Genomic DNA, 72,089 nt, shown 5'->3' with positions numbered 1-72,089 from the left:
CGGAAAAGCGTACGTGGGTACACGGAGAAATTGTCGCAGCTTCGTTTTGCAGTGGCGCAAAATTCTCTCCTTTCGATCAGTCGCACATCGAGTTTTATTTCTCCCGACTTTATAAAACCAACGTTCACCATCCGTCGGATGGCGCTTCCTAATTATAGAATCCAGCAAAAGCTCGAGAAGCGCTCAACCCCCTATAAATACCTATTTGTAGGGGTTGCGCAAGATGCAGGTCAATTATCTCGCACACGTGAGTCTTCGAGGGGTAGGTGTACACGCCCGACATGCACACGTATGTGTATCCCTATATATACTTGTGTGCACGGGAGGGCTTCCTCCGTCGCATATTAATCCACGGCCGTACGGCTATAGTTGAGCGTCAAACTGACGCGTTTACGGCAGGGCGCGATTTCTCGCTTGGATGCGTCAGCCCTTTCTCCGCGTATCAACCGTATCGATATCGTGTGCGCAATACTACGTCTCTCTGTTTTTCTCGTCGGGTGGAAGGAAAACATGGAACTGCCGATAAATACCCTTTGGGAAGTTTCATCCCGTGCGCACAACTTCACCTGCTCTGCCCATACGTGACGGGGTTTGTCTTTTATTATATTTCCCGATGATCGGTACTTCACCTATACGTGTGTCAAGTGTTTTATACGCAAAATGAAAATAGTTGGGGATGACGACTGGGGGAGTAATTTAACGGAACGAGTCGCAAGTACCCCATTACAAGTAATACTTACCAGATGCGTCTCCTGAAGAACAGAAAATAGGCGAGATGTGTCAGCACCTCCAGTCGCGTGTAGTATAACTATATGTGCTCGGTTGATCGGAGGGGAGTCTGTTATTTTTAATTATCGATCGTTACCCTCGGACCTCCGCTAACAACGGGGCCATCGAGGTCGTTGGTATTAATTATAAAAGTCATCAGTGCAGGTACGCACTTGCTGATGGACTGTAAGACAGTAGGATTACGTTTTTAATCTCCATGGCATTCTTCGGCGTCACGGGATTTTGGGCTTAGGTATTGCTTCAAAGAATCATGAAATGGCACACTTGCCTAATGAATCGTAAAACGTATTCCAAAAATATATAATGTTGTTGCAACAACGAAACTTCACAACTCGAGCTTATATTATATAATGCTCGTGAACAATTAGAATTGACTTCCGGCAAGCTATGAGGTATAACATTGCCGGATTAATATTCATCAAAGCGCATCACGAGAATGCGTATTTTACGTGAAATTAGATTACTCGTGTACCGTCGGATTCATCTTTCACTCATCTGAAAATGAGGCACACACTTTTTACGACACACTGGAAAACTAATAAACTGTAAATCGTTAAAAGCCACCACACGCGCAAGCTCCGTTACGTGAATAAAACAAAAAAAAAAAAAAAATAAAAAAAAATTCAGTTGCGTAAAAGGCCAGCGATATTGTAAATGGGCAGAAATTAATGACGCGAGCGGCGATTTGGTTCGGCACCGTCAGCCGCGAGGCCGTTAAGCGCGACTTCATGACGAATGGAATCGAGCTTTTTTTTACGACCACCATCAATACACCTCGAACTCTACAGAGGGGGGGGGGGTGTGAGAGTCGATGTTTTATAAACATATACGAGAGATTCAAACGAGAAATTAAAAGTTGTATTTCACTGCGAGCGACGCGCGAGGAAATAACGGGAGAAACGTCGCGCTTCGCGTGCTTCCACCTGGATAATCTAATTATAAACTTAATTGCTCTTTAATCATGTCAATAGAGCGCGAGAGGGAGGGAGGGATGGCCTATAGATTGGAAAACGCTCGAGACCAACAACGTTGCTCCAATAATTACTTCTGGCTGCTATTAGCTGTTCTACTTTTTGTTTTCTTTTATACCCGAGGGATGTGGGAGCAGCGGTATCGTACGATCGAGTAAGCAATTACATCTGGCGAGGGGAGAAAAAAAAAACACACCCCGAAAATGTCTCTTTCCGTGTAAAAATTAATTTTGCTCATGATACTCTACGAGTCTCTCAGCATCCTCCAGCTCAACGAGAGAACACCAGCTCGTGTATCGCCAACGCGATCTTTGCTCGTATCACCCGAGCGCAGTTTATTTGTTGAAAATAACTCACCCTCGCGTCGACAGCCCAAGGGGTGCTTTCAAGGGCGGTGCACACATTTGACGGACACGCACTTTCGTCGTGTGCGCACATGGGGTTAGTACCAGCAAATGGACCACTCGACGTTGAAAACGTTTACGCGGCAACAACAACAACAACAACAACAACGACACGTCACGCGGAAGGCACACGGAAGGTAAACTCGGCGTTGGCGTAATTCCCAGCCACTAGGAGAGATGCCGTAAGAGCAGGTCCCTCTGTTTCATAAAATGGCGTTCGAGGGGCGTTGTCGTAGTAGTCGACTAATCGTCGGTTATTGTGTACGTATAGCTCTCGGTAAGCTCGTGCGTTCAGATAATCGAGGACTCGCGTGCGCGTTATACCAGCACCGAGGGTCGCTCGTAACGCACAATACTTCGTTAGGGTGAATCTAACGTTAATAGACCTCACGCTTCGCACGATAACGTCATTTCCCCCCGGGCTGCGGTCAAACATGATGTGTCCGCGCTCGATCGGCTCCGAGTGCGCCCACACGAGATGTGGATGCAGCGAGGGTCGATGGATAACGACGTCGTCGTCGCGAGCGGATGGAAAAAAATTTGCATCGTCGCACGCTTAGCGAGACATCCTCTCGCTTGGGGCGATGAATATTCACGAGCTTATTACTTTTTTTTTTCGCCAATAGCGTTTGGGACTGGTTTTTGGTGTTCAGCCCCTCCTGGCGGGTCCATCATCTTTCGTTTCTGGGTTACCGGGCCGAGCAGTCTGGAGACCTGGAAACTCAAAGCCGGTCGATCCTGTTTGCAACGGTGCTCGGTTCATTAGCTTCTGGAAAAAAACTCGCAAAGAGGGGCTCGCGTTGGAAATTTTTTATTTCATCCCAAAGCTCTGTACCGAACCAAACATTCAGCAGTAGCTTCCGGACTGGACCTCCCTTGAAACGAATGCTTCCAACATTATAATTTAGCCAAAAATCTCTGCGGTTGCGTGCAGCTTTTACATTCAATAAAGCCCATCAAAAGTACGGAGCAAACATCAGTTGATGCGCAAAGTCCAAACGAAAGAGAAAAGCATCCGCTCATCCGCTTCCACCTGGAAGCGATTAAAATTTCTACTCGCTCGTGGTACCGTCTACTACGGAAGGTTCAAAGTGAGGGATGAAAATAAAACAAGAGGTTATTAAAAAGCGCATCCTTATTCGGCTCTGACGAAACGACCAAGTAGTTAGAAAGTACAACATCTTCAACCAACGACAAGAAAAACGATGTATATATAATATATGGGGTGGGTAAAAAAACATTTGGGGACCTCATAAAAGACTCAAGTAAAGGGAGGGTGTGCCTTTTTTTAGGGAGAAAAAGAGGGGGGTGGCTGATCTTGTTGGTGGTAATGATAATGATGTATATTTACGACGTCGTATACGGCCTTTATATTACTTATTCTCCTGCAGTTGTCTCCAAATAAGCTCAGAGTAATGGGAATCGAGCTATTTTATTCTCTTCTCCCCTATTCTCTACAACAGCTCGTCCTTCATCTTCACCAATTACGTGTTTACGTTGAAGAGGACACGGGGGCGAACTTTAACTCCATGAAATTTATCAATATCCGACTAATCGGATAAAACAATCACTCGAGTATACATGAATCGTCAACACCTTGCTGTTGCTCTGATGATTCGATGAAAACATACGGGGGGTAAGAAATCACCAACCACATCGACCCCAAAAGCGATGATAAACATAACCCCGGCAAAAGCAAGTAGTTGCGACCCCCAAGGAATACGGTAATTAAAACTTTCCCAACACGCCTCGACGTCTCCCCTTTTACGTAAGAAAACAAGGGCAACAACCACAGTCGAAGTTTCGGTGATCCCAAGCTCGAGCATATATTCGTTTAATCAGAGAAACAGAGCGTCGTCGCTGCCACTCCGATCGGGGTACATCGATAACCTTAAGCCCCATCGGGCTCAACGTTTCCCGCGGCTGTAAGCTCTTGCCCCGTCTTGGCGGGGCATGTACAGGCACACACAAGGGGCGCTCCCTCGGACACGGGTGCTAATCTCCCACGACTTAAGTAATGGATACCTGGCGCGATAAAGTCGCGGGCCAGCGCACGCCCGTCGCTCCGCTTTCTTTACCCCATCGGCTTTAATTTGCGGAGGAAGGTGCTGCACGTGTGTATACACGTATATACAACCCGTGCACTGCCCTCGGTCAAATTATACACGGCTAAATGATGGATGGATTACCCTCTGAAGCCCCCCTCTCTCTCTCTCTCTCTCCGTGTAAGTGCCCACATATATATGTGTGTGTGTGTGTGTAGTAGTAGTAGTAGTAGAAACTGCCAAGTGAGCAGGGAAAAGGGGGATGATGTGCGGTCAGAGCCCGGGATCATATCGGTGGTACACGTGTGTGTAAGTACGTGTGGTTATGGGTAAGTGGGTGTATATATATATGGTATAGGGCAGGGGTGGGCAATTCAATTTCTCATTTCAGGTCGGTCTGGCGAGAAGGCGCGAGATGGACGTATTATTGCTCGTCCGGCTTTTCCGCCGCTCGCTTGGCTTCCATCGCCCTTGGCCCGTGCTCGAGACGTTGACGAGGACACGAGGGAGCTCCCCACCTTCCGCGACCTTATACCTTCTTGCTCGAGGAAGCAAATGGAACTTTGCTCCTCCTAATGCACGGGGCAATCAATTTCTTCGTACCAGCGCTGGCCCCTTTTCCGTGGTGATCGGTAGAAAAGTACCACGTTTTCATTTTCGCTTTTTTTTTTCTCTCTCTCTCTCTCTCCTTTCCCTGAGCGCCCCTTCCCATACCCGAGGCTGGAAGGAGCAGGAGTCGTCGGCCAGAGAAAGGGAGAAAATTGAAAATCGCTCGAAACGTCGTAGTTTCCGTAATTACGGGGGATATATTATATCCTCTGACCTTGAGCTGACAGTCAGATTGCTTTTATCTTAACAACTTGCTGTTTTTAAGGAGGGGCTGTGGAATAAGAAGGTCGCTTTGTGCCGATGAAATGTGCGTGTCCCCTTTTGAAGCGTAAGGGAAAGTTGAAACGCAATGACATTAGTATAGGCATATATCCATGGCACTTTTTCAACACCTACAGGCTACAGTCCTATATGGAGTACCTATACACCACAAGGAAACTTATACAAAATAATTACGTTAAAAATGTGGACTGAGCGAGCGGACCCGTTGAAAAAACGTTCATTCGATATGCAAGAGTACGGGGACATAAAGGCAATCAATTTCACGAAAACAATATGCAATCCAACACATCTTCACCCAAGAGACAGTCCCTTGGGGAGCAACGCTTACACTCATTTTCAAAACTCACGAGACAAGACACCAGTGAAGCGTCAAGTCGCAAAACACATCTCCGAGTCTGTCGTACACACACGTTGCAACGAAACGAAAGGGCAAACGACAGAGAGAGAGGATAGGAAGTATAGAGGTCTGGTACCCTGCCAAGTGTATCCGCAGCAATGTTATTAAGCCGAGTGCAACACAGTGGTACACTGCGCGTGTGCGTCACCTCCTCTCGGGCGAAACCGGGTATAAAATCCTTAAGCTGCACGCGGACGCGAGGCACACTCGGTGCATTTACGCATCGCCGCCGCCGACTGTTTTCCCGAAATTTCTGGGGCTGCCCCCGAGAATGCCCTAACCGTTTGCACCACAATAGGATTAATTCCAGAGGTTTGGCCGAAGTTTCCGAACGAAAGTGTCTAGACCAGACTTTCGCGAAGTTAGTGTGTATAGCCCCCGTCACCACCGGGCTGGAATGACCAAGTTCGATAATGGGACGGGGAGGGAGGAGGCTGATTGAAAATCGTGCACCTTTTTTGGACTTTTCCAAAGAGTCATTTTTGTTTTTTTTTATAAAATCGCAAAGAGAAAGAGATTCTAAATTGGCGTTTGTCTGTATGGGAAAAATTACAAGAATGCGGGACTAGTACAATAAATTCAGCACAATAGTCTAAGAGAAAGGTAAAAAAGAGAGAGAAAGAGAGAGAGAAAAAACAACGAGACTCGAGCTAATTTGTAACGTAAAGTTAGACAAGTTCGCATTGAATCAGCGAGCGCGGAGAGGTGATGCTGTTATTGTGGCGGGGGCGGTGTCGAGATGTTGATTTATCGAAATAAATTCCACTCCTGGCGTAAATTGCACTTGTAAATCAAGTTAATAGAAGTTTAAAAGTAACTACCACTGGCTCCCTTCCTGCAACATTCGTGGATAGTCGAAGTAATGGTAGAGACACGAAGGAAAACAATAGTAAGACGAATGAAATGCAGAATATATCCATGATGATGATGATAATACATTTTTTCATCGGTGAAATATACAGTAAAGTACAGTGATAAAAAATATTTTTCAGAGCTCAGAGTACGTGTACGGGATAAATCCGGGATAAGATCGGATGCGTCCTTTTTACGCGTTAACCGATAATGGATGTGGTTTATCTGGCATCTTGGAGGCGCGAGATCTCGCCCGCGCGTGCTCAACTGCTTAATGGATTCATAATTCAGGCCACGCGATGATTTAGATCCTTCTCCTCCACGTATACTGTAGCGAAGGAGATAAAGGCAAGTAGGGGAGAGGAAAAAAGGGTTTCCCCAGTATAATCTGGTAAAAAGCCAGGAAAAAAAGCGAGAGGACGAATACACACAGAGAGAGAGAGGGGGGGAGGGTGGAGCTCGCAGAAAGCAATATCTCAAAGTTCTTTCGGGGAGAATATTTGCTGGAAAGTTACGCACTCGGTGAGATAGAAATCCACGTGCCTACGGGCCCACGTCGACTTGCATCTTGTTAAGTAAAAAGAGTGTAAGGAATAAGGGATAAGGATGCGACGGAGTCGAGATGAGGAGTTTCGGATGTTGTAACGTAAACGTGTATTTTATATACTCACCAACCGATTCTTGAGTCCTCGTAAGTTCAAAAGTAATTTCTGATGTGCTCTTTTCACAAGAAATTTAACAAATTGCCTTTTAATTAATCAAGAACCACTTAGATGATTCTATGAATTCGCACGCGCAAATGAAATTTTTAATTATAGTTGTCCTTCTAAACTGTGTGTACGTACTATTCTCACGCAAAAAAAGTCTCGTCAAACTTTCAGTCGGATTGTTCACTCAAGATGTTAATTCGCAAAGTTCTAATGAGAAAATAAGTGTATTTCAGTTTCGAAAGTATGGGATAAAGGTACGTAAGACTGGCTTAGAACGTGTCACGCGCAGTGGAGGGTAAATAAGTTTCTCTATGGCAAAAGGGTGCGTGATTCAGTGTTGCCAGTCAATGAGCCGAGACACGCATTTCTACTGCAAGATCCGTGCTCTTTTGATCCTCCAACTTTATTCACGTAAAAATACACGCGACAGGTAAGCCACTTTTCCAGCCAAGGGGAAGTCCATACGATCTAGCGCTTTGCCGAGTACATTGGCTGGTCAAAGGATTTACCACCCAGTGTTTGGAATATTGGTTATACTGATCTTATTAGTGTCCCGGAGTAACGTTTGAAAAACAAAACAATCCAATTGAGGAAAAATGAGGTAATGTGGTTAAATGCAACTGTGACTCTATATTGATGGACACTTTTAACTTTATTTTGGACATTTTACTTAAAATCAATTTAATACAGAGATGGCCATGAATCAGTGCTCCTCACTCCCCCACAAATAACAGATAGCAAACACATACGTTCGCACGTTGGAAGTAAATCGAGCGTGTCGCGGTTATCCACACCAGCTCGTCCCTTTTGCGCGTCGCGTCACGCCTTTCGGTAGCCAAAGGGAGAGAAAGACTGGCAACTCTTTTTCAACGAAACGAGACAGTGCGGGGTGTGCCACCCCTTACGGAATGGAGTTTCCTAATCTCTTTTTATTGTCCGTAACTGGCTGTGACTCCGAGCCGTGCTCCGCAAGCCAAACACCGGCATTGTTTCTCTCTCCTGCATCAGCTTTGCCGTCGATATGTAATGGCGCAAGGAAAGGGATAGGAAGTTGGGAGGGGGTGTGGGGGTAGTTTTCGACTTTTCACGCCTTGGCTGATATCTGCAGGGACTGGTTAACCGGGGACGCTGATGATTCCGAGCGAAATATCGTTTGCCGGCCTTTTTTCCAATGCGAAAACGTGTTTCACTTAGATAGAGGGGGGCCAACTTCCCTTCTGATCCTCGACCGCACCCGCTGCTGGCCAAGGGAGAGCTTAACCTCGTTCTCGGGCACGGCAGCGTGCTGTTAAAAAGTTTCATCTCGCGCCTGGGGACCCCACCCCCCGCTGCTTATACTCGGTTGCTCGAACGAGCGAGGGGGAAAAAAAAGCTTATGGATTACCAGAAGGGGATGCTTTCCCGCTCGCCTGTGTGTTTTTTCAGCCCCGCTGATCGTCGCGTGAACCGTACTTTTTCCTCCGTTTAAGGGAAACAACGCGAGCTTGTTTTATTCATGGATTATGATACGGTGCACCGTGTACGGAATGCCCGTAGGAAAAAATAAACAAACAAACATCTACGTGTACCTTGTAAACGGGGGGGAGGGGGGAATTATGGTACTTTATCCTCTTGAATAACTGCTTAGTGTATGAACACGGATGATGTTTGCGGAAAATGTTGAAAAAATTGCAGCTTACGTTTCGAGCATGTAAAATTCCAGTTGAGATTACGAGTGCACGTGCAAATCGACTTTTTCTGCGAAAATCAGCGAGTCAACGTTGTTTGTGAGTTTAAATCCTTCCTTATTCCATGCATGAGAAGTAGTCGTGTTTCGTATATACGCCCTACGTCATTGCACTACAAAATTTTATGCAAATCTTCGAGTCAATCTCCTTAACAACGCGACTTATGAATTTTAATCATTAAAACAAATGTTTTTTGAAAAAATACTGCTATCGAGAGAGAAATTTTTTTTTCTAGAGTACCGGAAACAAGATCGTAAAAAGAAGAAGCTAGCATATTTCTGCTGACACGTAAAAAAGCCGGGCACGCTCGAGCTCAATTTTAACTAACCCTCGAAGGATTTTACAACAATCTTTTACGCAGTTGGCAGTTTCGGAAATGTTACATCAGCCCATATAACAGCCATGAAAAAGTTGTTTGCTGTCTGCCTGTACACTCACGAGCTCACGAAATATCCTATTTAAAAGTTTCTCAGCTGTATAACCATAATAGGTGTTTCAGACGTTTATCTATTTGCACCTTTCCCTTTGACAATGGCACTCGTCATGATAAATACAATTATTCCAAGGGAAGAAGAGCAGGTGGATATATAATTAATGTAAATGTCCCTGCATCGCTAGAAATTCAATCGAAAATTCAACACGCAAAGGGGGATGATGATTTATCGAGGAAAAACACGTACAGCTCCAATGTTACTTCAATCACTCGATTTATTTTTCAAAAGACCCTGTTTAACCATCGCACACATACGCCTGATCATGAGCAAAACAGACGAGTGAGAGAGAGAGAGAGCGTAGCCGAAATTTAATCACACGTACAAGTCTTGAACGCTCATTCGACAAGTTTGCCATTAGTGTCATTAGCCCCATTGGTTGATAAACTTCCGGCGATACCTCTCTTGCTTTAATTAAATTCCACGCTCACCGAGAATTTCATTAATGTTTCCATTAGAGCTCTTCCCCCGCTTGTCCCCTCCTCTCTCTCTCTCTCTCTCTTTGCCAATGTCCGCTGGCAGTAATATAATAGAAGCAGTGGTTACAAGTCGACTGCCAACACACCGCGTTTGGATACGTACGCTCGCTCTCTTTGGAAAAAGGACCGATCGGGTGTGCCGCGTAAACGAGAGTCGTCCAAACAACGTTGCAATTGTTGGCGTCAGAGATTACCTTTGGTTCGATACATCCACAACAGGGTTACAATTGCGCATGGGGTTGGACGTCTCGTCAGGTCTAATTTGCCGGAGCCATCGTCTTTGGTCTTCCCCTGGAACTTGGTGCGGCTTTTTTCTTCCTTCCTTCCTTCCTTTCTTTCTTTTCATTTCAACTTTATCGGCAAGTTCAGTTTAATTGGCTGTGCATTTATAGTTATAATGAGAAAAGTTTGACGCGGAGCACTTGAAAGGCTCACCTCTGCCCCTCTCCTCTCCCCGGCGATTCCGTGGAGAGGAAATTTATACTGGCGTCTTATTGTATATTCACGAGACCCGTTGTGCCCCCGCTATACTACTACTGCTTCTTCTCCGCGACCCATTGTTGGTTTCCGGAATCTTGATAATGATCCAGTCGCACCTTGGAGTACATAATGTGTATAACTTGCAGAGAGGCGGCAAATATTTATTATCGTTCGATATTTTTCATTGTTCGCGGACGACAAAAGGCGGTGGAGGAGAAGCAGTAAAAGCCATTTCATTACTCGGATCTGTCGGCACTGGAAAATCAATCGTTGGCGATCGACTCGCGGCTGCGAGCAGCCACTGTAGCTTTGATCCCGCTTGAACGCCTATATATCGGTGAATTGTTACGAACTTGAAAAAATTACGGGGAATATTATGAACATTGTTTTTATCTTTGAAAATTTGTAAACATCAAGTTTTAGGGTGAAGCCTGAGACGTAGAGAGTAGAGGGTGGAGCCAATACTATGGGAATCCAACGCTTAATTACGCGAATCGCTTGGTCGAGCTTTGCGCTCAACACCAGACAGACCGAATTAAATCGCGATTATTTTGCTCTCACACGACTTCTGGTTATTCATTTACTTTGGGTAGAATTGAAACGATTTTTCATCCGGGCCAAATGGAACTCTCTATTGTTTTATTTTTAATTGGACACGACTGGAATAACCACCCGAGGACGTAATACAATTTCGTAAATTCAGTTTTTCAAAACTTGTAATCAGACAGCTATTGACTTTTAATAACTGAGTTACGTATAAAAATATCAGGATGAAAATGTGGACTTTTAAATCAAATTTAAAAAATTTCTTTTCCCTCAATTCAATTACTCAACCAAACGAAGTTTATAATTACATCTGCCTCTTCAAATTTTATTCAATGAACTTTTGTCCCGTTTACCTTGGCTCCATTATCTTCCCTTTGACCGATTTTCTTTCTCAAAACTTCAGAGTTAGACAACGGGTGTCGGAATATTATTTTACACAGCGACGCTATCCTTCAATCAATTTTTACTGATCAGAGACGATATTATTGTTAACGTAAGTACAAATATAGTCGACTATAATAAAAACATCAGCTCAAACTGTGCTCATTTCTCTTCTTTTCATCAAAATTGGACTCCCAAGTATACGTATAATCTACTCGGCAAAATAGTTTCCAATGAATCGACACTCAAACAGCCAGCTCAGACGACGGAGCTGTCAAGCTCTTCGTCTATTTCACCCACTCCCTTCCACATTCCGCCTCACCGTTTTTCCGTTTGCTCTACTTCTCGCTGGCCATTCTAGCGTGAATCAAAGATATCAGTTGAAAGCTCTCCCTTGCTCTGCGTGCCCCCGCTTTACTGCCGGTATTTTCGCGTTGATTTAACTCGCTATCCTCTAAAAAATGGTTACAGATTTTTCAGTTTACTTTCGACCATCGAAATGATTCACATTTTTTAATCTCGTCCAACACTTTTATTTGAAATTCGATTTTCACTTTGCGTTAAAAGCGAGTAAAATGATTCACTTATCCACGAAAAATTCAATCACATTTACAACGAGTTACAATAATTGAACTGTAATTTCATTGCGATGCTTTTTAATCAATGGCAATTCACAGCATGCAAAACTCGGTCAAAGTAATCGCGATGGATAATAAAAACCCATTAACGTTTAATCGCATTGAAATTTCAATGAAAACCCCGTTGTCGATAAAAGCAAGGATATAGATAGTTCAATTTTCGGAAAAAGAATTCAGCTTCGTGGCAAAAGTACGCAACTTTATTTATAATCGCAATAAAGACAAGATTTTGGGAAAAAAGGCAAAAAAAACATTCTCTGAATAAGCAGGTCTCGCTGCAATGGCCCTCGATCATTTTTACGAACTGAAACGAAATAAACCAACCAAAAGGGAAGGAAGAAAAAAAAAATCATGCCCCCCAATGACGGAGGGCAGCAGAAAAAGAGAAACAGGGCATATATATATGCCCCAGTGAAGGGAATAAAAAAGGCCGAGGCCATAATTTAACGTGATACGAGCGCGGCGAATAAAAGAAATGATAAATCGCGCTACCTTCACGGCGGCTGGCCGATCTGGGCATTTTCTCTCTCTCTTGTCGCCCAGTGCCGAAACAATGCCAAAACAGGGAGGGAGCAAAAAAAATCTCGTCCGTGCGATTTCATAATAGCCAGTTTCTCTTTATTTTTTCCTCCCGCCTATTTCCCTCTCTCTCTCTGTCTCTTTCGGCACTTTACGCACGAACGGAGGACGGAAAGCCGTTTTGTTTTCAATTTTCCGGCTTTTAATGCACGCGCGCCACTCGTTTTCGCGCTCTAGCGCTCCGCCAGCCAACACCCTCCTATCCGCCTCTCTTTCTACCGGTACATATTATACAGGTAGTGGTGATTGCTGGTCTCTCGGAATTAACAATGCGCATCGCGACCCACACACGTGTGCGTGCACGCGTGAATTTTTATTACCATAATGACCGAGTGCAATTGGGTTTGGGCTACTGGACTGTGTCCTTGTCCTGCCTCGCTGGCGTGTTTTTTTTCCTCTTTCATCCTTTTTTATCCGGCTGCGTGAAAAAATGTAGCGGGTAATGCGGTTACGAGGCAGGGGAACGAAAATATCTATCGAAGTAAGAGCTTTTGGGTGACGAGGGGAATATTGGAAAGCATAATTTACACGTCGCGCCCACGTGTGCACTGGGCGTTGAATTAATTGTCTATATGTACTTGCACAGCGCCTAGATCGTTGGGGAAAATATGAGTAGTACAGCGTTGGTACCTCTACCAGGTGTTTCTGAAATGGAAAAATTTGGATGGCTCGATTGCTGGATCGAAAATCTTTTGAAATTGGTTTGGAGTAATTGGTGGATTCTTTTGGCATGCACAGTTAAAAAATTTCTTTTTTTTTGTCTAGTCACATTTGTCTAGCTATCTCAGATCATCAGATGAATAAACAATAAAAATAATTCAATTCTATAATTTTAGATGAAATTACACAAAACTTGTACGGGGTTGGGTAATCGGTACAGCATCGATAACAAAAGACTCCAGTATAAAAAAAAAAAAAAAAAAAAAAAAAAAATGCTACGAGCAGTTCCTAAAAGCTTTTAACCATCTCACTGCCAAAATCTTGAAAAGTTGACTCACCATACACGATCAAAGTTACAGCTTTCGAAAGATATATTTTCTAAACGATCGCCCACTCGCACCGGCAGCTTAAAACCAAGGAAGCGAAAAATACTGTCGTCATTCTCGTACCTTGGCTTCGTAACCCATCCCCTCGAACGTAAAAGGGGGAGGTAAGAAAAGTTGGGTGTATACAGTTGGAGGAGCGCGCGGACAAGTTCTGCGGCATCAAAACTGCGACTCCCTTATCTCCCGAGGGGGACCCTATCGTTGAAGTTCAACCGGCTCGAAACTAGGCTTGGCGAAGCGCGAAAACCGAGGACGCCACCGCGACGCCGAAAACCACGGATTACGCGCTTGTCAACCGTTAGGCTCCGTACGTTTCTCAACTTTCGGTATATCTGAGTTTACGGAGTGTACGTATAGTAATTTTCTCCTCCTCCGTTTTATCTTCCGTTTGCAAGGACGGAAGTGCCAAACCCTGGGGGAGGAAGGGACTCCGGAAGGAGGAGGACAGAGTCGGTGAGACGGGCCGAAGATTTGGAAGAGGGATGAGTCGTGGTGCTGTGTGTATGCTCGAAAGCTTCTTTTCGCTGCCTACTTTTCTCGCTTTTATACCCAAAGGAAAAAAAAAAAAGAACAGAGAGGAAAGGGCTCGACAATGCTCGTAAGCTGATTCACCACAAAGTCACAAGCCCCTTTTCCTTTAACGCGCGCGGGCTCCAAGTATCCGAGGCTTTCGCGCGTTCAAGTATACGTCACGGGCTCTTCTGTGCCTTTGCTCTTGCTCTTCCTTTGTGGCTGCCTCCAGAGAGGACTGTTTTAACGAAGCCTCCCGGAAAACGGGTCGCGTAATTGATTTTTAATTTTTTTTTTTTTTTTTTTTTTTTTTTTTTTTTTTTTTTTTTTTTTTTTATCTACGCGTGCAGAATCAAGGTGCCCCGGTGATTACCCACTGTAAGAAATGGTACGTCTCGTCACAAAAGTGTCATTACCCCCAGGACTATTTGGAGCCCGGAGGACCTGCGAAGTAAGGCCCGAGAGTCCGTAAGGTATAGTCCTGGTTGGATGGCACTTGTGTGGCGATACCTACGTACATTTAGTAATAAAAAAAAAAGGCAATTGGAAACAAAAACAAAAAAAAGTATACGTATTGCAGAGAAAAGAGCCGCTTGTTAACTTATCCATGTACAAAGAGATGGATATACACAAACACGTGCTCGCTGCCGGGAAAATCACGTAAAGCATTATCAAACGCGCGCTCGTAATAGTTTCCGTAAATCCACCGCAGGTGTATAATCTCTGCAGCATCAATGTGTATGTGGGGGAGGAAAGAGCGAAAATCGCAAACGCGCGCTCACGCGGCGGCGGCTTAATTAAGGCGAAGTTTAACAATGTCTCCAACTGAGGCTTATACGTGTAGACTATATGCACGTGCATCTTCCCCCCCCCACCCATTGGCACACACGTACAACTCTGCACGGGGATGACGTATGTATATCCGCTCGGAACAAGAGTGAGGCTCAAGGGGGGGGGGCGAAACAATGTCTCGCTATCTCTTCGCGGATTTGGTGGGCCCCCGCGTTCCTCGCTCGTACACGTAGATTCCCGCGGCGCTCGAGCGCCCCTAATCCAATCGCTGCCTCGTATTCACGCGCCGAGATACGGGATATAACTGCTCTAGGCTGGTTATACGACCCACTGCTGTACTACCAAACTCTCATCCACTCGTCCTGCTCGTGCAGCCTTTGGGGCTGCTTATTGCCGTCCCGACTGTATACTCATTCAACAACGCGTACGAAGTGAAACTCATTTCTCCCCTATACGTATTTATATCTACGTGTTCCTTTGATATAATAACCCAGCGTTTACTCACATTTTTTTATTCTAGGTACCTCGGATGAGACTCGCGATTCCGAGAGATATTAACAACAAAGACAATTACTTTCACTGATTAATCAATGCGGCGCCTTGATTCTTTGATCAGAACCTGGTATCTGGTTTCTTCTCCTTTCTTTTGTTTTTACAGGCCAACAAGCATATGAGAACAAACGCTTGAAAAACCAGCTTCTGATTCGCTTGAATTTTATTTTATTTATCATGTACCCGCGAATTTTAAATCCATTCGATTAATGGTTGGAGCATCAGTTAGCCACGTTCATGTGCACCTACCTTTCATTGGAGAAAAGTCGAGTTGAATTCTTGGAAATATCTGCGGCAAAAGATTATACATTAAAGGCCAGTTTGCGTATAGTCGTGCATCAGAGTTTAAAGTCGTGTGTTTGATGTGGCAGGACGATGGATGAGGGAGAAAAAAAAGGAACCTACTCTTGAATAGCTTGAATCGCAAGAGTTGACGAGGATGACCATTGAAGGGGGTACAGCACCCATCAACTTTGGTTTGAGAAAAAGTAGGTCAATCGGGATGATCAATTCTTGCGATCGTTACGGACATTTCTTTTTTCCCCTGGAAGTATAGAAATACCTCGAATCGAAGGTTTTCGAGTAGTTTTTAACGAGCGGGGATTACTCGCCCTGTTTCTGTTTGTACACGTCATTTACCCAAAAAGTCGGTATACCCCGTTCATTTGGATTAAAAAAAAAAAAAAAAAAAAAAACAATCTGCTGTAGCGTACGTACACGTATGAATGGATGATCAATTATCACCACGCACTCAATCGATCGGAAAATAAACAAGTTGATTTAACTTTTTTTTTTTTTTTTAACACTCGATAAAACGTCGAATTTCTCGTAATCCAGAGTCAATTGCTTTTTTTTCCCGACCAATTAGGGGGATGGTGCATGAATGGGGAGATCAGCGGGGTACGATTGAATGAACAAAAGGTCAAAACTCGTTTTTGATCCCCTCGATGAACCACACGCGTTTCTAACAGTTGTGTAGAAGAAAAAAGTTGTTTCGAACATCACAGCACCGAGTACATTGTGGTGATAAAAATTTTGTAAGAATTGGATGACTTTTTGAACTTGATATACATCAATACTCGAAAATCATGATTTATTTTGAAGAACATAATCGATGATTTGGAGAGAAGTTCCATCTATGAAAAAACGCGAAATTGAAAAAATGGGTGATACAGATGAGAGGAGCCGAGTGGGGGGTGGGTAAGAGGGAAGAGCACGGGGACTCGGTATCTTAATGCCCATAACGACCCTTAGCCCTCTAAAGTGGGTTATACAACACATCGTTTCGAGAGTGATAGCGTGCTCGGCAATACTTATACTCCATCGAATCCATTTTCCCTCCGCACTTGTGTGTGCGAGTGTGTATCACCGTACGTTTATATACGCCACGTGCATGCGTTGGTGCTTTTACATTTCGAATGTTTATAGCCTCTGTTTCAAAAGGATTGAAAGCCTCCCCCCCCTCCCCCCCTACAATTTAAGTACGTGTACAAATAACGCCAGCGAGCTTTTTTGTTTGCATTATCTCTAAAAGAGAGTGTAGCGCAACGCCTGTGTTTTACAAGAACCGAGCAAACAACATGTACATGCTTCCCACCCCCGTCCCTCTCTGTGTGGGCGAGCATTAAAAGCTCCCTCTCGATTGCCGGGCTCTGTTTTTGTTTTTGCGTTTCCATTGTTTTCGCTCGTTCCAAGCGAAGGTAGATCCGCCGTCCCAAGTCATTGCGAATACTTTAATTGGCCATTACGCTTATCGCGGGGTGAACAAAAAGTCCCCCACAAGAGCTTGTGTAAGTTTTTTTTTTTTTTTTTTTTTTTTTTTTTTTCATGTCATCTCGTGGGCTGCTTTTCCCGGGTACGAAGCGCTGTAATTACGAGCTGGTGGACCTTTTCTTTTCACCCGAACGAGCTTTCATGCAAAGATGCTCTGTAAGCTCTTGCAGGGGATTAAAAGATTCGTAATGGAGTAACGGAGTGAATTGATTTGCCGGTGGTGGGCTGAAAGGGACCTGCACTACTTTTATGTCATCACAATTTTCCTTTCCGTGGCTCAAGAAAAGCTCTTCATCTCATCAAGTGCGGTATACGGCTACATCTCAAAAAAAGTCGTGTAATAATTTGTTTTAAAAAACGCCAACTCCAATGGTTAGTGAATAATGTTGATGACTTTATTTTTTGCGTCGCGAATGCTTTATTTATAATTCGGAAAAAAAAAAATATATTCATCAAACACTTACAACAGGAAGGTGCATTTTATTTATTTTTTATTTTTTATTTTTTTTTCCACCCTGGCCCGAACACTCCACGTTTTATCGATTCAAACTGCTTTTTTCCGGCCTCGCTTGGGCCACTCTTCATTTAAAATTTAAATTTTCAGCGTAAATAGTGGCCGAAAGATAAAATTCGTGCGCTTACCGGGACTCTGGGATGGCAGGAGCGACGCCTAGTGCTGAATTGTAATCCAGTGGTACTACTTTTTTTTTTTTTTTTTTTTTTTTTTTTCGTCTTCCATAAACATCAAATGATCATAATTCGCGTGGCAAAAGGGGCTCTGGCTGTACACTTAAAATTCAATCGCGTATCGCTGACCCGAAAAAGCAAAAATCACACGGTCCCGCGGAAATGCAAAAATCCCAAACCCCCTCGAAGACCCCGAAAAATAAATACGTAGCAACTGCTCTCGCGGACACGCGAAAAAAGTTTCAACGAATTATATTCATGCCACGGAAAAATAAAAATCGACCCTATAAATTATCTGTACCAATGTACGGAAAGACGTACGTATATATACATATATATATATACACATCCAAACACTACGGCGCCAGTATGTTTGGAAACTTTCCACCGAAAAAAGTTAGCCATCCTGCAGAGCTCACACACCAAAGGGGATGAAGCGGGGGATCTCATGTGGGTGTGCTTCTTAGCCGACTGGAGAAAACAATGATCGATCGAGCAGCTATCCGAGGCTAATAATTTAACTTTGAAATATCACAGGGGAGGCTACCCTCGCAGCAGCCCCCTTCCACCCCCCACCTTTATCTCTCGCTCGTTCCCCTTTCTCCATCCGTTTCGCCGACCCGTATACCTGCCGCTTCCTTCCTCCCCTTTTTCTCCGTTCTCACTCTCGTTTCCCTCCCATCGCTTTTTCCTGTCCCGGACTTACCACCCGGTCGAGCGAAAAGCCAGCCCAGTAGGTCGAGGGACGAGAAAATCACGGGGTCGAGGCTCCCTTGTGGGACCGCTTGGCCTCCCCCCACCCACCATCGATACAATCACCACCCACCCTCTCTCTTTTCAGCTGCACGCCAGCCGTAGACACACCGGTATGAATTTCGAGAGGTGCTATTGGAAAAGAAAGCCGGAAATTTGCGAGGCAGACAGAGAGACGGTAAAACTGCGCGCGCGCGTTGCCACGACAGGTGAACGGGACATAAAGACGAGGAATGAACAGAGTATATATAGTTCGTACGGATTAAATAATCATTCGGAATCAAAAACAGCCGGTACGTTTTTACGTACACCCTCGAAATTTTCCAGCTGCTGTACTTTGCAATAAAAGTGTGCACACGCGGGGACACGGAAAAATTAGTGTCACGATCAACAACAGTAGCAGTAGAGTAGTAGTAGTACGTGCCCCCCTTGCTATGTACACGGGTATAGCTGAACTTTTGCCTCCCGTTTCCTCGTTTTTGGATTCGTGTCTGGGCTGCTGTTGCACGGCCGCTATGCAACATGCACGTAGCTAGAGAGCACCTGTACAGAGCAGTGTTGGCTATACGTATACGCTCTGTATGTACATACCTATATTTATAAATGTGCACGGACGACTTTATCTCGGGGCTTAAATGAATCGCGCATCAGAGAGGAGGGGGCTTAGCTGTATTTGCAAAGTTTTGTCTTTTTCCCCGACGATGGGGATTATAACCGAGCGTGGTATTGTAGGTATGCACGCACGTGCTCGCGTAGTGGTAATGATTTATTTTTCGCGCTCTCACGCGCGTACACGCGACAAAAAAAAAAAGGTCCTTTTTACTAGAAAAATGTAAAAATGACGCGTGTTGCATCGTTATAGGGAAGAAATCCGTGCATGCGCGTCACGCGTCTGAACTTTACTCTAATGATCGCGACGGGGCATTAAGAAACAGGGGTGCCCGTAAAGTACAGAGCGCCGGGCATAAACACAAAGGGGGAGGCTCGCGCTGTGTATGGCAAGCGCGAGCTCTCCAAAGACATTAAACTCGACGCGGTTGGAGCTCTCGGGTTGAGGAGGAGCCCGACACGGTGGCGTCGTCTCTCGCTAAATTGCTCCTTACAGCGGTGGCAACGGTAACAGCTGCGCGTGAATCATCTGTATTTTCTCTCCCCTCGCCGGGGCGAGGCTTGGCTCCTCGTGACGCGAGGAATGCATTGGACAGATGCGTAAATTGCTAAAAGCTTTTATACCGGTGTATGTACAACAATAGAGTTTTGGTTCGGTTGGGAGTCACGTCTTGGCTCTCCCGCGGATGGGTACGAAACTTTGATTGGCAGAACTCCAGTTCTCCCCCTCTCTCCCTCTCTCTTTGCCGATGCTTTCTGTACTTGCACTTGCTGTATACAGGTATTGTTGTAAAGGTGAACTTTGGGCTCGCCATTGTGTATACGTTGGTGTACTGATCAGGACGGTCGCATCGTAAAAGAAATTAGGTCGAGCCAATGGGTGGCGATCAACTATAAACTTTCACTACGAAAACACGTAAAAAGCTCATAAAATAAACAGCAGCATAGGCTACATAGAGAGTTACAAAGGAGAAATAAAAAAAAAAAAAGGGAGGATAGCCGCGTGAATTCTTGATAATCGCGGCAGTCGTGTACGATCGAAAGGTCGGGGGAGAGGTTTACCAAGCGAAGCGAACGAGTTGGGCGAAAATTCCGATATTGTGCTATTACCCTCGTACGCGCGGCCGTAAGCTCGGCGTTGCAGCCAACCATTATTATGTGTGCCTCGACCGCGCGCGTCCGAGTCCGTGTGTGGGTGTACATATATATATACATACCTGCGTGGCAAAGGGAATATCGATCTCGCTTATCGGGTGAATTCGCCCTCCCGACGCGAGTCTGGCAGCAGTGGCAGTAATAGTAGAGTAAAAGTGGTGGCTTTACGCGGTGATGGTCGCAACAGCGTCGAGAAAAAAAAAAAAAATCAAAAAAAGGGGCGAACGAGCGGAACGAAAAAGAAAAGGCGAGTATCGGCACGTTTTACCTACATTACTTATACACGCACAACGCGTCAGAGTGCTTTTGCGAAATGTGGCGTTGGATGCAGGAGAATGGGGGGGCTCATCTCGAGTGGCAAAAGGCAGTGCGGTACAACGCAAGCTCAAAGTGGCAAACAATGAACGAGCGAGCGTTGTCGCCTCAAGAAACAGGGTGCACGGAGGTATGATACTTACCTAGGTATATGCAGGATCCACGTGGGACGTGTCGTTCGCGGAAAAAGGTGTTTCAAAGAAGTACTCTTTGTCAAAATTATCAATCGATTAGTGCAAAAGTGGAAAAGCTTTGTTCCTGTACTTGTTTCCAATTAGCCTCGTGAGCTTTTTCACCGCTGGTCGAATTTGTGTTTTACTACGCCACGTTTGGTAGATTTGGATCTCGGGTCCATTGCAGCTGTACCTTTTTGTTCCCCGAAGCGCGCTCGCGTCCGTTGTTTCGTGCGAGTAAAAAATAACGGGCCAAGGGGTCTTTGGTGCGTGACGATAAAAAAAAAAAAAAAAAAAAAAAAAAACGATCCCCAACGATTACGAGCACGAAACGCGGAGATAAGAGAGATCTTAGCCGGATGCCGGGGAACGCGCGGAGCTTTTCCAACGGAGCGCCGTAAGCTTGCGATATTACTGCGGCTGAACAATAACGAATGAGAATCCAGAGGGATCCGCGTTACAGTAGTAACGCGTTCGACGTTCATGGAGCGCAAACAGTGGGTAAAGTCGAGCGGGCAATTTGTACGTATACGATATCGCTCGGGGGAATTTACGGGTAGGATTTCACGAGGAGAAAAAAGCCACCGTCTTTTGAAAATGGTACCTACCTTCTCTCTCGAGATCATACCGGTTTGTATACCTACATCGGTACCTACTTCTCTGATCTGGCATTTATTACTGCTACTTATACTACTTGGTCAGCTGTTTTTCGTGCGTTTGCTCCTAGAGCAGTTCTTCAGTAGATACAGGACGTTGTGGTAAGACACGCGGGAGATGGACGGGGATCAGTCGCCGGACGAACAACGGATTTTTTTTATCTTTGTATACAAATTTTAAAATAGACGACAGACATATTTTTTGAAAGGAAGCAATAAAGGGCGAAAACGTTATTAAAGTCGGTGGCAAGAATAATTAATCGCTCGCTCCGAGGAGCCGATTTTTCTTTCAATTTTCCTTCTCTTCGGCTTTAGTCGCATTTCATAACTTTCCGAACAAGTATAGGTACCTTCGACGAAAAAAAAAAAAACTTTACTTTCCAATAGAGGATTAATCAGTGGAAAATCGACGTCTCGATGATGAGTCACGTCGTCGTCTGACGCTACCTAGGGGTATACTACTTGCACATCTTGGGGAAGAGAAAAAACTTTGCTTGAATGAAGTAATTCCAAGTTAGTACTGTAATTTAAAAAAAAAATGAAGAATAGAGGAAAATGGTGTCCTTGACGAATGCCGAGGAAGGCTTGATTTTCGCTTTTCGTTCTCTTTCAATTACTCCGTGATTACGTCAAAGTAACTTTTTAACGAGATGCTGGATTATTTTAATTACAAAAGCCTTGTGTTGCCGTTGTCGCTTCCACTGTCATTAAAGTTAAGGAAACAGACATAATACATACTCGTATTAGATAATAATAAAAAAAAAAGAAAAATGCATAATGTTATTCTTTATTCCATCATAAACGCCAACCGATTCGCAGCTGCAGTAAAGTGTATGGATATTTAAAGCGACAGTTATCCCCGTCAAATATTTGCCCTCACCTCAGCTCCTCGAAAGTATATCATCAAGTCCGTTGAGCTCCCCGTCCTTAGGAGGAATGAAAAAATAAAATAAAAAAGCTAAGATAAACATCAAGAGAAGGAGATGGGAAGCGAAATACCAACCTACGTGGAAGAAACAAAATCCAGGGAGCGTGTGCCAGTGCACGCGTCGCTATGTGTATACATGTACCTACGGGTATACTTACACTTGCGGTCGCGCAATATAAGGCGTGTTTCTCTAGGACAAAGTAGGAGTGTTGTACGTTATTTATATATAATACGTTCATGAGCGGTGACCACTACCACGTGTGGTCTAGGACGCGCGTAAACTCCTAGGTTGAGATGGAGGGAGCAGGTACACAGTGGAAAACTATTTTGCGGCACGCGAGAATGTGGCACTGTGCAGGTGGCTCCTTTGCTTTCTTATCGAGCGTCCTCGGGGCTATACATGTGTACAAGTGAGTGTGTGTGTGTGTGTGTGTGTGTTCTGCGGTTCGTCACGTGAAGTCACGCCTGGGCTACAATTGAAATTTTCTCCTGCACTATTTAAACGATGCTCTGGATTATTTGGCGTTTTTGCTTGTACCAATGTATTTTTTCTAATACTAATGGGTGAGCTTTTCAGAAAAAGCTTTTTCATATGCACGTGGGAAGCTCGAGTGACGTATGCGAGTCGGAGAGCAATTTTATACTTCGGGGGAGAAAGAAACCCCATGTTTTACTTGAAAAGTCACGTAGGAATATTTCATTACAGCAATGATACAAGTTTATTCGGTTAAATGAGGCTCGAGAAATGTCACGGAAATTAATGCGAACGCTGAGTGAGGCGAATCACCTATACGTATGAACAGCCTATTATTGTCGTTTACAGTTGGAAAGGTAGCAAAGGATAATGTATGCTGATTAAAAAAGTAATTACTGAGCCGAAAGTGATAGGGATCTTTTAACGCGTTAACGGACGATTGTGGGCATGCAAAACGCACATTTTTGGTTGTTGATCGTGAGTGTTTGGGAGCTTTAATTATAATAAAACAAGCGTTGCCGTTTAAGCGGATTATAGGTTGATTTGCGTCTAGATTCAGAGTCGATTTAATTTTAAATGGACTTGTGTATTTTCATGCTGAAATGAATCTGATACTATACTGTTAAACCGAAACCAATTTATTATTTCGTTAATTGAATTCGTGTTGTTTTCGAACGAAGGATATGTATATTCCAGTCACTTAAGTAAAAAAGATTCAAAGTGTAATTTACTCATACTTTTATTTTCGATAGTACTTATCTTTAAAACCTTTTTTCCGTTTTCAATCATCAAGGGATTTAATACAAATATATTCTGTTGTTAGATTTTTTTTTTAATTTTTGTTTATTTACATCGAATAATACTTGTAGTACTTGAATATAATGGTGCAATATTCTCACAATATTTCAATTAACATAACTATGCTATCTACCCCTGTTTAGTGTAATTTTCGTCATGACTTAACCATAATCTTGATAAATTTTCAATTGTCGTTGCATATTTTAAGTACCACTGGGCAGTACAAAAAAAAACTTACGTAATTTTTATACATCTACAGTTTAAGGGTGAAAATTTCCATCTTGTCAAGTTATTTTAAAAGGATTTATTCGTCTTATTGAGAACAAAGTGTCATTAGAGATGTCCTAATAATTTTGCAAGGCACTCAACTTGCAAAGGGGAAATACAATTTTACAAAATAATGTTTCACGTTGTAAAAAGCACTTTGTTCTTTTAGTATCATTTTAAGTGTCCTTCACCCTTAAAAATATGAAAATATTGTAGGAAAGAAAAGAAGAGAGTAGCGGTGGCGGTGAGGACAAAGAATAACCCGCAGCAGAGGGTGAAATAAAATTCCAAGAAGCTTTTATTCCTTAAATGCCAACGCAATGTCGCGCCTTATTAGCCGAGTCTCGTGGCTAGCTTCAGTCATTCCACTTTTCCTCTTTTTTCCCACCCTCATTCCATTGCAGGCGTTTTTCTTTCTTTTTTTTTTTCTCTTACCACACGACCAACTTTTCTCTTCCTCGGCGAGGCATTTTGGCGAATTTTCTTCTTCACCGTCCCTTGGTTTCCCGTCCATTTTAAGGAAATCTTTATGGGATGGAATGCTCGTATGCGGTCGAGACCACACTGGTCCCGGTATCCTTCCATATATACGTACACTTTGCTGTAAAACTGTAATATTTTAAATCCTAAACAAAACTATAACACTTAATTATTTGGGACCACAAAAAAAAAAGGAAAAATGTTAAAAAACGCCCAACATGTATATGTGAGTGTTTTTGGGGTCACTGAACTAAATTTAAAACCGAAATTGCTCCATTGTGTTCGTTATTTTTTTCTATTGTTTACATGGAAACTCACTGTGTAATAGCTAAATAACAGTAAAAGTACCGTCCATTTTGCTATTAAAAAAAAAAAACTGAGTTTCTGATTTGTGTTCAGCAGCCCCACATGTTCATTTTTTTAAAGACACCGTCTAATGAAATATCTAGAATTTATCAATCAATCCATGCTAGACGACTTTTGAGACAAGAGCAAAGTATCCCGTCAAGCGTCGTTATTTAATGCACGATTCTCCGGAATAGTAGGGCCATGGCTATTACAGATACGTTGAACAACAAGGCAAAAGTTTCAAGAAAGTCCTCTGGAGAATTTTTAAAAAGTTAACGAAACACTTCGGTACTGATTAATTAAAAAAAAAGTCGTCGTTACTTATTCGAGTATTTAAACTATTTTGTTCAACAGTTTTCAAGAAGTTATTATTTTCACGAGCTCGGGCTTCCCACCGATTTTTCGAGTTGAATTTTTTTCAAACGCAAAAGAAAGCACAAAAAAGACCAATTACCCAAGATAAAACTTATCCGACTACCAGACAGAAAGGAGTTGGTGATTAAATTCCAATAGAAATCAGCTCGCATATTGATTTCAGTTGAGTTTAGAGTGTTTATGTTTTGAAAAAAAAAAAAAAAAAAAAAAAAAAAAAAAAAGGTTGAACTCTAATAAAGAGTAGTGTGTCAATAAAATAATGAAAAAAAATAGAGTAAATTCCAAATAATTCGGCCTTTTGCCCAGAGGAGAGAGAGTGTGATTTTCCTTTGAATTAAGCTGAATTTCGTACGTCCGGCAAAGGGAGAAACATCAGCCATATACCAGTTCCACTGGAATGAAAGATAATTGGCAAAGAACGAAGAACAATGGTGATTCCGCGACGTGCAGTGAATTTAGTTGGATCCCGGGGAGGGAGTATATCGCGAAAGAAAAACAAATAACGCGAGAGTGGAAAATTCAAAGACAACAGATGGGGGAGATGGAGCGCGGATAATAGTATCGCATCGGCTGGGAGATAAAGTTTTAATCTGGAGCAGCGTTGCTCGTCAAATGAATTACCCGAGCTGAAGAATTTTTTCGATTTCATTTCGTACTTGTTGAGAGCATCGATCGAATGGCTTCCTCGTTTTTTCTTTTTTTCGTGGGGTAACATCATTTCATATATCAATAATAGTAATTTGAAATGAAATTAATTAATTTACAATGAAGGATCAGACTAAACATTATAATATTCACTAATGCGAGAGTCGCACGTGACATTCATCAAGTTCTCGGAGGGAATCACGTGTAGGACTGTGCAAGTGGGTGGAAAAATACACTTGGTTTCCGCTAAAGTTTTAGTTACTGCCTTGTTATCTGGTAAGGGGAGGAGGAACGGTTAGGGAGAGAACGAGAATGTTGTTTTCTCTTTTCGTGGAGAGCACGTGGAATCCCATTTGAGTTTGAATGTGGAATATGCGGCTCGTGCGTCTTGAATAATCCAACTTTCTTTCGGTCCAACTCACGAAACATTAATAATCGAGCATCGCTTGCGTTGCTTTATACATTATTTGAACCTGACGTGTAGAGTTTAACAAGTTGCCGTCGAATCACTGATTTTGCTCGATACTTGTCATTGATTTTGGGATGAAAAGTTCATTCGTGATACATACCCAGGATTTTGTTGGAATAATGCATGGATGCCAGGCAGTGGTCGATAAAAAATGTACACATACATGAAATTACGTAGACACAGGAAAAAGATGGGATCTGACTTTTTTTACATGATTAGCCAAATAGATTGAACCGGTGAAATCACTATTATGGTCTAACGAGATTTTTATTGAAATTAAAAATGAGAACGTCATGTTGTAGCTATGCGGAGGAACAACGTCGTCGCGTAGTAATGAAATTTTAATGACGAATCTAACCTAAATTATAACTGAGGCGGGGTACGATGCTGCAGTGACAAGGTGCGCCTACCTCAGTAAGCTAAAATATTCATTAATATTTCGACATCCTTTAAATGGATTCAGACCATGAGCTTCCCATAAACGGCCACTTCTATCGTACATTAAAAATTTTTCAAGTAAAAAGAATCATGTACCATGATTAGCTTTGATCATCAACAACTTGAAAATGAGATGTCAAAGCTTCTTTGGCTGTACAATATTTTGCATGCAACGTATTTCTTTTTCATCGAAGAGTGTATACGGATAACTTTGAGGATTGCAAAAAAAAAAAATTCATTAAAAATCCGCTTCTCCGTAAGCTTCCCATGCGTCAAAGCCATGACTTTGACACTTAATACCTCGATAACGGTCCCATCCATCACTGAAGCTTGCAATGTTTTTGAAAAAAAAAGTATGATTGCGAAATCTTCTCTAGTAAAACGTCACATCAGCGGTATCATCACCATCCCATGAAACTATTAACGTATGTCACGCCACTGACACTCCCTAAAAAGTCACAGTTAAAATGCCACATTCCCCGGAAGGTTAATTTTTCCCCTGCCGCAAGTCTCAATCATCCTACCTGCAGCTTCGCCCCCCCCCCCCGTGAAAAAGTTTTAATTGCTTTCGGCACGCCACAGTATGCATTAAAACAAAAACCACTGGAGCAACCCCCCGAAAGGGCTGAAAGAGAAAAAAAGGGGGGGGGGAGATTGTCAAAAACAAATTGGTCCCTCTCAATTTTCCCGCGGCAGCTGTGTACACCCAAACAACTCCCACAGTCCGTCAGCCGACCGGACGGACGAGTGTAATAGCCACTGCAAGAGCGAGCCCGGATGAGAACCCCCCTCGGAAAAAGAGCTAGGCTTTCGAGACGCTTGGAGCGTAAAATTACCGGCGGACCGGGGGGGGGGGAGGGGATCGTATTAAACCTCTCAGCCAGACTCGATCTGCGTCCTGGGAACACCATCAGCGCCCATCCTCTGTGCCAGCGCACCCAAAGTAGGACCACACTACTGGGTCCTATTTCTACCATACCTTGGCTGATTCAAAGCCCGCGCAACTCCCCCCGAAAGCACTGCCATTCCTCCCGACTCCCCCTCGTTACGATCTCTCTTTTCATTCCAACCTTTTTTTTCCCCCCTTTTCGGATAGTAGATGCACGTCAAAGTCCCGAGCGTATCCTGGTACGCGCCAAACGCAAAAATTTCAAATGTAATAACAAGCACTTCTCTTTTCTCTCCTCTTTTGGCTCCAAAGGTGTACACAAACGAAGGTACGTGAGAGTGTATCAGTTAGAGTACGGCTCGCGCCCCAATTTGAGTCGATTGCAGGAGGGTAGCCGCGAAAAACGGAATGATTGAATCCTCGCAGTTCTCAATCTCCGTGGGGCGCGATCGGATTGCGAAAAACAAAAAACACGGGCAAACAAAAGATTCGCGCTGTGAAATGTATAGTTTTAGGGGGCATCGGAGCCCGATCAAATAACTCGTAGCGCGACGCGATTGTTTTCGCTATCCAATTCCTCTCTTTTCGCACGCGCGCGCGGCGGACCTCTCGCTCAGAATAAACTTTTCACGTGCCCATACGCGTATTCGTACACATGCGCGTATCTACGTACGCATCAAAGTTGGCGTGTATGTGTATACCTACGCGTGAGGTGCCAACTTGGCCATTTTCTACTTAACAAAGTTGGCGGCGCGGTGTTGCGTTTTGGAAAGGACGGCCGTCCAGAAGCACACAGTCGCTCGGAAAAGTCGACGGATAAATTGAGTGGCACGCCCAGGGAGGGGAGGAGGAGACGCGTTACACGCCGGACTTTTCTTCTAATTTCTCAAATTTGATTAAAACTTGCTCGCCATGAAAAGTTACTCACCGGCCCGGCGCTCTGGGGTTCCCCGTTTGGCCCCACAACGTTTCTTCCCCCTCTTCTCTTTGTGTGTGCACGTACATAATGTAAGCTTATGGGTCATGCTATTAGGAAAATACATGGTCTCCATGCGTGCACTTTTTTTTCCCCCCCAACAAAGTGGTATACTGTGCTGCATATACAGACGCTTGGAGCTTTGATTTCGTTACTCACAACCTTGTCGAGCGAGGTTCGCTCCAACTTTTCCGGCTCTCGTGCTTTTTATTCATCGAGTTACGGACTTTTGCATAAAACGGCTTACAACGTACTCACAGCGAGGTTAAAATAATAGGCTCTTCTTGCTACTGAAAGGCGATTCCGGCTGAATGGCCAATGGTACGCTTGTATACTTGCCGATGCGATGAATTTCGCGTTAAGGAAAAGGTAAAAAAAACAACTGATTCGTAACAAATGTTTATGTAGCACGAATTTATGAAACGCGTTACAGACTCGTGAGGATGAATCAGTGGTCGCCGTTGCGATTTCCGGACTGTAGGTATTTCGACATGTACTCTGCACTGAATTCCGCATCGTAGTCGCTGAAAACAACAATGGAAATAAGACACGGGGACGCGAGAAATCGCGGGTAGAAGGAGGCGGTCTCTCACAGATAGTAGTCCCTGTAGGCCTTCTTCCGCGGGTCCGCGACGAAAACTTTCCACAGGACGCCCGAGCAGGCTGAGCTTATCACTGCTAGAACCATGTGACGACGGCAGGAAGCCAAGTGCAGGCCCCGCATCTTTGGTTTCGGTATGCAACTCATTATCTTCCTCCTTTTTGGTTAGAAAAATCACACAAACGCTCAACACTCTTGTCTTGACTTGGAGCTCCAACTTTTTAGAAGAGGTTACGAGTACTGTTGGCAATACACTGACGAGTGGCTTTTGTTTTTCCGAGCGAAATATAGGAGGGGGGGGGGAAGTTGTTCGGATTTTCAAAAGCTTTGCGATACGAAGGATGAAAGAGACTGACAAAAAAATCTCATTACCGTCCGAGCCTTGCGAAAAAAAAAAAAAAAAAAATCATATCCCTCGCGTAATCATACCACAAGGGTATTAATTGAAATTTCATCTTTGGCTCGTATAATTTTAGCTTCGTCGTTCCCAATGTATATAGTTACGGGACGAAATTTAATTTCCCGCGGCTCCCTCGATAAAAAGGACGTGTAAAAAGGGGGGGCTCGGGCGGATTAACGTGCTCTTTCTCCCTTCCTCGGTCGATTGCTATTTCCTCGTTAATTACACCAACGGGGCTATCCCGTTTAATAAATAGCGCCGAAAATTTGAAGCGCCTGCTCTCGGCATTAGTCGTTTACGCCAGTGCACTTGAACGTTTCTTTTTTTTTTTTTTTTTTTTTTTTTTTTTTTTTTTCCCAAGCCGTCTCTTAACAGTATAGACCGATTGGGGTAATATAGGGGTTTAATTTCATCCACCACCTGCTTCAATGCAAAGCGAGCCCGGTATGCTGTACGTGACCCAAATAACATGGGGTCACGGCACGCGTAGGGAGAAACCCGATGAAAGATATGTAGAGTGGACGCAGGGACACGTATACCCCAATAGTCTGATACATATCACTCGGTATATGTATGTGTGGAGGGAAGAGGGAGGGTCCCGTGATGGTCAGCAAAGCGAAACTGGAGGTGCATTGCTTGAATACGAAATATCAAAGCCACGCGTGTGTGTATATGGAGCAACCGATCGTTTCTCTCTGTGGATCTATATACTCCTCTCTCTCTCTTTTTTTTTATGATTGCAACTCCGAGTAGTGGCTCTTTTTTGAATATGCCAATGTTGGGGGTACACGGCACTCGAAACTTCGCAACTGATGTATACTTTGGGATTTTTGAAATACGAGATCGGTACTCGGGATCGGCGAGGCCGTTCATTTGAAAAGTTTACCGATCGAAAGGGAAGAGCGTCAAGTGAATATGTAACATCATTTTTTTTTTCTATATCGTTTCATTGAAGTTTTTCTTTCTTTCTGTGTAAGTCGATATCGAGGCTGGAGATGGCTAAGATCAACGAGATTATTTTTAGTTTATCTGAATGACATCGATGTTTTTTATAAAATGCTCGTGTTAATTACTCTCAAGCTATCGGTACATTTTACGATGTAAGAAATTTTCAAACTAACAAAAAAAACGAACATCTCTATCATTCTCATAGCTTAAAAAATAATGTATGTTTCGTAGTTTAGAGAGTTTGTCGTACTTTTTAAGTGATTCACATCACTAGGATAGTGAAAATGAAAACTTAGTTAACGATGTAATACGGCATATAGAGAAAAAAAAAGTTTTGTTTTCTTAAATAAAAGCATAAAGCCACATCCATATCGATCAAGTGATTTGAAAGGACGAAGAGAAGGATAGGTACGTTTGCAAGTGGAATAATAGATCTTGGGCTTGACAATCCTCCATCTGGTCGAATTTACGAAGGTAAATCGGTAAAAAGGAAGGTTGTGTACGTGATTGTAGTGTTGCCTGGAACAATAATAGTTGCCGAGCGATTTTCCCGATGCGGTGGTGGTGACGGCGGAAACTTGCCGGAGAGTGCAGTTCCAATTGAACTTTGCACGACTTGCATGTATGTATATTCTCCGCCGCAAGCGTCTATCCTGTTTTCAATGGCATACACAGGAAACGCCGAGAATTTCATTTCACCGATATCATCCCAAGTAAACTATCCAGCCGTCGATGAAACATATAGCACTACTGACTTCTCTACCAATGAACAGTTACACTAAAACTCTAGGACGAGCCAAATATGTCCTTGTACGTGGCATAAATTAATTTATACCCCTGAAAGTAAAAACACCACGAGCTTCCTAATGATTCCTAAAACAAAGCAACTATAAACTCCATCGAGTCGCAGTGCAGAGTTGATAACAAAGCTTAAATTGATATTAACAGCGATGAGCTTTTGCATAATGCGCAAGTTCTCGAGGAGCCACGACGACAAAAACTCGATGCACTCCGGGAGTCGAGGGCGAGCGACGTGCATGTCTAAAATAACAACAACAACAACTACAACAACAACAGCAGCAGCATCAGGAAGTGGTACCCTTCCTGTGTGCATATACGTATACATGTACATGTAAACACTCGGAGGTGGAGCGGTCGCAGGCACTTTAAATCTTGAATGGGATGTTAACGAGTTGATCCTCCGCGTCATGGGGGGGGGGGCAGAGGTAAGTAAGGAGAGGCAGGGGTCGAGGGCCCTTCGACAGCGTTAAGACGCTTAATTGGAGTAATCGGCTTAATCCATCGTCCTCGAGGACCACGACACGAGCTAGCAGGTGATAAATTCACGTAGGCCGTGGTTAGTTGGCCAAGCTTATAATAATACCTCAGCAGTGCCGTCAGTCCGTCAATCGAGCCCCTCTCCTCCCGCGGAACAAATGCAGCTCTAGCTCAACCACACGCGAGTCAAGTATACACATGCACCACAACTGGTGTGACTAGAAGATGTGGGCACTAGAGTCGTATACTCCAGTTTCCTTCAAAGGAGCGCCGGAGGGGGGGAGGTGGGGCAAGAAAGTTTTACGCGTTTTAAACGCCCGATCATTGCCGGTCGTTCGGAAGCGCCATTAGTTTTCCCCCTGGAAGAGCGATTTCTCGGATGGCCCGACCGACCCGCGGAGGAATAAAACTCCCTTAACTGCCCGAGGGGGGCCCACGGCCTTTCCTTTCGGCCGGTGAGGTAGAGTAGGTAGTTAAGACTGATTGGGGTGCTTTTGCGGGGCTGAACCGCGCGTTGAGAGATTCGATCCTTTCCATCTCCGAGGGCGTGTGTGGGTCGAGGGGAAAAAAAAATGCCGATTCCGTTATCCACTGCCATACGGTTACCAAAATGACTCCTAGTCGGGAAATAAATGCCTCCCTGGGATTGGATGATCCGCGACGTTGCCCGGACTATTCGCCCATGCCGAGGTGCCAGTGAGTCGATTATTGGTCATTTGATCGTGACGAGCAGCTGAGCTTTGTGTACGGATGGCTGTTTCGGTGTGGATACGTTATTTTGTCCAAAATCACCGATCTCCTCCATAGATACGTTGGGTATTGAAATGCTGTTTGTTTTTCGGCCGTGTGTGCTAATCAAAACTAGCTCTTTGCAGTGTAAGTGTACCCACTGATGTAAAATTTCCACAAAAACAGAAACAAAATCTGACGTTACACCGTTGCGCTGCAGGCGAGCAGGCAATATTACCTAGCTGCTGACCGTTTTTTTTTCTTTGTTCTTTTTTTTGGGAGTGTTTTTATTTTTCAGTGGCTGACCTGATTTTCCGGACTCGTATTCATGCGTTAGAAGAAACACAAAGAGCAAGAAAAAGAGTAGGCATACACGGCGGTTGTTTATTATTATTAATACATATATATATATTTTTTTTTTCTTCATTAGTTTGTCACGCTACGTGAAACGTATATAGGTGTAGGCCAGATGTGATTGTTGGAGTATTGCACTTTGACTTATTTCGCCAGTAAATTGTTGCCATATTCAGGGGTTCCATGGCCATTTGTATTAACACTTGTATGCTTCCAGATCTTAATACTTGGTATAAACTATTTGAGAGGTAACTGTTTGATTGTAACACGGCAACGGGCAATGTTGTCGGTGTAGGTTTGTAAGAATTTTCATCACTTTTTTTTTTTTCATACCACGTAATAAAAAGTTCTGCACCATTGTGAATGAGATTTCATTATATTACCAAATTATTAACGTAATAATTAAAACTAAGTACTCTAAATCAACTGAATACCGTGTCTAGAGATACGATCCTAAAACCTTGTAAAAAGATTCTTTCCCAATTCCTTGGAGATGACAAATTTTAACCTTTCTCGACTGGGCGGAGAACAAAAAATTAAATTTGAGTGACCAAGGAAACGTGGTTAGGGTACACATGAATATACAATTCGTAAAGTACTCCAATGTACCCCAACATACATGTACAGCCACACACAGTACAATCCCCAGGTCCTTTGGATAAGCTCACCCTCTCTTATTCTCTTTTCCCATATTATTCCTTCGTAAGCACCTGCATCGAACACGTAACCTTTTATTCCTAAAACGAGTTGCAGCTATACACAACGATATCCCTAGCGATGTTTTTTCTTTGTACATCTTCGTCGTAAAGTATAGCTTGGGATAGTAGTTAAAATCATAATGATCTGCCAAAACTCTGCATTACACTTTTTTTATTACATAAACATTAATACATACGAATATAATTATATTTCAGACGCGTTAGTAAAATTTATCTATACAAACCACTCAGTCTATATTAGTTACAGCTTATTGGATAAAGTGTGTGTTAATTCACTTGTGCGAAAACAAATTTTCATGGGTCCTCAACAGGTACTATGGAAAATTAAAAATAGAGAGAAAAAATCGATGTAAAATCCTACTCAAAACGCTAGACGAAACCATCACGGTAGCGCTGAACGAGCCACTCAGACCCACAACTTTCCGAGGCACCCGACGCACACCACACTCAACCACTACAGCAGCAATTATGAGGATAGTGGAAAAGGAAAGATGGAAGGACGGAGGCTCAAAAGAAAAATAGCGTTCCGGGAGTGAATTAAAAAGCCCTTCGAAATAATTACTGCGTAAGATAAGTAGCCGGCACCGACCCGCACCACCAACGCCTATATATACACGTGCACGGAGCGTCAGTCGTTGTAAATGCGGAGATATACATATATACGAGTATACGGGCCGCGTTGAATGCAAATTTCATCAGGAGCTAATATTTTTCTCGTGCCTCGCACTTACCGCACCCCCAGACGGTATATATAATGTGGCTGTGGCGCGGAGTTTGTAAGTATAAGTAAGACGTCAAGCGGGGCGTCGCCGCCAGATCTCTCACTCACCCGCGGTTTTAACAAATTTTTTTTTTCAAATTAACATCGATCCTTATTTCGAGAGAATTTTGGAAAATGGCGTTTCTTTCGAAGCTTATTTCGCGCAGCTGGGACACAGAGAGGAAAAGAAAACCAACAGCGACAAATTAGAGTAGGTATCGCGTAAAATACAATAGATTCGGAGGAACGAGAGGAAGAGCGAGCGGGCACGTATCCTCGGTGAATCCGAAAAAAAGCGTCGAGAGACTCGCATTTGCAAAAGTAGACTTGCGAGCAGCCGGGCCTCTTTTCTTCTCGCCTTCGTCGTCGCTTTGTCTAAGGAATCTCCCGGTGCACAGATGTGTGGCGTGATTTAAAACGAATTCTGTCTCTCAACTGCTGCTGGGCTGGATATTCTCGTGAAAAAAAAAGAGGCAGTCCCCGTTTAAAATTTAAAGGACGCTTGCGCGCGCGAGGGAGATAAATAGTGACTTTCGTCGCGTGAGTTATTCTCCCGAGCGTGGTGGATTGGAAAAAGGCGCGACAAAGTCGGGGATGAGCCTCACGGAGGCAAAAGCTTCTACCTCCGATCAGCGAATTTCGCGTCGTTGTGTACCGTATCGAGTTTTTTGGGTGCACGTTTCAAGGGTAAATGCTCATAGGTGCTTTACCAACGCTCCATCCGAGTGATTTGAAATCAATGCAATTGCAACGATTAGCTCGTGGGGGGTGGTATCGATAATTTTTATAGACGAAATATGACGTCTTGAGAGACGATAAGTCTATTGGAATATTGTTGTGTGCTTGCGTTACGCTAATTTCTTTACTTTTGTTGCTGGAGAATAATATTTTTAGGAGCTCGATTGATCCAAGATAAAATAATAAGCTATAGGACTCCCTTGTACGTGTGTACCGATGATGATGTTACCCCGTGCAAAGAACCTTATGTTAATTCGCGAATTTACATCGTATAATCTTTGGAAATTAAGAGATAGCTTTCGACGCTGAAATACGGATGTGTACCGTCGGCTCTGCTGTTGTGCACCTGAATTATTGATGAGCCGGGTAAATAAGAAAATGTGCGGGTTACCTATACAGGTAAATTCGCGGATTACCCTCTTCTTATACCTCTCTTTATTTTTCCACTTTTTTTTCTCTCAAGCTTTTTAATGCATAGTAATACGCTTGATCGAGTGTTTGTAAAAAAAAAAAGACTTTCATTACTTCGGCACACTGGTGGAGTTTGTTAAAAACGTTTACCGGCTTGAATAACTGTATTTTAAAATATTTGAAGGAAGTCATGGTATTTTTTTTTTTCCAAAAGTTAAGTCGAACAACCAATGTACATCGAATGAACTTTCAACACTTGTACCATCGCTTGCACCCAGTGATGTGATATCCTATCTAGGCGCGAATGAAAGCTACGGTGACACCATAACGGTTTAGAAATGTTTTTTGTTGTTCGATGCTATGCTCTTTCAAAGTTATGGAGGTTTAAAAGCAAGCACACGCATATCCTTGATTTCATACCCCACGCTTTGACCAAATCTTCGAGACACAATTAATTAAAACTTTTTAATTTCCACCAATGCACGCAAAAATAACAAGTGGGTATCTCGATGAAATGAAAATTCACCAACTCAAGAACACGACGAGCAGCGCTTCGAGAAAAACATTTCAGCGGCCCTCGAGAGGGGACAAGAAAGTGACTCGTGGGCCGAGGAAAAAAAAGCTCCTCAGTCCCCGAGATCCACACTGGAATTTCGGAATTTTAAAGAGCCTCCTGTCCCCGATCTCCGAGCAAAGGGGCGCCAGGAGCCCAATCCGAGAGGCAGGGGCGTCTTCTTTACTTAACCTCCCAACAACTCGAGTGCCTCCGCGTATAATGCAAACGAAGGACAGAGAGAGGGAAGATTGAATTGGATCCGACACGCTTTTACTCTCATTGACAATCGTGTCGGCAAATAGAGACTCCCTCTCAATCTTCCACCGATGCTCCTCCCATCTCGCGAGGAGCAGTGTATAAATAAGACGCGCGAGTGCTCCTATACCACTCCTCCTCCTCCTCCTTGCTTGTTGGTGCTGCTTAACGTGCGCGTACATACATGCATGCATAAGCGCGCCTCGCCAGGGGCTAGGGGGTGTATATTAAATTTACATGTAGATGGCCCTCAAACAGACACGAGGACCGAGTGCCAGGGCGCATTTTCGCTCGCGCTTCTCGCCGGTATAGGTACATATATATATATATACGTATAGACGTGGGGAGCGAGCCGGAGCTTGGCTTATGCACTTCGCAGGCCCTCCGGCTCGATTTGAGAATGAAAATTACCATTACCCGCTCTAAGACTCTAAGATGGAATAAATTAGGTGAGGTGGTGGTGGGCGCGTTGGCTCGAGCACAGGTACACATTATTACGTGCATTACGCAGAGCTGCAGTCCCTCGTCTCGAGTACAACTGATATAATACACCCTCGCTGCGATGTTTTCTGCCTTTCTTTTTTTTTCTTTTTTTTTTTTTTTTTTTTTATTCGCCTCCGTATACTCAAATTGAATATCAAGATTCCTCCGTCCAGCCCCTACCCTCCCCATATTTTTCCAATCACTTCGGCCGGCTGCCTCGGATGGGCGAGAGAGCCATCCAAGTCGAGCTTTTCCGCCCGTCCTTACTTATACCCCCACAGACCGGAATCCCTGCACGTGCGAGGAATACGTAAGAACACCCCCCCCCCCTCATCGATGGGCACATGCCGTTGCTGCACCGGAATATTCGCCTCGTAAAAATCCAAACCCCTTTTTCCTCTTCCCATTCACTTTGCGCGATGTGTTTATGATTCGAGAAATGTGAGAGTCGGGCATTTCAGTATAGAGAGAGAATAAGAAAAGAGCGATTATCGTTTTCACGAGTGCTCTGCGTGGCAGATTGCAGTCCGGGCTGCAGTTTGACGGATCCCACAAAGTATAGTGGCGCGGGAGATTAAGGAGCCGTGAAATTTTCTACGAAATGGCAAACGTAGGAAGGGAGAGAACAATCATTTCTCATAAGTCGTGCCATTAAGGCTGAAAATGTTCCTTGTACCTGTACACGAGTAAGGGACTCGTACAATGCATACGTGTGGCTGATTGGGAGGAGGAGTTGCAGCGCATTGCTACCGATGCATGAATCATTATTTTGATGCACGGCGCTCTTGGGGGATAATACAAATGAGCGAGTGGAGGAACCAAAGGGCAAAGAGATGAATGTCTTAATGACGACGCTTTTATTTTTATTTTAGGTGGCGATCGTGACTTATGCTGGGGAGATTTTTGTCTACATCAACGCCGAGTTGATTACTTTTTTATGCCGGCTGTGAAGGAAAAATAAAAAAAATCTTTCTTTCGAGAGTTGTTTATTTAATTTTATCGAGACCACATGGATATTGGCTGATTAGTTGATTGTTTGTTAAATAAATTTTGTGATATCTATTTGTGGAGTCAATCTGAAGATGACGTAGGACACACGAGCATACCTACAAAAATTTTAAAAATTAAAAAAAAAACATGACAGCTTGTTTATCCAAACTTGAAAAAATAATTAATTAAAAGATAAAGTTGAAATTTTCCTTCTCCTCTCTATTTTCTTCGTTTAATCTTACGATGAAAAGAAAACGGTAAATGAAAATAAAACCACGAGGTCTCGGGAACGATACGGACCAAGTCTTGGATTTATTTGCAGAGCGAGAGCGAAAAGGAAGAAAAAAAAAAAAATTTGTTTTTTCTCGATCAGAGCTGGTCCGAGAGCCTCTTCTAATTATTTTAATAAGCGATTATTACTTCACGGTAGGGTAAGCTTTTCTTTTTCAATCTCATTTTCATCAAGAGATTTTCATCTCCAAGGTGCAGAAGAGGTAATTAAAAGATTCACAGTTGCCTAGATGATCAATTTTTAATCGCAAATCCCCAAGCTATGTACGATACGCAAGCAATTAATGGAGGAAAAAAAAGCCTCGTCGCCCCTAAGGGCTTTCGCTAAAGTTTTTCGGAAAGAGTACACATGTACCCCGAATCCACGGAGCAAGTCATTAATCGACTTATTATTTCAGCATGCCATATATATATATCGACGACGGGAGGGATATTTCAAGGTATCGGGGCGCAGAATCAAGTCCTCTCTCGCGATACGTACCAACCCGTGCACCACTACCACCCGTTAAACGTAAAATCCAAAGACTCCCTCTCAATTTCCAGCGAAACTCCCCCGTCGTCCCGATTTTCAACCCCTAGAGTGCACGATGTACAACACACAGCTAAGCATTGAAAGGCGATTCTCGTTTGCATCTTCTGCCCTCCCACACACCCCCGCACCCTTTACTTAACCGCTTGCAAGAAAATTGCCGTCTCCCGTCTGCCATCACCGCTGCGCGGGGGAGGCAAAGCCAGCCAAAGAGGACGCAGGTGTATATACACATAGCCCTACAGCAGAGGCAGATAAGACCGATAAGATCTCTTAGCCACTAGGTAATAACCTGCTGTTTATGCAAGAAAAAGTGAAGAGGGGGAGGGTGGCGTCAGAGAGCGTATAGTGATGAATACCGGTCTCGAGCTGAAGCATCGGTGCATGGTATGTAGCGTCAACCCCTCTCCACCCCCGCCCCCTCTTTGAGGGTTGCTTGGGTTCAAAAGTCGACGAGAGAGGACGGATAACAAAAGGGAACGAAGAGTTTGGTTGGGGCTCGACGACATTGGCGCCACTTGGTGAAATCTTCGAGACTTTGACCGTCGTCATCCCCTATTAACCCTTTCCACGGGGTGGTGACGACAAACTTTTGCATTTTTGGGACGTTTTCTTTCTTTTTTTTTTAATTATAAATCTCACAAATTTCATCGATAAGAATAAGGAGATACTACGTGGTGCACCAGTAGAGAAAGAAGAGCAAAATCGTTTTATCTCCTTTTGATACGAAAAAAAACAAAGAGAAAAAAATGAGAAAACAATGGAAGCGATAACGTACATCGGCCGTAAGTCCAGGAGCGTGCAGCTCATACTGTTGCTGCACAGGTGCTGCTACCGCCTATACACGGTATACATAGGGTACGTGGGCAGTGGGGGGGTGCTCGAGTTACGGCCGATGTATGATTTACGCTCCAATATAACTGGGCGTGCGATAAAGTAAGGAGATCCCTTTGGGAATTTTTTTTTTCCTTCCTCCTTCCTCTCGGGTCGTTTGCTCGCTCCTCTCCGAGCGAGCGACTCACCTGATGGGCAAACGGGCCCGGAGAATTAATATCCTTGAAACTCTCGGTGGAGCAAAAAGTGTGAAAAAGAGGAGCGATCACCGTCAAAGTGGGAAAAAGGAGGTGCGGGCTTGCAAGGCATATATCATGTATATAACATCACGCGCGGAGGAATCCCATTCGTCGCGTCTGTCCTCGACAAGTCTTGCCACCAAGTTCGACCTCACGCTTCTTTCTTCTCTCCCCTTGGATCTTTCGATTGTGCTCGTATACACCCTTACAATCGATTCATGCACATATACCTCCTACTTCTTTCTCAAACGAGTACTGTGCACACACACTAACACGTATACGTGTCGTTCGCTTTGACACACGATACGTCCTACTTTTGTTCTCCCGCGGAAAGGCGAGTAGTTAGGGAGAAGGTAAAGTCCTCGCGAGCTGTTCGAGCGAATGATTTTTAAAGACGATTGCCCCTTTACGTTTTTCGTCTCTTTCTGTTCAGCGAAACTTTGGAGACTTCGGCCGCACAGAGATTTTCGAGGCGGTAGTGGAAGAGAGCGGGAACTTCGGTGGAAGAAAAAGAGAAGGTTTTAATCGCGGGACGACTGATTGGCCGATTCGTCGAGTTTTTTTTTTTTTTTTTTCTCCTCGTCTCTTTCGTTCCCTACTGGCGCTTTTCCTTTTGATCTTCGAGCTGCTGCTGCTGCTTTATTCCATAGGGGACTACTGTCTTTTGCAGTTACCATTAAAAAGAACGGGATTGCAGTTTTCCTGATTTCAGAATCAAGATCGATTTGATTTTTTTTTTTTCTTTCACGTAAGCTAGTTGGTTCTGGTACAAGATTTGCCCTTTTTTTCTATACTTGATGTTTGTAATAAGATTTTAAGATATTGTTGACAACTGGTTGAGAATTTATCTTTAAATGACGTTATGTTACAAAATTTCATCAAACATTTTTACTATGCACCTAAAGAATTATATTGAATTTTAAATAACTGTGATGATTATTCATGAGCAACAGTAAAATGTATGGTGCAATAACTTAAACGCAGGATTTAATAATTTATAACGCAGGATTTAATAGATTAGGTATATTCCACGTAAAACTCAATTAAAAAATCAAACCATATCGATTCCTGGGGACGTAAGCTCATACAGGTTTCTAGCTGTTAATGAAGAAGCACCTCGACTCAGCCTAATGTCATCTATTTTTGTTTGTATGAAAAGAGAAGAATCACGTGTCCAACATCTTGTAATTATCATAGAAAGCAATAGACCTTAAAAAAAAAAAAAAATTAAATCCCACATTGAATTTTCATTTGAAAATGTAATCTTCAGCCTATACGTGTGGCTGAAGCTTGAAAATGGAAAAATAACCCCGCAATGAAACTGACTCGGAACAATTCAATTGCAAAGAACAACCGAGCCGCTATTTGAGCAGATCGAGAGGCTGGAAAAATATTGAATGAGAGCGAAAAGAAAGCGCCAGAGACGGAAATAACCGGGTCGAAGCCCACCCCCCATCCGGTAATCTTACCACGAACTATAGGTACCGGTATCCCAGGGGCTCAAGGTATGGGTGCTCTTTCTGGGCTGTACGCGGATTTCTCCCTCCCTTACACGGATATCCCGAAAACTCGGAAGATTCAATGTATAAATGCTCTTGGTGCCCACATCGAAAGGAAATGCCGTGAAAAAGCTCCCGGGATTATTCACAAGCGCTTGGGCGTTATTGTCCCGAAACACGCAGCGGGAGCAACGACCGTTGAATTAATTAAAAGCTTGGTAACAAAACACATGGCTTGTGAATCGCTAGATACTTTTTTTTTTACTTTTTTTTTTTTTTTTCGAAGGTCCGTGTATTATTCTTTTTGTTAATTAACGAAAACCCCGAGCTTGCACGCACAGGCGTAAATTTAACGAAGGCGCCCAGTAAAACCGAGATTTCCATATCGCGCAACAACGATCGTAAAACCTTTATTAACGCAACAGAAGTGGTATACGCAGCAACAGCGGCAGGTCTTTGAGAGCACTGGCAGTGGCGGCAGGGACTCGTAAATTATTCATTAAAGTCAATGTCAGTACGTAAAGTGGCGCCCTGCGATTAATCCGGCAGTACAAACGCGTAAGACCGTTTAAATGTTGAGCTGCTGCCTTAGCCGTTGCTTGTGCTTCAATTTTGCAAGGATGCCGGAAAATTGTGGGACACGGAAGAGCGAGTCCTTGAGGATGCAAAGATGCGCTTGGTTTATTGCATAATAAGACCAAACGGGTTTGCGTGTACATCGTAAATTAGATATATGGATACCCCTAGTGTGCACATACAAATGTGAGTCCATATGTTTGGACAGAGAAGCTAGGCCTGCAGGTATTTGGGAAGATTTGCAGGTATTACCTCTGTGTAAGGAGCGTTGGGTGTCAATTTTATTTCTCTTGTTGCTTATCATGGAGTCCTTCGTTCGAGCCCTAAAAGTCATCGTAAAGTGGGGCACGAGCGTTTCAGAGCGATTTCCTCCAACTACTTATAGTTGCAACGTCAACAAGTCACTCGGACATGATGTAAACGAGACACACGTGACATTTCAGTGACCAAACATCAAAATGTAGAAATAGTGTTGGGTACCAGTTTTTTGTTGATCACGACGAAACAAAATTTAAAAAATGTTAATTTAAAAAAAAAAAAAAAAAAGATTTTCCACGACATATACCCTAAACATTAAAAACTCGTTTCCACGTTGATATGTGCTGCGGGCAAAAAAACACCACTTTACAAGCTCAACCCGAGGAGACAAACATATTACACGTATGTGTATATATAGGAGGATTTCTCGCGGGTAGCGAAATTTTAGCCCCAGCTAATGCGACAACAGTAGCGGCACGGCCACCGCAACACCCATAACGGAAACACCAGGAGAAGAAGGACCTAATGGACAAACAAAAGGGACGACCATACACACACACACACACATAGCCTCGGGGGTGCATACCAACGATACAACCATGTACATGTATATACACACAACAAGAGATATCTCGGCAGCTTCCACTTGAAATCGAGTTTACACATCCCTACTTGTGAGGCTGACTTTCCTCCCTCTCTGTATACACGTATGGCTGCTATTCGACCCCTGTGGACTCGAAAGCGCCAACAACTCGGGTCTCACGTGTTTAAATCGTATGATGTGGCTCACGCGATCTCTTTCTCTCGCTCCGGTCATTCGGTAGAAATGTGTCCTCGTTTATAATTCATCCGGACCATTAACCAAACACCGGCGCGTGAGCTAAGTTCATTCGCCGGGACCATTTTTTACATTAATTTCGTTCCTCCCGGTTTCCCCCGAGTTGAGGTAAGTATGTGTGCCTTCCGAGGAAAGTTTGCCGGTAAATCAGCCGAAGCGATGTAACGCAAGAGAGAGAGAGAGAAAGAGGGAGTTTACACACAGCCGGCTGTTGCCGCTCTGTAAATTTATCGCGCCCCTTTATCTCGTCCATCGTCGAAAGTTATTATGCAACGTTTTATTAAACTTAATTGAATCGCCGAGAAATTGCAGTGCGCGTCCATGTACACCTTATGGGTATAGTGGTAGCATTTATAGCACACGAGATGAGAGCATCGTGTGGTAGTAAATTCGTGGGCCATTATCGCCGACGATTGCCGGTGTACTATAGAAACAAATATACAAATTGCATGGTCTTTTCTACGGATGATATTTGCACTGGTGTACAAGTGACTGCAGTACCGTGTGCGTGTCCGCCCTGGAAAACGGGTATAGTTAAAGGGGTACTATTGGCTTTAATGACGCTCTTAAAGTGATTTGCTCTTTTAGCTTGAAAACTCGGTATAAATTAAAGGTATATATATATACGTGTGTACGGAAATAGGGAGAAAGTTGAAGAAAGTGCGCCTGGGTGTATGATCTTAGCGAACTCGTAAGCGCGTGGTATACGTTGTGTTACGTCTGCTCCTTTTCTTAGCCGAGCTGTATTATTATTATTATTAAGGGCTATGGCGGTACACTGTACGTATACATATACATGTAGGGCGCAACTTTTGCTCGTTTAGTTTTGCTGTTGTAGCGAGATTTTTCGAAGGGGCGACGGAGCGATAGAATAAAATTAGGAGAAACAAAAAATAAATGTTTACCTTAAAAAAACAAAGTCATTTAAGACTAGTCCCGTTAGTGATCGGTAAAGATATTTTTTTTTTTCGTACAGCGTACTTTTTTCTTCAGCAAAAACGATGGTTTCAACTTTTTTTCGAAAAAGCTCTTCAACTCTGCTACCATGTAGCAACAGTTAATGCGTGAATCTCGAGACATGCGTACCTTAGAGATGAATAAATAATTACTTTGTAGTAAAAAAAAAAAAAAAAATGAAGAACTTTCTAACCATTTGCTCATCGATGCACGATTTTATATGATCAGTATTTTGTCAGCCACAGCCTTAATTTATTGTGCATCTCTGGCGAGGATCGAGCAAAGTCTCGATTATCTCGGCATCCTTCGGACGTTTGGATCTTCAAAGACTTAATCAAGTACGGTAAAGTGACAAAATAACCCAATGCAAGGTCCGTGGAATGATGGAAATCTCGAGTGCAAACCCGATTTAGTCGTATTTAAATGGGCGCCTCTTGCAACACCCCCACATGCACACAGAGAGCTAAGAAGGAAAGAAAAGTGCAGGTACAGCTCTGCGAGGGACCATCGCAATTTCGAATGGCAAAATAGCCGGTGGCGAGTGAATAAAAGGACATCCACCCTTTTGGCGCACAGCTCTACACGCGTGTGTGGGTCGGCAGGGGGATGGAAAATTCGGATCCGCAGCTTGTTCTTTTGAGAGGGGAGTCGTATTGCCCTCGTGAAAAGAGGGCCGGGCAGAGAGCCGATGACTCGGCACTCTTACGCGCTGGAGAATTGAAAAGACTCCTTTTTTTTTCGCAGACCACTGTGTGGGCGCTTCCGGGTCGCTGTGTGGTGGGGTACGTGTACCCTCTCTCGTCCTCGACTAGCACGAGATTTCCAGGGCTGCGAGGATCGGAGGGATGATAAAAAGAAGAAAAGAAAAAAAAGTGGCCTCTGCTCGTCCTCTTCTTTCCGGCCTAGTCCATTCCCCGCTTCTTTCTCTACCTTCATCCCCAGCTTCAAGTGGTAGGTTATAGGTGGGCAAGAGGCTATATCCGGCTTGTGCTTTTCACGCCATCGGCAGCAAGCCGGCCGCGATGTCTTTTCTCACTTTTGTCTCCTACTTTGTGTATCGCAGCTCTCTCTACTTTTTTTTTTTAGTCCCGACGGGATCGAAAAGAAGTGACATCCGCGTGTATTGTAATTTTTAAAGTTAGGGGGGGCACGAGAGCGGAGAGACAAAAAAGAGGAATCGCCGAAGAGATAAGAAGGAAATAAAGGCGGAGACAAAAGTCGACTCTTCCTGGGTAGATAAGCCATTCGGACGATACGGACTACTGGGCGAATTGCCCTTGGCGGGGTTGATCTCTTTCTTCTTTTCCTCCCCTGTACGGGCGCTGGTTTTATATTTTTTTCTTTCGAAGGAGTTGAAACTCCTAGATTATAACTGCCGTTTTGTTGGTTTCGACGCTACAAAAATTATCTCTGTTTTATGGGCGCGCGTGTGTTTTTGTTTTTCGACGACTTACTTATCGTGCCCCAATCGAGTCACCGACAGTTGGAAAAAAAAAAAAAAACTGCCAGCGTAATGTATACATCTCGAAACAAATGGGTATTCCAATGAGGTGAAGTTTCCTCGAGGCTCCGACACGGAGGGCAAGGACCTTACGGTGGCACTAGAAGAGCGAGGGGGCACGTGTAGCGGCAAATTAAGACCTCAGGGCGATGCAGCGACGGGCGTAATGGCAGCAGTCGGGAGCCGTTGCGTGAAAATCGGCAATCGGCTCCGCGAAAATCCAGTAATCGTCGCTCTCCACGCGAAGAAACACACCTACACCGCATGCACATCATGAGCGGGGACGACGATGAAGGTGGTAGCGACACGTATGTATATATATCGATGCCATTCTCGCCCCCCTTCGTCGCGTGTACATAAACTCTCCGGACACTCTCAAACGAAGCAAATGTATTGGCGCGTGAGTGTAAGTCCCCCTTTGCCATCTGCGTTCGGGCACGCGTAGGCATGTGGGTAAATTCGTCGCAAACACCGAGACAATAGATCGCGCCGTCTCTCTTTTTTCCGTGAACGGAATTTTTTTTTTACACGAACTTTCTCTCCGAATTTCACTGCACTCGGGCCCCATCGGCCGTGACTTTTTCGCCCCTTCTTCTCTTTGTACTTTATTTCCCTTTGCTTTTCGCACGTACAGAGTGTATACATGCACGCGGTACAAAAGCGGCCCCGATTTTGCAGTTCGCCTCGGCTACACGTACAGGTATGCGAAATATGCATAAATATAAACTATGTGTGTCAAGTCGCGCCTCACCAGCACCGCACAGTCATCGACGACGAATTTGCTCGCGAGGCAAAGGCGAGACGTTCACGCGTGCATACATAATGCCACGGTGCTTACTTTGAAAAAAAGAAAAAAAAAAACTCGTTGATGCGCGTAACAAAGTTCACCCTCCCCTGGTTCCTCTTTCCAGCTTTTAATAAAAATCCAGCTGCTGTCCTGCTGCGTTTTTCACGAGAATAGTCTAAAGGAGAGAGAGAGAGATAGTAAGGGCACGTTTGAGCGCAATAAGCGTTTTACATGGACGACGCGGTTGGTTGTCCGGATAAAGAAAAAGCTCGACACGCCCCTTTTACTATGCACTTATCCCACCTGCTCGTGCATAAATATGTATACATGTAGGGAACAGTGGCGTATTTTGTCGTTGGTAACTACCCTACGTGAAGGTATATATTACGTAGGTACTCGTGACGACTGAATGAGCCATCGGGAGAAAGAAATCCTTATCGGCCACCCCTATACAGTGGTATACACACGTATAAATACAAGAGCTCCGATGTAATTGAAACATTTGCCCTCCTCCCCTCCATTGGGAGAAAAGTATTGTGGAATATTAAGATAATGAATAGCGTGCCCGGCTCTATTGGTATTATAAACACAGTAGGCGCGTCACGGGCTTGCGAGGATGTGGATGACACACGCACGCGTGAGTAAAAAAAAAAAAAAAAAACAAGTACCGCTTTTGGTGGTGTCGTATATTTTTGCACACCCATGTATACACACGACCTCCTCTTGTACTATATTATACACACTTGCGCTGGGGTCTCCTTTTCTCCGGTATAGCTCACGAAGGCCGCGTGACTTACAACAACTGCGCGCTACCACCACAACCACCCCGTGGAGTAAAGATAGATTAAATCGTGACCGCGCGCACTTGCACGTGTACACGTACATTTATACGCGATCCAGAGAGTGAATAACGAGAACGAATTAGGCGAACGGAGGCGCGACACGTGATGGGGTTAAATCTCGGCTATACCGCACAGTTGTTGCACGTACAGGGTTTGCATGAAAAATGCACGACTAGGGGACCCCAAAAGGATATACGTATACGGGGAAGCGCGTTTACACGTGTGCGTTATAGAGATAGTCCAAGGGTTGCGATGACGAAATGCATTTTGGGTTTGGCAAAAGTGCACAACACCCCCGTTTGTTCGCGCTCCCTCTCTTGGTCTGTTTGGTAATTGATTGCACGTGCGGTGCACACACGCCACTTGGATAAATCATCCGCGTGTATATGTACATGTAGGTGCGGTGACGAGCGACGATTTGTGCTGAATCAGCAGCGTCACGCGCATTTACTACTTTTTTTTTTTTTTTTTTTTTTTTTTTTTTGGAAGGGGTAGGGAAGAGTTGACATTTTTCTCTTTTGGATGACAGTTTATTTTTCAACCGAGTGGGAAGAGAAAACGTCACCGTTGCGACTCCACTTATATTACCGGGAGAATTCAAGTGCACTCGAGAGGCGAAAAATAAGATAAGTCCTGCTGCTGCCGTGTGTGTACCGAGACGCCGTCCACGAGAGGTCCACGTGTGTGTTTCTGCGTCAAACTGCGTCAATCTGTTGTTGGACCTCTTGAAAATCAGAGAGTCGAGTGGGGGGGGCACCCCCCCTGTGACACTTGACGAAACTCCGTGATGGCTCTCGCGATCGGAAATTAAATTCAAACATTTGACCCGAGCCGTTCGAAACATATGTACAATTACTCGAGAGTTGATTTTTTCCTTTCTTTTTCTTCAACGAGCCTGACGGCAGAATATTATATCGCAACATTAGCCCCTCTTTTTCATCGCAGCAGGACATAATTGTCGACCCTGCATTGCAAACCCTTTGATCCTGATGGCCCCATTTTTCCAACCCAAACCCTCTCCATGTGTTTTTCAGGATTTTTTTTTCGTCCTACCCGTCAACTTCCAACTTTACCCCAAAACTAAAATACACCCAACCACATTGATCAACTGAATTATTAACGATTTACACCACCCCCTTTCAACAGACTTCAGAAGTGAATAAATAAAAACGCGGTCGCGCGTGCGATTCGGTTGGGAAAAAAAGGGGGTAGAGGAGGGGGGTGGTGAGGGGCATTGCAGTTTACAAACGCGGCGCAAAGAGAAACGAGGCGCACACGCAGGGGGAGACGAGCTGAACTCGGCGAAAGGAAAACTCTCGGAGAGTCTCGTTATCACGCAATGGACCGCACTCGCGCTCTGTACACTTTTCGGTGGGTTGGTGGAAAAAAAGAAAAAAAAGAAAAAAATTTTAAAGAGACACGAAAGCTTTGGGGAAAAAAGGGCTCAAAGGGAATGGAGGTCGCCCAGAGAGCGGGAGAATTGGGGAGGCTCTGAATAAGCATTAAAAATACCACCAGAGTGTGTAACTCTCGGGAGCGACGCTCGCGTAATTTATGCGCGCAATCGATCCGCGAGGACTTCTCGGGTTTCGGACCCACGATCCAACCCACGTGGTGCTTGCTGCCGGCGCTCGATCGGAAATTGTTTTTTAATTAAAAGTTCGGCCGATTGCTGTCGGGGAATGTAAATCACGCATAACACCCGGGATATCGGGAAACAAACCTAGATTAAAAATTCCCGTATAACGTAATGAGAGTACAGTCGAGGGCTTTGTAACATTTTTCCTTTACGTTGGTGTGCGCCGTTTTACATCAACCCGCGTAATTTATAAACTGCGAATCAATGCAAAATTACTTTTACCATCGTTTGCATGTGTACATGTGTGCATTTATATATGTACGGACTTTATATAGCCGAAACTTTGTTCTATGCCCATTGATTTCGAACCCTCTTAACCCCCACCCCGACAATCCTCCAATCGTGAATGCCTGTCTGGATGGGCTCCTTTTGTTGTACCAACTGCATTTCAATGGGAATTTCGGTGAAGCTTGAAAATTCTCAAGAGCCACGAACAATTGTTAATGCTGCTCTTCTGCCTGTGCATCATGTGCTGCAATCGTGCACCGTATCCTATAGCGTTTAATTTTCTGTGGATTAATAAATAAGCGAGAGATCACTGGGAAATCAAAGTTTGATCCGTGCATTGTACGAGTTTTTCGTTTTGACGAAAATATACAAACGGATAACAAAAGAAAATGTTAGCTTGGCTCGTAAAATAAGTACGATTTACCTGTTTTAACGCCGACCACCTTGTAAAGTCACTATACGTATGAATTAAAAACAACAGGAGGAAAACGGGGTTGGAAGAATGTGTGGAAATTGCAACACCAACAGTAGACCCATGTACGTGCACTATGTGTTATTGTTAATCCTGTGGGCGATAAATAAATAAAAGTCGGGCCAAGGAGCATTACGGATGGAGCGATAAAAAGACAGTGCGGTACAGTCGAGGTGGCAGATGGAAAAAAGGGGGTGAGGGAGACACTGTGTAATCGGACGGGTACTTTTCACATTCGGAGCGCGCATCATTCGAAGCGCCCCGGAGCTGCTGCTGATGCCGTAGCCGTCGAACTAACGCTGGGCACGTTTCTGCACTTATCAAGGAAATACTACGTGTCATGCATCGGGACGCGAGCCAAGAGAGCCAAGGATGCAAGGGTTGGTGGTGTGCCACGCTGGTACTACTCTGCCATATCCCCCTATATCTTATTCTTCACCCTTTCCCTCTCTCTCTCTCTCTCGCCTTATCTCTACTGTACCACCATCTTACCGGAATTTTTTTTCTCCCCGCTATCCCTTGATCTTCCTTTCGCTTTATTTTTTTTTTTTTTTACTCTCTATCTTGCAGGACGTGCTAGATGTGTGTTAAGGGCTGGGATAGTAAACCATTGAAATTTTATTTATCGCCTTAACGGGTTTATGTCCCCTTGCGGTAGAGGTGTGGCTCACGCTGTGTGACGAATCCCGACAGATTTTATTTCTGAGGATCAACAATTTTGGGCTCGGCTCTCTCGTTACTGGTTGTATTGTCGTTGTGACTGTTACCATCCCGTTACCTCTTGAAGTATTTACTAAAGCTTTTGTATTAAAATTTTTTTGATTCAGTTGACTAAAATGTCTTTACTGACCTACTTTAATATAAAATAGAGAATCACACTGTTTTTATGGCATAAGTGTGTGCATGAAGATGTGATATTGAGAATATTATTAAAAATTCGGTAAAAATTTCAACGGGCAATAAGATGAGACCTAAATGTATTTGAGAAACATTATTTTATAAACAATCACATGATTTGACCATAATTTTACACAATAATTTTGTTGTTTTCATATACTTGTTGACTTCATTATAAATGTGTTTTTTTTAATGAAATCTCAAATTTGACCAATGATTGAAATATTACTTCCCCAACTTTAATTCATTGCACATCGACATTACTTCACAATGATTCTCCACAACCCCCAAAGAGAATATACATTTAGAAAAAAAAAAAAAAAAAAAAAATGCTCCGCAGTTCAAAATTAAAATTGGAATCCAAGGAAAGAGAACACAATAATATCGGAGGGAAAAAGAAAGAGGGAGATTTATTTATCGACAGTCCAACATTTCAAGAATGACAGCCAAGAGTTGTTTTTCCAGAGCCACTGAAACAAAAAAAAAAAAAAAGGATCGATGCGAAGTTTATAAATGCGTCTCCCGGCTTCTACATTCTCTCTGGTTCTTTTTTACGACACGAGTCCTTTCGTCGGTGTTTTCACGTCGCCTGCGGACAGAGGAGAGGAAGGAGGTGCTGGACGGACCAACAGAGAGAAAGAAGCCTCCGGTGATAAATCGGCTTCTGCGGACATATATAGAAAAGAGAGGGGGGGTGGGGGACGACAGGGAGCCAAGAGCGTCGAGTGTAGCACTGGTAGATTCAATCATAAAATTTATGGTGCTGAGCCAGTAACTTACCACTCGAAGTGCCTCTTGAAATTCAGAAATTTCACTCGAACGCAGGACCACCCCGCGACCTCCCGGACTTTTATTTTCGTGCAACGCCACCCCGTTGACTTTCGAGAGAGCATCGCTATAGTAGGTGCTTCCTCTCTCATGTTGGACGAGTTTTTTTTTTTTTCTCTCTCCTCTCCATGTTACCTTCACACGTGCCCCATAATACCTTTTTATTCTCTTGCTCTTCACATTATGTAAGACATCGATAAAGGACAATCTCACGTGACCACTCGGAATCGTCATAAAAAGGGTATTTCGACAACCAAGTAATTACAGTAACTTGCAATACCATCTGAAATATATAAAAAAAAGGGGTCACAGTTCCGGACCGACTGTACAATATAAAGTAGGAACAGGGCCAATTGGAGCCAGGGCCGTAATTGTAATTAAAACTTTGGCGCTCGAAAGTATAGTTTGCAAGTACAAAAGGCGAAACTTCCCCGTAAGCGGAGAGGAAACGACGAAAGGGGCGGATCGTCCGGCGGGAATGGCAAAAACAAAATTTTTCCCGGAAAATTAACTCGAGCTCTCATCTCGCAGTGGACCATACCTCGTACATTGTACATACACCTACGATGGATACATTCATTCTAGTGGTCAGTCTATTGGTTACTCGAGATGGACAAAACACGTCCACTTGAAAGACAAACAACTTGGAACGAGCTTTCATCCCCCGAGTCATTTGGATCGTGGAAAACAAGCTGTGCACCAATCGGAGTATGGGTATAAATCACCCTCCGACAAAACACCCCCTCGTCCACGTGTGCAACGACATCCCATTCCGGACCAACGCACACACACACTTATTGGTATTTGGGGAGATGCTAGGATAGAGGAAGAAAAGCCCGGCTCCTGGATGTATAAGCACAGGGAAGGGGCAAGGATGTAGCGGAATCGATCATTCGACGGAAGCTGACCGGCACATTGCCGGAAGTCGCGTCACCCCTGAAATATCGACTAATAATTTATACGCGGACGTTAGCACCGAGCCGGCTGTCCGCGAGGTTGCTTCGATTACGGAAAGGGGCATAATATGCGTGTGTGTATATGGACGCGGGGCTTCGATGTTTATGCATGACGGGGTAGTGTGTATACCCGCATAGTCTCGTGACGAGAAGATGCCTAGGGAAGATCTATGGGCAAAGGGAAGGGGGCACGTGTAGCGGATGCAAATCTCGTCATTCGCTTCTCTAACGTGAAATAACAGCTGATCCCGTCTCACGACAGCTGCAAGAAAACGCCTCGTCCGATTCAGCGGGGCGCTCTCTTTTGCATGTTATCGAAAGTTTATACCGATCTATGACGGAAGATTGATTCGAGATCGAAAACACGCGTGGTTACCGATACCGCGGAAACTAAGCATGTATAATGCATATACGGCGCCTATCCACCGCGTGGGATATCTCAAAACGCGTGGGTGGGCGCGATCTAAATTTAAAATGCCCACGCGAAACAGTGCGGGTGTACCTATACTCAGGGGTCCCGTTGCGCGTATCGGTGAGACGTTATTATGTAGTAGCTACATGGCCTTTCTTGTTTTTGTGCTCCAGCGTTTTTTAATACGTGTGTTACGCTACGCACATGCTTATATTACCCCGTGGAGAAACGAACCCTCTTCTCTCCTCTTCGGTGGTAATGCATTTTCCCTTTTTCCATACTTACGTGTGATCTCAATATACCTCTAGGACCTTCTCTGCATATCCTTTTTATTTTTTTCTCGGCTCCACAAACGGTAAGCACTGAAAAAAAATTTCTCATAAATTTCGCATAAATTGGACCGATGACGCATTGGATCGTCCTTTGACGCTTACTGTATCTATACATATTGATGAAATAATAGGGTATCGTTCGAAAGCCACTGAAAACTACATACTTATACACGTACTTAAACTGTTACATAACAAACGATAAACTTAAGATAAATCAATGCAAAAAAAAAAAAAAAAATGATAACGTCAAACATGTAATTTTATGAATAGTTACAAACCAGCGGATTAGCACGATAAATAACTGGAATGACGATGATCTTACTCTTTCTTTTATTTGTTAATTCACTGATAGCAGTACATTATACATCAATTTACGTAGTTAATTGAAACTTCTATTTCTTAATTTAAACCCTTCTAACGTATATAATCTAGCATTTCAAAGACAGTAAGATTTTTTATATGATTTAGAATTTTCTTTTTTTATACCCGTATCATCTTAGTTATATCTGTGTTATAATAAATTGAAATGTGTACTTTTGGTTTTAATTACCTTCTGAACAATTTAAATTTGGGATAAATTACCCTCCCCCCTTACGACGAAGCTCTCCAAATTAAAGGGACCATCTTCTACCATCTTTACCTGCAAAAATCAGGGCAAAATCCATCAAATACGCAAACGTAAAATCCACACCTACAGTATTGAGCACTGTATCTGCAGTCCATTCCTATTGTTACTACTCCACGACGCAAAAGAGAAACAAAACCCACAAGGCGTTCCTTTCTTCCTCTCGATCACTCAAATTGCCCGTCGAATAACCCGAATCCCGTCAAACTCCCTCGAGACTCTATTGTTATAGCTCCAGCGCGACTTCACACCCCACGAAAAGAGATGTATATATGTACGAGAGGGCGCGCGCTTATAACCGAGCGCACCGACTCTCGGGAGGCAGCAACAATGACTGCGCGCGCGGCATCGAGTAATTATCGCCCACGGAGTCGCTCTTGGATGGCTGCTCGGAACAATCACTACTACTGCACCGCATACGTGTATATATACCAATCGAGGAAATCGGGAGGGACGCACAAGTGTGGGTGCAATAAAAAGTCAAACGGATCCCCAGGTGATGTATAGGGGGGGGTGGGACGATCCACGGCAATCGGAACGTATCGTTCGGATAATAAAGTGCGCGATCGGTGGAGCTCCCGGGGGAATCGGCACGACGAAGCCTCGGGAAGGAACGAGGGAGAGGCGATTGAAAGGAGACCGTGGATTTGTGCGTGCGTGTCGATGCGTATATTTATATAGGGTCAAGGAAATTGCAAAATCAAAACCACTACTGATCTATATAGGAGAAGAGGCTCAATGGTATAAGTGGTTCGCTGGACCGATGAAAAGTTGCCATTTTTTTCCATTTTTTAATGCGTCATGGACGAGGTTTTGTTTGCGCACACTTGGGCAAAACTTTGATTTTAATGAGCTATAGGGTACATGTACAAAGTAAATCATGTTATTTTTCAACCCCTAAAAGGTATCTTTTATATCTTGTTTTAAAAGATAGATATTGTTTTTTAAATAAAAAAATGAGTTATTGTTCGTTTGTTGATTGAGTTGACGATTTTATGGCGGTATACAAAGGTGTTGGAGGGGCTGCTAATGAGCACGTATAAGCTCAATGCATCGTATGACTGTACTCTTTTGAAGAATAATTGGTACACAAACGAAGCGTTTTCAATACGATTTTCAGGTCACGATGATTACATTACGCTTCTGCGCTTCGACGTTTAGAGGGAGTAAAGCGAAAACTAATCAAGTTACCCCTTAAACTATGCGCAATAATAATATTTTTTCGTTTAATCCGTTTGGATTTCATCAACTCGGGTGCTTTTCATTGTTGCTATTTTAAAGAATTTTCATTATCCTCTAATGAAACTTTAACTTTGATGAGACATCATCCTCCACTACTCCCGGAGCTCTTTTTTTAAAAACGAATTATCCTCGTGCAAAACATAATTAGCTCTGTTATAAATTGCAGTTCAATAAGCCCCGTCGCGCTTTTGAATATTTGTCTCGGGTAATTCGCGGTAATTACAAAAAAAAAAAAAAAATACATCACAATACGAGTACGTGTACCTATAAATGAGAAACGCCACGCGTCCACGTTTCGGTGTAACGAACCCCATGCAAATGTAAATACCTATACATGAGCACTTTTTTCTTCCTCGTCCCATTCTCTCCGGGGATTCTTTTGAACTCGATTCGACTGTTACGAGCTCCAGCGTTTATCGACGTTATTTATGGGACGTAGCCACGTGTACGTATATGAAAAAGGTGGAATTTCTCTTTCCTTTCTCGATGACCGCCGACGCCACGTCTTTGCGCCCGAGTGTCCCGTGCTCGCGCGAAATAAATTGCCCCCATGGATTTCTAGGGCTTCCGCGGAGACGTTGGTTTTCGGGAGACTCTGCCAGTCGTTGGATATGTAAGGAGGGGTGCGTGAAATTTTTGAAAAATTTTTCGGAGCCGTACGCGCCGGGGCTCTCGGGATGAAAAATAGATTTGTCCTTTTGTATTTGCCGCTCGGCCGAATACGAATGGCCGGATTTATCAATCCCTATAGCGGTTTTGCGGGTGAAACGTTGGCTTTTGAGAAAAAAAAAAAAAAAAAAAAAAAATGTATCTCACGATAAATACCTTGGGTGTATTTTTGCCGTATGTAAATGACGATTTGCTCTTTCTCTCGAGTCGATTGAAACAACAAGCTGAAAGACGTACTAGGTATGTACACCCGATTCTTTTCTTTTTCCTCTTCCTCTTCGTCCAGCAGATCAAGTTGTCGAGTGGAGACTCTCAACCGCCTATATATACGCGTAACCTGCGACTGGGAATGTTTAGAGCTCTTAAATTTACGAGCGACCGAAGCCGCGTGCAGCGACGTTTTCTGTATACTATTACGTATACGCAAACACCGTATTTGGCTCTTCCAGTACTGCAGTGCGTCGACTGGTAACTCATTGAACTCTGCGGTCTTGAATAACGCTATAGCTGCCCCCCCCCCCCCCGTAAGGAAAGGGACAAGAGAGAGAGAGATAAAAGTGGACAAGTGACTTTGCAGGTGGATCCGTGGGTAAACATTATAGCGGTTGTCGTGAAGTCGACAAACTTATCTGCACGAAAATAAATATGCTTCAAGTCGTTTCGAGTTGTCTTGTTATTTTTTTTAAATCAAACATTTTTACTCCTACTTTCTTTGCTTTTGTTTTTTTACAGATTTTTCAACTGGTACCATAAATGGGAGCTCCAAACTCTATTGTTGACTTGTATTTTGTAGTTGTTGCATAGACTACGTTGTAGTAGAATGTTATTTATTCATAACTTTATAAAACGAATCGATCGATGAATAGAATACGTATAATAGTTATGAATATGTCATGAGCTGCAATAATTGATTCATACAATATATTATTGATATAATTTGGTGATAAGATAACCAACGCCGATTCAGTATTGTTTTTTCCGATAAAAAATGCAGTGTGTTTAATAATTTGTTTCAATGAATGAAGATCAGCACTACTTTATCAACTCTCATTGATTTCCATTTTATAGTACCGATTGAACCATATTAGTTAAAGGTCGATGAAAGAAAAGCCGATATCTTTTTTCTTCCACCACCCAATTTGACATCAAAGTCAATTAACTTAGGCAGAAACTACTTGATGAAGATACTTAGACATCAAAAAGTAACAAAAGAGCTTCACTGGACCTGTTACGGTAACTCTCGCCGGTAGAAGGTAATTACCACCGTGTCGGCATCTAATTATCTGTGCAATACATAGTATCTTCTGCCTCTTAGTTAAGCCCAATGTTCCGATACGCTTCTGTGGAGGTGTCAGTTACAAAAAAATTTGGTCAATACATCCTTCCCTGATGGTGCTGTTCGCACAATCCAAGTAAAATGTAGTCTTTTCAACGTAGTTTCAACGGTAGTGGATTTTCATGGATAGTTTTAGATGTGACACACTCGTTATCAATTTTGATCAGTTTCAGTAAGGGGTGGCATAATATATCTTGAAATTGAATTCCCAATTATAGCAGTACCTTCGTGGACCTGGACAATAACCATGGACAATCCTGTAAGATCACGCGATTTTACTGGAAAAATCGGTAGCTGTTCACTATTCGAACGATATCCCAGTAAACAGGTCACATAGTCTCCGACGTACTGGGCAGAGTTACTGGAGACTCCAAACGAACATACTTGCAGATAATTGCATACGTGCAATGTGATCTGTAGCAGTACTAGTAATATTATTATTGTTATTATTTATTTTTTATTATTTAAGGACAGTTGAAAGGAATAAATAAATCATAGGTACCTACGCCTCTGATAACAGCACAGTAACGATAATATCGTAATTGTATGTGATAAATGGAGATTCCACAACAAGTAAAACAAACGAAGTTGCGGATAAAAATACGTTTATAGCAAATCCTGAGATCCAACTGTTCCACACACACGTATACGCATGGGCTAAAATATTATCTGGGAGCCTAATGTACCATGATTGTAAGGCAAAGAAAACACATATTTGATACCACGTTGTCGTCACGGCATTTGATTTTTCGTCAATTGCAAAGCATCCTCCACACGAAGTAACAATATTTACCGTACTCCAACGTATTGTATCGTGTGTGCTGTTCTCGAGTTGATTCAAACACAAACTTTGGCCACTTTGAACGACCCCCTAATGCACGAACGATATGTGCAGTCCCTATATATATATACACAGACAGTACGGTCCACTATTCTTTCAAATACCCAAACCCCCGTTCCATCGCGTCGTCGAACAGTCAAAAAGTTGCTCCACACAAAACGAACAAGCCACGCACGCACGAGTCACTGGCAACACATAGCGCCCTCGAAAAGAGCACGCGAGGGCACATGAACCAAGAGGGGCAAAGGGAGAGTGGGTGCATTCAAGCGAAATCGTCATTATGCGCGACGCGATGATGCACGTGAACGCGCTCATTGAATTTCGCGGGCGGCTGTACATGCGCCACCCAACAACGTGATGCCGATCGACCGACGACAAAGGACGCTCCACCGAACAAATCTATATGCTGTAACAGCCGCTTCGACCTCCCCCCTCTCTCTCTCTCTCTCTTTCTTGTCTCCTGATTTCTTCAACCGATTATATAATATATAGGTACCATTACAGTCGTGCTAGCTATTATCGGCAAAGCGATTGACTTTTTTTTCCTTCCAAACACTCATTATCGGTAATACCCGCGTGATAAAAGTTTTGCTACAGAGAACAATCATCTTTTCCGCTGACTCGCAAAGTCAAACGTGGTGGAGTCAGTTCGTGAAGAATCACCGTGAAGTGGTCAACCATCGCCAAAGAGATGGATGTAAAGTCGGGGGAGAAAATAGCTGTATATATACAAACACGAGCTACAGGGAGCCGATTGTTTGTTCAGAGGGTCGCCAAGTTGACCCTTGAGTTATGTCCCTTTTTCCTCTTATACCGGAAAAGGCAAAAAGGCGCCCGCACCCCCCTCTGCTCAGCTGATCGTCGATTTAAATGTTGTCTCCTCCGTGTTTGCTGACTCACGGACGCACTTTGCGTTTATAGAGCGTGAAACGGCCCTTCTTTCCTTCTTTTCCACTGTATGTAACTTTATTTCCACGTGTCATTTGCAGTCCATTGTTCTCCTCTATTTGGGTGTTTGATGTAATTTGAATCAGTGCTTCTGCAACTTCTTTTGTTTCATTGTGAATTTTGTAACTGTACCGTAGTGTACGTATGGACATGATTTTCAGATTGTCCGGGTATATTTATGTGAGCTCGTGCCCGAAATTAAAACAATGGCTTATTTTTCAACATTACCAGAACAGAAAATTCCCCTTTGATGTTCTTTCTAGTCTTTTTCCGTGCTACTGGTGCGCTGCTCCACTTTTGGAGCCATTAAAAATGAAGAAGAAAATCTAGGTGTAGGTAGACACGCTTGGCCTTAATGTGTCATCGGAGGTCTTTTTAAATTAGAAGGAAAATTTTTTACCTTGACTTTCATTAAATCGTTCGATTTTTCGGAGGATTTGCAAAGCTTCATGCTCTTTGGAATTTTAAACACCATCACAAGTACAAATATAAGATGAATAACGTTTTTTTCCTTTTCTTTGACACTAAATGATACGAAATGATATCGCAGGGCGGTAATTTTTTTTTTTTTTTTTTTCTTTCAGTGCAATTATTGAACGAGTTTTTATATACAGAATTGTATAAATAAAAGTGCTTGAAAAATACAGTACACCAACTCTTCCAAGCCTCAGTTTAAAAACCGTATCATTTTAAGTGAAATGAATAATAAGAGCTCGAAACAACTGTCCCAATTACCCCCGGTTACGTTACATTTCCCTTTAATTTCGCGTTTCGCGAAACATCATCATCACTGTAAACATTAAAGTCACAAAGTAACGTGTGTCGTTTAAAAAAGAAAAAAAAGCCCCGGGGGTTAATTTAGCCAAAAGACAATGAGTCTCAGTGCCGCAGAGAGCGCGTTTTCCATCTCGTCATCACGGTTGGCCAGCCGGAAACTTCATTACGGAATTTTTTCCGTCCCCGCTCAAAGGAGAGCGCCTCCAAACATATTATACGTTGCACGCGCGCATACACCGCACACGGGAGAGCTGTTTTCCTGTAAAAAAAAAAAAAAAAAAAAAAAAAAAAAAAAAAAAAAAAAAAAAAAAAAAAAAAAGAGGTACAAAGTGTGCGAGGATCCTCCCCTCACGCGCGTACGTGTACATACGCGTGCTCTGTCAAACGCGAAATTTCGCGCCATATTCCCCTTTTTCCTCCCGTACACGCTTCGTTGTCTCCCTTCCCGACACCCGCTTTTTCTAATTTACTGAAAAATGCATCGTCATCTTTCTCGCTCGGCACTCGAAGTATCGGTAAAAAGAGAAGGAAGAAAGATCGAGTGAATTTTTCTTTCCAGCTCCTTACCCCTTTGCCCCCGCGCCTTTCGCCCCTCTCTCTCTCCAGGTACTATTGCACCGTCGTCATTTACCGAAGCTCCATTTACGTGCGCGCCAGATACCCCTTTATATACATATATAGACGCATTCCCGAGCAAACGATACGAATGGAGGGTGCATTATGATTTTTTCACGTCACCGAGTGCGTGCGGGCTGAGAGCTTTCCTCCGCCTTCGATCCGCATTGTTTCCCGGCAAATGGACCGAGAAGCACTATGCACATTTCGATTTCATTATTTTCTGCTAAAACGATTTGCAAGCACGTGTCCCTGATTCGTGGCAAAACCACCCAGTGGATTGTGATTTAAATTTCAAATTCTACCGGAGAGCTTTCGCGTAACTTTGCTTAATCCTTAAAAAAAAAAAAAAAATCACTCAAACTCACGCACTTGACGGTAAACATCTCGAGGTGTGCATTGGCGTGTAGTGCTTGCAAGCTCGCAGCTGGTTCGATTAAGCATCATCATCCAACGAAGGAAAAATCTCTCTCAGGTACACTGCGCATCGATACTCCGTACGTATATCAGCGATAAAACGACGCCAACTGGCAAAAATCCTCCAAAGAGCGTAAAAGCGCAGCTACTGCTCTACACTTATGGCCCACTGTTTGCTCTTGCCTGTATACCGGTCGAAGGAAGAAAGCAACAGCGAAAGGAGAGAGAGGGAGAGAGAAAGTCAGTGATTTACGGTCACCTTAACGAGTCGTCCGAGAGGCGGCAGTGATCGGTGGCTCCTTTCTCTCCCTATCCCACCTTATTTATGTTCCCATCACACGTGCAGCCAGTACATACATATATATGGATGCAACGGTGCATCTGATGCAATTCAATAGGAAGAATCCCAGACCGGGGGCAAATGAGCTGTAAATGAGCTGCTCCGAAAAGAGAGCTCCGCGCTCGTTTAGTTTTAACGATTTCTCGGTACTTATGTATATATTATACATATGCTGCTGTATAGGTGAATAGGTATACGGTTGGTGCAGCTCACGTGAGAAAAACCACACGAGGGCGAGCCTTTGATCTTTTCGACCGGTTTCTTGTGCCCTCTTTCATCCGTATACCTACGTTCATATACACGCGTACACCCAACGAATCATCATCGTATACATTATACACATACAATATTACACACACGTGTGTACAGAGCGACCGAGATGAATGGGGATTCGGGGAATGTGTGTGTATCCATTACGCGGAGCCGAGCCATTTGGATCGACGTGTGGGACACACAGAGAGAGAGAGAGAGAGAGAGATGGAGAGAAGACGAATCCGAGAGGGCATGTAAGCGTGGGGCAAGAGACGGAGTTCAATTATCGCCGAGGAGGTCCTCCTTATTAAAGTGCATATATATACGCGTCTGTCGCGCGCCGAGGACCCCGTGGGCTATGCGATGTCTCGTACGTGTACATAAATGAGCACATCTCTCTCTGCTTCGTGAATAATTTATTAAGACGCCGAAGAGAAGAGGCGAGGAGTTGATGTATATATATAATATATCGCGGAGGATAGAAACTAGAGTTGGAGGAGTTGCCCCTTGCAATATTACCAGAAGTCGCGCAATAACTCGCCCAGGGGCTTGGCGAGTAGGGCGCACCGGCTGGGCGTCGCGCAAGACTTGCTGGATGATTAAAATCTCGTTTTCGGCTATGATACCACCCACCAACCCCCTTTCTCTATGTAGCCGCAAAGCAATTTAATCGCCACGCTCTCTGTGTATATACAATAACTCCGGTGGCCCTGCACCGTTTACTTCTTACTCGCTCTCTTGGCTTCTTTCTCTTTGCTTTTCGTTTGCTCTGTAGCTAACTCTCGGCTGACGAACGTACCTTTACCTCCGTGTACGGTTACCTCCACCCTTGTAGCACGGCGTGGTAATATCTCGAGTGTGCCTTTTTCTATACGGAGTTCATTGCTTCTGAAGTTCCACGTACCCAATATAAATTAGATTTTCTCTTTTTAGATTTAAAACTAGGTTTTTGTTTTTCAAGGATTCAGCTTCTTTAATCGTTGATGGTATGGATTGAAAAATTTGGGCCTGTAGCGCCTCGGTAATTTCAAGCGAAGAAGAAGAAGAAAGAAAGCGTCGTCGAACAGGCAGGGCCATTTTTTTTCGGTCACCTCTCGTACTGGAGTTACAACGCACAAATACACGCGCACACGAGCAATTGATACACAGAAAATGAATCGTATGTATTATACCAATAGAAGGGATTTTTAAGCTGTTTTGTTGAGATTTACACTAACCGAGTACGTGAGCAAATATTTGAAAAGCGTATCTGGATAACGCCATTTGCACCTTGGCTCGTCATGTATAGACTAATATGAGTGTATCTCCATGCCTATATCTTTTGATCTGGATAACTAACACTGCTCTCTCTCTCTCTCTGTCTCTCGTGTACGTATACATACGTCCTTGTGTTATAAGTTGGATGATTAAAAATAATTTTAGTTTTCTACGGCTTGACAGACTTTAGTCTTAGCTACGCGTAAATTTATCATTTGTATAGAGTTTCGATAACGACTTTTGACTGATGGTTCTTTTTTTCCAGCGCAAAACATATATAAAACCTTACCATACAAGCTACTATTGAGCAATTATTGCTGGTTGAATCAATCATGTGACTTTGTATGTAGGGGGAATATTGTTGATTTTTGCAATAAATTTTTCCTAATATCAGTAAGTATTTTTAATGGAAGCAAGTTTTATGAACGTAACAATAATGTCTCATTAAAATGACAGATGTTGTTCAACTAATACCGTTAAATTTAATACTACAGCTGTATCCGTATCATTTTGGAATTTTTAATTAAAGTGATCCATACAAAACAGACAAATCAAAGCACATTAAATAAGTTACACGATAATTAGGAAATTTAAAGAAAAAATGTGGTAAATAAACGTTTGTAGTAATTTTAATAAAACAATTTGTACATGACTAGCCATAAGATTCATGAATTTCACTTTGTTTGATTAATTTTTTCATTTTTTAAACTTTTTTTTAACTCTTTCTCGTTCGTAAAGTTTTGGACTTTCTCTTGAATACAATTTTTTTTTTCCTTTTATAAGTACATACTCTGTTTCTTTATTAATTTATTAGCCTTTTCATATAATTTCTAAACATTCGTTTAACCTCTGACGTATCTTCTTTCACGTTGGCACAGCAACGTTAAACAGACAATACCTCTTTATTAAGAGGTAGATTAACAGATCGTAAGTACTGATCCGGAGGTGAATCTGCGAGTGCTTTATTTATAAAATCTGTATAAGATGAAACTGCGATCGAGATACATGGCAGTGTTTTATCATTGCAAAATTTACTGCCAAAACTCATTACTCCAACTTGAATATTTCCATTTATTACAATTGGACTCCCACTGTCGCCCTATAAAAATTTAGTTAGATTTCCTTGTACGATTTCGTTATTAGAAAATTTGTTTTACTGTAATTACTAATGCTTCATTAGTGGAATTCATGAGAATATTTTTTTTACGTAACTTGAGATAATGTACTTACTATACAACCACCGATTGTCAGATGTTCCCGAATTGGGATGAGAACAGTGCACAACTGCGATCGATGAATTGTTTTTACTTTCGTTTCGAAAAATATGTTGGAGCGCTTCTACACAGCAATGATTAATGCTCAGTCTTTTTTTTTTAATCAAGGGCATAACAAACACATTGCTTAAAATAACGATTCTTACCGTAAATTTTTTTTGGCACTTATTGTTGCTCAATATTACAGCGCTGCCGTGATGTAGTACTCCATGTTTTAAGCACTCCACGCCCTCGTAAGAGCCGTCGTCCCTGATTAAATAACCAAGCTCGTAGCAGCCAAATCCCGCAATCGAAGCTATTTCTTTTTTGTACCTTTCGTATCCAATTGTGTCTAAATCGATTTTTTGTAAAAACTCGTTGTTATCCAAGTCAAGTGAGCTCTCGAGCTGCGTCAATAACGTTAAACGTTTAGAACCAAGCGAGCAACATGACTCGGATAAGCAAATCGTACCTTCAATACGGCAATGTCCCCCACAAACGTGTTTGGATCGAAATCGGTGGGCACATAGACCTTTTCGACAGAAATTTTCACAGCTGGGTAAAGACGGTATCTCATATTGTTAGTTCCGGCCACTATCCACAAGGGATCGGTATTGATTTCACCACTTTCACTGCAAACGCAGTGAGCTGCAGTTAGAACGAAATCTTTGTGGACGATACTGCCACTACAATATGAATCCTTCAAGCTGACAAGCGACACTACGTAGGGAAACTGTCCAGGCAAAGATTTGGCGCCACCATTGACAATCAAAGCTTTCACTGTTACAAAAAATTGTAGTTACATCGATTACTTGAGAGAGTATACACACAATAAAATGTAAGTGAAGAACACAAAAGCAATTACAAAACTTACCACAACTGGTCAATAGTGGGTTGAAGAGAATCAACCAATTTACGACAAAGCAGGTCCACTTCATGTTGGATTATCGTTTGAGTTGATGTCCACAGTAAAAAAAGCACTTTTTTCTTTTCACCTTATTTATATCAGAAATCTTTCACTTTATTTTGCATGACAAAGTTGGTTGAATTCTTTAAAATATCAAAATGTGGCGCATGTTTGATTTGTTAAGCAAACGAGCTTATCGAATTATTTAATTTATGTTTCATAAGCAGGTAAAACTGGAATATAATACAATACAATAAAACTGGAAATGAGATCGTTAACGTCATGTTTCAAGTTTATTTTAGAAATAATTATCACATAATATTTACCTCAATATTGTGGATTTTTGTTCAACAAATACATTATAGCCGTGATATCATGAGTACCCAATAATTTCAGAGAGTTTTTACAAGCCATCATTTGTTGCATAGAGCACTTTTGCAAAGGTCCAGGAGCGCGTTTGTTAATTATGTTCGTGAATTGTTTTGACACACTTGTTATCAGTAAATGCAGTTTACTTTTATACCGTATAATGGTTCCATCAAAAGTGAAATCATGTTTCAATAAAAGTTTACCTGATATTTGACTCGCTAAAATAATCACTTATAAAATTAACAACAATGTAAATGAGACAAATGTGCGCAAAGAGTAGTCAGCCAAAGAGTAGATCAGTTTTTCCTGTCACTTTCAATAAAGCTTTTAAAAACTACTGTTGCTGCGAGGTATATGAAGTCGACCGGAGGAAAAAATAGTCGCATTGGACGTTTATTTGCAAACAAAAAAAAATATGGAATGACAATAAAGCAAAGTGGGCTTTTTTCCCCATTGACTGTGGGGTTTTCTCTCTCTATTTTTGTTCCACGCTTTCTCTTTCTGTTCGCTCGTATTTTTTAAGAGTTAGCACAGTTTTCTTCCTTTTTCGTACTTACAAAACACGAGTAGCGGCGGCAGAGTTAACTTTTTGAGAGGCTCCTTTCTTACCTTCTCCCCAGTTTGCTTGTTGTTCTTCAAGTTTCCTCCCCCCCCTCTCCCACGATTTGTTTTCCGTTCAACATCCATCTGCTTTAGAGACCGGGACATCAAAGAGGATATCCAACGATTGAAAGAAATGTCATGGCATCGCTAATATGTATTCCATCGATAAATTTAATGGGCACTCGATGCGTCTACAAAAATACACGCCAACCCCTGTATTTTTTTTCGGTCCCAATGTACCTTTAACCTCTCCTCGCTGAGCAAAGTTTTACCCATACGTCCCCCAAGACGATGATAGGTACCCATGTGTATATATATATACGCGCGTAAGTGTAGCCCCGCCGGAAACGACCTCACTCGCGGAGCGGCACGCATAATGTACGCCACCACTCTTCCACCCCTTTCTGTCACATGTTATCCTTCCCTTTCAAGAATAACATCGCGCTCGAAAGTCTCCCCCTGTCCCCCTTGTCCGCGACTTTTTTGCGACTACTCTCGTGCCCCCGCGTGTTTTTCTTCTCTCGCCCTCTTTTTCACCCGCTCGCTTCATTTATTTCCGTCGACTCGCGTATGCGCCCGTAATGCCCCACGCGTAGATTATGGCTCCAATGTACGCAATGTGGGGTTTTGTATCTCCCCACCATACATATAGTCGGTGTACAACATTGTAAATGTATAGTTGCAGAAAATTTATTTCTATATGCATACTACAACATTTAGTTACACCTATACACGTAAAGTAAATTTAATCGCGTTCAAGCTTGGGATGAAGAGATGGAGAAGGAGGAAGAAGCTTTTCTTCCGTCAACAAAGCGGATAAGCACGCTTGGACGATGATCTGCTCCTTTCATTTCTTTCCCCCCTTTTTTTCATCCCATTGTCACGACGACCACGAGATTTATTTATCATATGGGTAGAGGTATAAAGCACAGCATTGTTATGCTTGAGCGAAAAATGTTGATAAAAGAAACAAGTAACGGTCGTTTGGTCGACTGTCAATGGAAAAGTTGGGGTGTGTGACCTTGTTTTTACACCCACGATCTCTGTCGAGGAAGCGAGGTGACGCGGTGCAAACAAGTTAAAGGTGACACGCAAGGGAAGGCCGGGGCGAAAAAAGAAAGGGGAGGGGGGGATGAGGAAGAAAAACCAAGTGAACCAAAGTATACGAGAGGGAAAGACAAGCGGAACGTTGCAACAAAAAAAAAGTGCCGAGGGAGACTCGACTCGACGTTTTTCGCAAAAGAACGAGGAACAAGGAGATACCAAGTGCAGCAGGACAAGGGGGAACTTCGATCGGGAAGTTTTCCTTATTTTTCAATCGACCGCTCTCTCTCGGGCTGCGTCGCCAACAGACGGACAAAGCGAGATGAGCCCTCCCTTCCTTCTCTCTGCAGCCTTACATATACATCTATACAGGAAGGTCAGAGCTCCGGTGCTTGACAGCAAAGAGATATTTCGCGTATTAAATGGCCTCGCACGGACGAGTTTTGCCGTAGATTGCCTCCTTCTCTGCACAAAGTGGATGCTGCTGGCATTGGCAGTTCGTCTAACGTCCAGGAGTTGCAGGTGAATTTTTAATACTCCCTGTTCTTCTGATGGGGCGTTACGTACGTCCATGGATCCTTAGGTGCACGTACGGGTGACTTGACGTGAGCTCAAGTGCTAGAGACATGCTGCCTACGCCATTCGACGGAAAATTAGTACGTGCGTGGGTGTGCCATTGTTTTGTTTTTTTTTTTTATCGTAGAAGTATCTGTATACGGAGAAAAAAAAGGGGATAAGCTTTTCCCGGATGGCAGTGGGTTCCCTTCAATTTTCCGTCGCTCCCCCGACGTAAACATCAAACATTGGCGACTATTCGGTACAGGTGGATATCTACATATCTGTATCCAAGCCTGGCTCAGCTGCACGAGAGTTGGATCTTTTTCCTCCCCCAACCTCCCCATCACCCCACGCTGTTCGCAAGAGCTAGTAGCGAGTTTTCCCGCTCGTTTGAGCTGTCAAAGCGTGCGATAGGAGTAGAGGTTTGGGTACGTCGAACACTGACACGACCCATTATATAACACCTATATGTTATTCGAGTGTAGGTACTTTTTTCATACACGTGTGTTTGAACGCGAATTTTGGAGACTGGCGTATGCACCCCTTGGATTATTATTACGCAACGGAAGAAAAAGAAAAATGAGTAGTAGATTCGTTTGCACGGTGGACTATGTTTTCCCAATGTTTTGCTCTTAATTGACACTCCAAAGCTCCCTCGTTCAACAAAATACACATAATCGCACAGCTTCGCGATGAAAGTGCATTAAAAAAAGAAAAAAAAAAAAAAAAAAAAATGGGAGGGGCGAGGGGGTGGAATCGCATGGAGGGAAGCGGAGGTAAATAATCCCTCGAAGCGCCTCGTAAACTCAATTAATTTCAAATTTAGCATCCGAGCATCTCATCGCTGGCAACAGCCAAATCCTACTAGACAAGTCCCGCATAATTTAACCCTCCCACACCCCCTCGCCTATATACTTCCTTATCCGACCGAAGAGCAGCGCTGCGCTGTGATGTATATGCTATTCAAGAGCTCTTCAAACTATGTAGGCAACCGAGACTATACATGGTATAACAGAGTGAAGGTTGACTCCCGCAAGCTCGTCCGATCGCGTGATTTTGGCGAAAAGCTCGTTCGCACCACGGGGATTATGAGGTTTTTTTGTGTTTTTTTTCGTGTTTTTTCGTTTTTCCAAAACCCACACGCGCAGCCTCGACTCTACATATTAATTGCCCATTACTTTCACGCGCACACCTATACCACACGAGGCGGCATACGATGTTGTTGCAGTTGTAGATTACACGAACTCGTACGTAACTGCAAAAACGAATACAAACACGACAACGCGGACGCGCGCCAGAGCTTTCCCCCAAACAAGTTATTTAAATTAACAGCGACGCGCACGTGTAATCGTGTACAGTGGTGCCGATGCGGAGGGGATTGGATTATTATTATCATTTTTTTCCACTTTTTCATGTAAAAAAGCCTCCTCTGCCCGCCAAATTTTTTTTTTCCATCCCCCTCACCCCCTGGGGCACTGTGTCACTTTCACGGAGGATATATACTAGCTCGAGTGAACAACAATGTAGCTTTTTTGTGGGAGGTACGAGGGGCACGCCATCCCGCGCCCCCACACCTGTGACACGAGCTACGAGAAAGACCCCGACGTGGATGCAATTTCTTAGACGGAATTAATACCAGGAGCTTGGGCAGGATCAATCCCAATCTCAAGAATTATTAGACCAGCTCAGCCAACGGGGGATGGAGGAAGAGCGGCGGGTGATGTCCTCGTTTCTGGATCAAGTGCAGCTTGACTCGCGCTGCGTCGGTGTCTCGTGGACTCCGTTGTCGATGTGTGGGCACATACGCGATACACGGAATCAGCCCAACACCGGGGAGGGAGGGAAAAGGAGTGAGAAACGACGGGAACAAGTGTAGAGGGCGGTGTACGTACGTACTCTCGATTTCTCTCCGAGCTGCAAGAGAGAGAGAGAGAGAGCTCGTATCTCCGAGCGCCAGGCGACAATAAGTCACTTGGATTACGCGTGCGAAATCCCTCGTCCATGACTGCTAGCGAGAGAGAGAGAATCGACACTGGATCCTCCACCCCCTCCCCCTTGTCCTTGGTCTCGCGTGTTATCACACGTGCATGCGGAGGCCAGAGAGGGGGAAGGTAAGCTTTCCCTCGGTACTAGCTCGTTAAATACCAGCGTTGTGGTATACACGAGGATAATCGACTCCTGAAGCTATTCGTTGCGGCCGTTTGGTTTCCATTGGGGGGGGGGCTCCACTCTGTGGAATTTCAATGCAGGCGTGAACAACAACGCCCGGATACGCTGGATTTGTACCCTCGAAACGGAGATTTACAAAGTCGCCCGTGGGAAGGGTTCGTTCGGATGGTGGAATTAATTTGGGCTTTTATGCGGTTGATTGGCACAAACGACTCGAACAAGAGACGGGCTCGTTTCGGAAGCTTTTGAGAAAAATCAAGTAAGATCGATTTTTTCGACACACAAAGTAACCAGATCCGCGCAATCAAGTGGCAATCGGCGTGTTACTTATACTCCAAGTGCATATGTGTAAGTTTACCCGCTTCCACAGTGACGTACAGCAACAAGCTCCGTAAAGATGAAGGTCCTTCACCCCGCGGTGCTACCCTTAACCATTTCACTTCCAAAGTGGTGGTTTCGTGCACCTCTTTGGGCTATCGAGGCGACGCACAGTCTTGAATCTAGAACACGAGAGCGTACGGTATACACTCGCTCGCTCATCCAATATAACGCGTGTAGCGAGCTTTTCGAGTGCTGCATTCGCTCGGCTCGAGATACATCCCGCAAGTTTTGAACGAGCCGCTGATGTACACAGCCACTCGGGGGTGTTTAACTTTGTTCATATGATGCGCTCGCTACTTGCGATAAATTTGCTACGCAGCTAAATATATAGATAATATACTGTTGATTGTTGTTTGTTTGGAAAAAAAGTCTGCAAGTTTAAAGAAAGTTGTGATTTTTTTTTTGGTACTTCGAGTGAACGCCAAAGGATCGAGTAATAATGATCGATGAACAAAACAGGCGCGAGTGTCAATCGACTTGGCTTGCCTCGAAATCCGTACTCGTATACGTCACGTCTGACGGCAAAGTCTCCGATAATCGCATCAATCATCCCCCGAGCCGAAGCGCATTACCTTATTAACGGCTAATAACTCTTTGCCGGTGCGTCGCGCACCCTCCAATGTGATCGCGTCGCACGTTTCCCCCTTTGAAAGGAAAAATGTCCCATTGTCTCCCATGCGTCCATCCCCACCGCGTGGAAAAACCTACACCGGCAAAAAAAAAAAAGTAGTGAAAGCACGCAGCCAAGTGACGTGTTTGCATACAATGGGACTCGCGCGCGAGCGAGGCGACGATTTGTTTAATCAAACGCACCGAAATAACCCCGGCACGTGCAGTCTTTTACAATGTCGAGTAAAAAAAGAAGAAAAAAAAAGATAAAGGCTCTGTTTGTCTTTCTCAAAAATTACTGGCTCGTGTTTGAATCTCGAGTCGCACGGGCAATTAATCCTCAAACGAGCTGGCTAATATCGAGTTTAACCGGCACGAGTGCCTCCTTGACGAACGAGAGAGAGAGAGAGAGAGAGACTCTGCTTTATGGGCTTTCGAAGCTAAGCTCTACAAGCGCTTATTTCGGTTGTGTATACGCGATCGAGCGCTCTTTCCCGGAATTTGTTTCTAATTACATTATTCATCGTCGTCTTTTTCCTCCTCCTCGACTCATTGCATCGGCACTTTTATTGTATACTCGATATTGTCACTGAGACGCCCAATATAAATAGAACAGCAGCGCAATTATCTTATAATAAAGCTTCTTCGGTGTCGCTTTTCTACGGAAAATAGGTAGGTATACACCTATCGTATTACTCAACAATAACGAACACCCGAGAATTGTACTTTTTTTTTTTTTTTTTCTTGTGATTTATAGTACCACACATGCATACGCATGCAGGATTAGCGATTTTTCGATATTAACGTACATATACTTACGTATCAATAATTTATGTTAAACGCGACGTATGGCCAATTGACCGTACCAGCACAGAGTATGAGTTTGTGAAAAGTCCGGCGATAAATCACACGACCGAGCGCGTGCATCGGAACAACCAATCACGGTATGAATAATTTATTAATTGCTCTTACAGCGAGCGGCCATGGAGTACCTTCGTTTCTCCAGTCTGAGCTTGAAAAAAAAGAAAAAAAAAAAAAAAAAATAGGGCACGCAAGGACTTGCCGCGCATCAACAAAAAAATCCTTTAGGTTGAGCAAATAAATTAAAAAGCGCGAGGAATCGTTTCCAAACAATTTTATTGACACACACCTGGTAGAACAAAAAAAACTGCTCCTTTCGCTCGCGGCTCTGCTCAATTATTTATTCGAGTCGGCAAACATTTCGCAAGTTTTTCACTCTGCCTGTGTACTTTAGTTCCGCAATACCGTAGCTCTCGAGGATTAACAAGTACTCGCCGAGTCCTTCCCCATTTGTAAGCATCGATTCTCAATTTGCCGAAGAGATGAATCGACCCGCGCGTATACGCATCCATCTCTCTCGCGATCGCATCATCTCTACGATGTATACTCTTCTTTTATCACATCCATCCCCCCCAAGCAATGAATGACGAATGATATAGGAAAACTAGCGGGTGAGCGACTCCCACGTGTACTGTTGCTTAAGCAGTATCCACGTACATTTTGTTGGAATTTTCACTTTGACGTGCAACGCATCCGTACACTCATCAGTGATTTCTTTTTTCTTCTTCCATCTCTCCATTGTCAAGTGCGCACTTTGCTCGTCGCGCTCGATTCGTCAAGCGACAAAAAACGCTCCGCGGAATCATCTACTCCGAGGGGGGGGGGATCCTCTATCTTGCCGACTGCGTTTGTCGTTTGATTGATTCGACTGTGTCGAGGAAAAAAAAAAAAAAAGACGAAGGAAGGGAAGGGCAGAAAGAGAGACGTATCATAAGAAGGTAAGAAAGAAAGAGAGCACGTATATGAGCGATGATGCGTTTGCGGTTGTCGAAGAGTGTAGGTGAGGCGCGCTGATAAATTCCAGAGCCTGGCTTGATTTACGATCCCCGGCAGCCGCTTGTCCTTGCATCATATAACATATATATACGTGTGTGTATATACCCAAGACTCCGAGGGGAGATTTTCGCGAGGGAGAGCTCCCTCGGAACCTGTTCCCCAACCTCATTTTTATCCCCTCCTCCCTCGTTCTCCTTTAGCAGGGAGGAGGCCTCGTCTCGTTTTGACGTATATTTTCGTCGATGCAGAGGTGCTGGTTATAATTATACACCAGCCGACGACAGGATATCGGCTCCGAAAAGCCGGGAGGCTCTGCTTTTCTTCTTCTTCTTTTTTTTTTTTTTTTGTTTTTTTTTTTGTTTTTGCATGACCGTCCCTGTAATTACATCAGAGA

At 43.5% G+C, this 72,089-nt stretch overlaps 2 protein-coding genes across 2 annotated transcripts; both read right to left on the bottom strand.

Annotated features, from left to right (window-relative positions):
• Positions 1-28,937: 28,937 nt before the first annotated feature.
• On the bottom strand, positions 28,938-29,237 carry LOC106637491 (cytochrome c oxidase subunit 6C-like). The gene is made up of 2 exons (XM_014350289.2): positions 29,083-29,237; positions 28,938-29,013 (listed from the first exon to the last, which is right to left on the bottom strand). Exons 1-2 carry the CDS (start codon positions 29,235-29,237, stop codon positions 28,938-28,940), a joined length of 231 nt encoding a protein of 76 aa, XP_014205775.2.
• A 10,962-nt stretch (positions 29,238-40,199) lies between these two features.
• Positions 40,200-64,136, bottom strand: LOC106637490 (mite allergen Der p 3-like). The gene is made up of 4 exons (XM_089590822.1): positions 64,073-64,136; positions 63,671-63,978; positions 63,366-63,605; positions 40,200-40,265 (listed from the first exon to the last, which is right to left on the bottom strand). The coding sequence occupies exons 1-4, from the start codon at positions 64,134-64,136 to the stop codon at positions 40,200-40,202; spliced, it is 678 nt and encodes a 225-aa protein (XP_089446948.1).
• Positions 64,137-72,089: the final 7,953 nt, after the last annotated feature.

Source organism: Copidosoma floridanum, unplaced genomic scaffold, assembly GCF_036245765.1.
Source record: "Copidosoma floridanum isolate Cflo_tuat_1 unplaced genomic scaffold, Cflo_Japanese_pri ptg000013l, whole genome shotgun sequence".
Lineage (NCBI taxonomy): Eukaryota > Metazoa > Arthropoda > Insecta > Hymenoptera > Encyrtidae > Copidosoma > Copidosoma floridanum.
The sequence above is the reverse complement of the archived record's forward strand: the minus strand, read 5'-3'. Positions and strand labels throughout refer to the sequence as shown.

Coding starts and splice junctions, on each gene's coding strand:
- LOC106637491 (XM_014350289.2), bottom strand. CDS start 29,237: ATGAGTTGCATACCGAAACCAAAGATGCGGGGCCTGCACTTGGCTTCC. Junction 29,014..29,082: donor GCCTACAGGGACTACTATCT/GTGAGAGACCGC, acceptor TGTTGTTTTCAG/CGACTACGATGCGGAATTCA.
- LOC106637490 (XM_089590822.1), bottom strand. CDS start 64,136: ATGAAGTGGACCTGCTTTGTCGTAAATTGGTTGATTCTCTTCAACCCA. Junction 63,606..63,670: donor GGGACATTGCCGTATTGAAG/GTACGATTTGCT, acceptor TTATTGACGCAG/CTCGAGAGCTCACTTGACTT. Junction 40,266..63,365: donor AGTGCCAAAAAAAATTTACG/GTAAGAATCGTT, acceptor TAACTGCAAAAG/ACAGTAGTCCCCTATGGAAT.